Source organism: Oncorhynchus mykiss, chromosome 7 (assembly GCF_013265735.2).
Source record: "Oncorhynchus mykiss isolate Arlee chromosome 7, USDA_OmykA_1.1, whole genome shotgun sequence".
NCBI classification, from domain to species: domain Eukaryota; kingdom Metazoa; phylum Chordata; class Actinopteri; order Salmoniformes; family Salmonidae; genus Oncorhynchus; species Oncorhynchus mykiss.
Window position 1 is genome coordinate 90584863 of NC_048571.1, and position 72089 is coordinate 90656951.

At 42.7% G+C, this 72089-nt stretch overlaps 2 protein-coding genes across 3 annotated transcripts; one reads left to right on the forward strand and one right to left on the reverse strand.

The window, feature by feature from the left end:
- Positions 1-12150: 12150 nt before the first annotated feature.
- On the forward strand, positions 12151-42691 carry zgc:77375 (uncharacterized protein LOC402927 homolog). The gene is made up of 8 exons (XM_036984380.1): positions 12151-12408; positions 19626-19829; positions 21872-21984; positions 23232-23325; positions 33486-33519; positions 33654-33828; positions 37667-37855; positions 41271-42691. The coding sequence occupies exons 1-8, from the start codon at positions 12292-12294 to the stop codon at positions 41686-41688; spliced, it is 1344 nt and encodes a 447-aa protein (XP_036840275.1). The 5' UTR covers positions 12151-12291; the 3' UTR covers positions 41689-42691.
- A 4028-nt stretch (positions 42692-46719) lies between these two features.
- rab43 (RAB43, member RAS oncogene family) lies at positions 46720-54975 on the reverse strand. 2 transcript variants are annotated; one of them, XM_021610834.2, is made up of 3 exons: positions 54262-54975; positions 51039-51216; positions 46720-47880 (listed from the first exon to the last, which is right to left on the reverse strand). In XM_021610834.2, the coding sequence occupies exons 1-3, from the start codon at positions 54454-54456 to the stop codon at positions 47627-47629; spliced, it is 627 nt and encodes a 208-aa protein (XP_021466509.1). In that variant the 5' UTR covers positions 54457-54975; the 3' UTR covers positions 46720-47626. The 2 variants fall into 2 exon arrangements, with proteins under 2 accessions (XP_021466509.1, XP_021466508.1); XM_021610833.2 differs by having other exon boundaries at positions 51039-51222; positions 54262-54957.
- Positions 54976-72089: the final 17114 nt, after the last annotated feature.

Here is a 72089-nt window from a genome sequence, read left to right on the forward strand (position 1 = left end):
CAGTTTTACTAAGTTTGGCGGCGTGAGTGAAGGAGGCTTTGTTGCGGAATAGAAAGCCGACTCTAGATTTGATTTTCGATTGGAGATGTTTGATATGAGTCTGGAAGGAGAGTTTACAGTCTAGCCAGACACCTAGGTACTTATAGATGTCCACATATTCAAGGTCGGAACCATCCAGGGTGGTGATGCTAGTCAGGTGTGCGGGTGCAGGCAGCGAACGGTTGAAAAGCATGCATTTGGTTTTACTAGCGTTTAAGAGCAGTTGGAGGCCACGGAAGGAGTGTTGTATGGCATTGAAGCTCGTTTAGAGGTTAGATAGCACAGTGTCCAAGGACGGGCCGGAAGTATATAGAATGCTGTCGTCTGCGTAGAGGTGGATCAGGGAATCGCCCGCAACAAGAGCAACATCATTGATATATACAGAGAAAAGAGTCGGCCCGAGAATTGAACCCTGTGGCAACCCATAGAGAATGCCAGAGGACCGGACAGCATGCCCTCCGATTTGACACACTGAACTCTGTCTGCAAAGTAGTTGGTGAACCAGGCAAGGCAGTCGTCAGAAAAGGGTCCAGGTTTTGCAGCTCTTTCAGAACATCTGCTATCTGGATTTGGGTAAAGGAGAACCTGGAGAGGCTTGGGCGAGTAGCTGCGGGGGGGGCGGAGCTGTTGGCCGAGGTTGGAGTAGCCAGGCGGAAGGCATGGCCAGCCGTTGAGAAATGCTTGTTGAAGTTTTCGATAATCATGGATTTGTCGGTGGTGACCGTGTTACCTAGCCTCAGTGCAGTGGGCAGCTGGGAGGAGGTGCTCTTGTTCTCCATGGACTTCACAGTGTCCCAGAACTTTTTGGAGTTGGAGCTACAGGATGCAAATTTCTGCCCGAAGAAGCTGGCCTTAGCTTTCCTGACTGACTGCGTGTATTGGTTCCTGACTTCCCTGAACAGTTGCATATCGCGGGGACTATTCGATGCTATTGCAGTTCGCCACAGGATGTTTTTGTGCTGGTCGAGGGCAGTCAGGTCTGGAGTGAACCAAGGGCTATATCTGTTCTTAGTTCTGCATTTTTTGAACGGAGCATGCTTATCTAAAATGGTGAGAAAGTTACTTTTAAAGAATGACCAGGCATCCTCAACTGACGGGATGAGGTCAATGTCCTTCCAGGATACCCGGGCCAGGTCGATTAGAAAGGCCTGCTCACAGAAGTGTTTTAGGGAGCGTTTGACAGTGATGAGGGGTGGTCGTTTGACTGCGGCTCCATAGCGGATACAGGCAATGAGGCAGTGATCGCTGAGATCCTGGTTGAAGACAGCGGAGGTGTATTTGGAGGGCCAGTTGGTCAGGATGACGTCTATGAGGTTGCCCTTGTTTACAGATTTAGGGTTGTACCTGGTGGGTTCCTTGATGATTTGTGTGAGATTGAGGGCATCTAGCTTAGATTGTAGGACTGCCGGGGTGTTAAGCATATCCCAGTTTAGGTCACCTAACAGAACAAACTCTGAAGCTAGATGGGGGGCGATCAATTCACAAATGGTGTCCAGGGCACAGCTGGGAGCTGAGGGCGGTCGGTAGCAGGCGGCAACAGTGAGAGACTTATTTCTGGAGAGAGTCATTTTTAAAATTAGTAGTTCGAACTGTTTGGGTATGAACCTGGAAAGTATGACATTACTTTGCAGGCTATCTCTGCAGTAAACTGCAACTCCTCCCCCTTTGGCAGTTCTATCTTGACGGAAAATGTTATAGTTGGGTATGGAAATGGAAATTGGAAGGCCAATTTTTGGTGGCCTTCCTGAGCCAGGATTCAGACACGGCAAGGACATCAGGGTTAGCAGAGTGTGCTAAAGCAGTGAGTAAAACAAACTTAGGGAGGAGGCTTCTGATGTTGACATGCATGAAACCAAGGCTTTTTCGATCACAGAAGTCAACAAATGAGGGTGCCTGGGGACATGCATGGCCTGGGTTTACCTCCTATAAGGCACTCCCCCGCCATCCTTTCGGAAAAGCTGACCACGAGTCCATTTTGTTGCTCCCTGCCTACAGACAGAAGCTAAAACAAGAAGCTCCCGCGCTCAGGTCTGTTCAACGCTGGTCCGACCAATCTGATTCCACGCTTCAAGACTGCTTCGATCACACGGATTGGAATATGTTACGCACTGCGTCCAACAACAACATTGACGAATACGCTGATTCGGTGAGCGAGTTCTTTAGAAAGTGCATTGAAGATGTCGTTCCCATAGCAACGATTAAACATTCCCAAACCAGAAACCGTGGATTGATGGCAGCATTTGCGTGAATCTGAAAGCTCGAACCACTGCTTTTAACCAGGGCAAGGTGACCGGAAACATGACCGAATACAAACAGTGTAGCTATTCCCACTGCAAGGCAATTAAACAAGCTAAGCATCAGTATAGAGACAAAGTAGAGTCGCAATTCAACGGCTCAGACACAAGAGGTATGTGGCAGGGTCTACAGTCAATCACGGATTACAAAAAGAAAACCAGCCCCGTCACGGACCAGGATGCCTTGCTCCCAGGCAGACCAAATAACTTTTTTGCCCGCTTTGAGGACAATACAGTGCCACTGACACGGCCCGCAACCAAAACATGCGGACTCTCCTTCACTGCAGCCGACGTAAGTAAAACTTTTAAACGTGTTAACCCTCGCAAGGCTGCAGGCCCAGAAGGCATCCCCAGCCGCGCCCTCAGAGCATGGGCAGACCAGCTGGCTGGTGTGTTTACGGACATATTCAATCAATCCGTATCCCAGTCTGCTGTTCCCACATGCTTCAAGAGGGCCACCACTGTTCCTGTTCCCAAGAAAGCTAAGGTAACTGAGCTAAACGACTACCGCCCCGTAGCACTCACTTCCGTCATCATGAAGTGCTTTGAGAGACTAGTCAAGGATCATATCACCTCCACCCTACCTGACACCCTAGACCCACTCCAATTTGCTTACCGCCCAAATAGGTCCACAGACGATGCAATCTCAACCACACTGCACACTGCCCTAACCCATCTGGACAAGAGGAATACCTATGTGAGAATGCTGTTCATCGACTACAGCTCAGCATTTAACACCATAGTACCCTCCAAACTCGTCATGAAGCTCAAGACCCTGGGTCTCGACCCTGCCCTGTGCAACTGGGTATTGGACTTCCTGACGGGCCGCCCCCAGGTGGTGAGGGTAGGTAACAACATCTCCACCACGCTGATCCTCAACACTGGGGCCCCACAAGGGTGCGTTCTGAGCCCTCTCCTGTACTCCCTGTTCACCCACGACTGTGTGGCCATGCACGCCTCCAACTCAATCATCAAGTTTGCGGACGACACTACAGTGGTAGGCTTGATTACCAACAACGACGAGACGACCTACAGGGAGGAGGTGAGGGCCCTCGGAGTGTGGTGTCAGGAAAATAACCTCACACTCAACATCACCAAAACTAAGGAGATGATTGTGGACTTCAGGAAACAGCAGAGGGAGCACCCCCCTATCCACATCGATGGGACAGTAGTGGAGAGGATAGTAAGTTAAGTTCCTCGGCGTACACATCACAGACAAACTGAATTGGTCCACCCACACAGACAGCATCGTGAAGAAGGCGCAGCAGCGCCTCTTCAACCTCAGGAGGCTAAAGAAATTTGGCTTGTCACCAAAAGCACTCACAAACTTCTACAGATGCACAATCGAGAGCATCCTGTCGGGCTGTATCACCGCCTGGTATGGCAACTGCTCCGCCCACAACCGTAAGGCTCTCCAGAGGGTAGTGAGGTCTGCACAACGCATCACCGGGGGCAAACTACCTGCCCTCCAGGACACCTACACCACCCGATGTCACAGGAAGGCCATAAAGATCATCAAGGACAACAACAACCCGAGCCACTGCCTGTTCACCCCGTTATCATCCAGAAGGCGAGGTCAGTACAGGTGCATCAAAGCAGCAACCGAGAGACTGAAAAACAGCTTCTATCTCAAGACCATCAGATGGTTAAACAGCCAGCACTAACATTGAGTGGCTGCTGCCAACACACTGACTCAACTCCAGCAACTTTAATAATGGGAATTGATGGAAATGTATGTAAAATATATCACTAGCCACTTTAAACAATGCTACTTAATATAATGTTTACACACCCTACATTATTCATTTCATATGTATATGTATATTCTGTACTCTATATCATCTACTGCATCTTTATGTAATACGTGTATCACTAGCCACTTTAAACAATGCTACTTAATATAATGTTTACATACCCTACATTACTCAGCTCATATGTATATGTATATACTGGTCTCTATATCATCTACTGCATCTTTATGTAATACATATATCACTAGCCACTTTAAACTATGCCACTTTGTTTACATACCCTACATTACTATCTCATATGTATATACTGTACTCTATACCATCTACTGCATCTTGCCTATGCCGTTCTGTACCATCACTTATTCATATATCTTTATGTACATATTCTTTATCCCTTTACACTTGTGTGTATAAGGTAGTAGTTTTTCAATTGTTAGGTTAGATTACTCGTTGGTTATTACTGCATTGTCGGAACTAGAAGCACAAGCATTTCGCTACACTCGCATTAACATCTGCTAACCATGTGTATGTGACAAATACATTTGATTTGAACTACAGGAAACGTATGATCTCTGTAATTGCAAACAAAGGTTTCTGTACCAAATATTAAGTTCTGCTTTTCTGATGTATAAAATGCTAATTAATTACTTAAAAATCGTACAATGTGATTTTCTGGATTTTTGTTTTAGATTCCGTCTCTCACAGTTGAAGTGTACCTATGATAAAAATTACAGACCTCTACATGCTTTGTAAGTAGGAAAACCTGCAAAATCTGCAGTGTATCAAATACTTGTTCTCCCCACTGTATATAAAATATCCCCATTGTCGAGTAAAGGCATAAATGTAGCTGACACTAGCCTCCTAACTTCAAAAGAAAAACAGGCCTTATTCCTAAAATAAAATCCCAATTTCAGGTTCAATTTTTTTGTAAATTGTTGAATATGCAATTTAAAAGAGAGGGCGTCATCAATTAAAATTCCAAGATATTTCTATGAGGTTACAACCTCAATCTCCTTGCCCTGACAGGTAGTAATAGGTGAAAGGTTCAGAGGTCTATTTCTTGCATTAGAAAACACCATTAGATTAGTTTTGTCAGCATTGAGGATAGGCTTCAATTGACACAAGGTATGTTGAACAGTATAAAAAGCAGTTTGCATGTTCTGGAAAGCTTTTGTAAGAGACGAGGCACAACAATAAATAACAGTATCATCAGTATAAAAATGAAGTTGTGCATTTTACATTTTTGTCTAAATCATTTAAATAAATAGTGAATAAGAGAGGACCAAGTACAGAGCCTTGGGGCACACCATTCAAGACAGACAATTTAACAGACATAAGCCCATCAAATTGAGTGCACTGAGTTCTATCAGACCGATAGTTAGCAAACCATGCAACTGCATGCTCCGAAAGACCTACACTCGACAATCTCTGCCTTAGTATAGCATGATCAACTGTATCAAAAGCCTTAGAGAGATCAATAAAAAGTGAGACACAGTGCTGTTTTTGTCAATGGCTTCAGTGATATCATTTAAAACCTTCATGGCTGCTGTAATTGTGCAATGCTTCTTCCTGAAGCCCGATTTGTACATTGATAAAATAGAGTTAGTAAATAAAAACTATTTTAGCTGTTCACTTACAAGGGTTTCAAGTATTTTCACCAGGGGGGACAGCTTTGAGATTGGCCTATAATTATTTACAAGAGTTGGATCCCCACCTTTTAAAAGTGGTAGGACAAATTATGATTTCCAGATCTTTGGAATTTCATTACAATCCAGGGTTAGATTGAACAGAGATGTAAGTGGTTCAGCTATGAAATCAGCTGCCAGATTCATTTAAAACCATTAGACTTTGGTAGTGACACAAATTCGTACTGTTCACATCATGCCACAAATACATTGGTACTTGGACGAGTGGACCAAGTGAAAAAGAGCGAGTTCCTGCAGACAAAATGTCAAATGGACAGGAGAGCACATTGTCAAATGTACTCACCCAGCGACAATGTTCGTTTTCTCCAGAGTTCAGTAAAGTCAGTGCACAAAGCAATACCATGAAAACTGGCCAACGAAGGTAAGGGGAGAGAGAGACAGCGTGTATGTACTGCTACTACCACCGCTACTGATACTACTACTGCTAATAATACTACTACTGCTACTACCACCGCTACTACTACTACTACCACCGCTACTACTACTACTGCTATTATTACAATCATTCAGCAGATGTCACAAAGCACTTATACAGAAACCCAGCCTAAACCACTAAAGAGCCAGCAATGCAGATGTAGGAAAAACTCCCTAGAAAGGCAGGAACCTAGGAAGAAACCTAGAGAGGAACCAGGCTCTGAGGGGTGGCCAGTCCTCTTCTGGCTGTGCCGGGAGGAGATTATAGGAGTACATGGTCATTAAGGCCAGATTGTTCTTCAAAATGTTCAAATTTTCATAGATGATCAGCAAGGTCAAATAATAATCAAAGTGGTTGTAGAGAGTGCAACAGGTCAGCACATCAGGAGTAAATGTCAGTTGGCTTTTCATAGCCGATCATTCAGAGGTCGAGACAGCAGGCGCGGTAGAGAGGACTCACCCTGTGTGCAATAATTGTGTTCAAAATGATTTTTTAATGACTATCTCATCTCTGTACCCAGCACATATACAATTATCTGAACGGTCCCTCAGTCAAGCAATGAATTTCAAACTGAGATTTTCCAACACAGATTCAACCACAAAGACCAGGGATGTTTTCTCACAAAGAAGGGCACCTATTGGTAGATGGATAAAAATAATAAAAAAAGCAGACACTGAATATCCCTTTGAGCATGGTGAAGTAATTAATTACAAGTTGGATGGTTTATCAATATACCCAGTCACTACAAAGATACAGGCATGCTTCCTAACTCAGTTGCCGGAGAGGAAGGCTCAGAGATTTCACCATGAGGCCAATGTTGACTTTAATGGCTGTTATAGACAACTGAGGATGGATTAACAACATTGTAGTTAACCTAAATAACAAAGTGAAAAGAAGGAGACCTGTACAGAATATAACTATTCCAAAACATAGATCCGGTTTGCAACAAGGCACTAAAGTAATACTGAAGAAAAAAAACGCAAAGCAATTCATTTTTTTGTCCTGAATACAAAGTGTAATTTTTGGGGAAAATCCAACAACACATGACTGAGTACCACTCTCCATATTTTCAAACATAGTGGTGGCTTCCTCATGTTATGGGGGTATGCTTGTAATCGTTAAGGAATGGGGAGTTTTTCAGCATAACAAATAAGCTGAGCACAGGTAACCTGGTTCAGTCTGCTTTCCACCAGACACTGGGAGAGGAATTCACCTTCAGCAGTACAATAAACTAAAACACAAGACCAAATATACACTGGAGTTGAGTTTTGACTTAAATCTACTGAAAATCTATGGCAAGACCTGAAAATGGTTGTCTAGCAATGATCAACAACCAATTTGACAGAGCTTGAAGAATTTTGAAAAGAATAATGGGCAAATGTTGCACAGTCCAGGTGTGGAAATCTCTTAGAGACTTACCCAGAAAGACTCACAGTTGTAACGGTGCTTCTACAAACTATTGACTCAGGGGTGTGATACTTATGCAAATTAGATACAGTGGGGCAAAAAAGTATTTAGTCAGCCACCAATTGTTTTTTTTTATTTTTTTATTTTACCTTTATTTAACCAGGCAAGTCAGTTAAGAACAAATTCTTATTTTCAATGACGGCCTGGGAACAGTGGGTTAACTGCCTGTTCAGGGGCAGAACGACAGATTTGTACCTTGTCAGCTCGGGGGTTTGAACTCAGCAAGTTCTCCCACTTAAAAAGATGAGAGAGGCCTGTAATTTTCATCATATGTACTCTTCAACTATGACAGACAAAATGAGAAGGAAGAAAATCACATTGTAGGATTTGTTATGAATTTATTTGCAAATTATGGTGGAAAGTAAGTATTTGGTCAATAACAAAAGTTTATCTCAATACTTTGTTATATACCCTTTGTTGGCAATGACAGAGGTCAAACGTTTTCTGTAAGTCTTCACAAGGTTTTCACACACTGTTGCTGGTATTTTGGCCCATTCCTCCACGCAGATCTTCTCTAGAGCAGTGATGTTTTGAGGCTGTTGCTGAGCAGCACGGACTTTCAACTCCCTCTAAAGATTTTCAGTGGGGTTGAGATCTGGAGACTGGCTAGGCCACTCCAGGACCTTGAAATGCTTCTTACGAAGCCACTCCTTCGTTGCCCGGGCAGTGTGTTTGGGATCATTGTCATGCTGAAAGACCCAGCCACGTTTCATCTTCAATGCCCTTGCTGATGGAAGGAGGTTTTCACTCAAAATCTCACGATACATGGCCCCATTCATTATTTCCTTTACACGGATCAGTCGTCCTGGTCCCTTTGCAGAAAAGCAGCCCCAAAGCATGATGTTTCCACCCCCATGCTTCACAGTAGGTATGGTGTTCTTTGGATGCAACTCAGCATTCTTTGTCCTCCAAACACGACGAGTTGAGTTTTTAACAAAAAGTTATATTTTGGTTTCATATGACATTCTCCCAATCTTCTTCTGGATCATCCAAATGCTCTCTAGCAAACTTCAGACGGACCTGGACATGTACTGGCTTAAGCAGGGGGACACGTCTGGCACTGCAGGATTTGACTCCCTGGAGGCGTAGTGTGTTACTGATGGTAGGCTTTGTTACTTTGGTCCCAGCTCTCTGCAGGTCATTCACTAGGTCCCCCCGTGTGGTTCTGGGATTTTTGCTCACCGTTCTTGTGATCATTTTGACCCCACGGGTTGAGATCTTGCGTGGAGCCCCAGATCGAGGGAGATTATCAGTGGTCTTGTAAGTCTTCCATTTCCTAATAATTGCTCCCACAGTTGATTTCTTCAAACCAAGCTGCTTACCTATTGCAGATTCAGTCTTCCCAGCCTGGTGCAGGTCTACAATTTTGTTTCTGGTGTCCTTTGACAGCTCTTTGGTCTTGGCCATAGTGGAGTTTGGAGTGTGACTGTTTGAGGTTGTGGACAGGTGTCTTTTATACTGATAACATTTCAAACAGGTGCCATTAATACAGGTAACGAGTGGAGGACAGAGGAGCCTCTTAAAGAAGAAGTTACAGGTCTGTGAGAGCCAGAAATCTTGCTTGTTTGTAGGTGACCAAATACTTATTTTCCACCATAATTTGCAAATAAATTCATTAAAAATCCTACAATGTGATTTTCTGGATTTTTTTTCTTCTAATTTTGTCTGTCATAGTTGAAGTGTACCTATAATGAATTACAGGCCTATCTCATCTTTTTAAGTGGGAGAACTTGCACAATTGGTGGCTGACTAAATACTTTTTTGTCCCACTGTATATCTAGTATTATAAACCAGGTAGTTTGGCTCCTGATTGGCTGAAAGCCTTGGTATATCAGACAATATACTATGGGTATGATGCTAATCTCTGTTTCATGTACAGAATCACATCGTGTCATGATGTAAATAAATGTAAACTTTCTACAATAGACTCCATAGTGGTATACTGTCGTTAAATGCTCTCGTTTTCTTCTGAATAAAAATGGTCCATCAATCTGTTCTATCCTGGGTAGCATTGACTCTAGCAGTCCCATTCATGAACAGTTCATGTTTCTGCTTTAGACCCACACGCCTCCCATCATCCTCTACTGACCTGTGTGTGTGTATCTTATTAACAGTAAATTGGAGGCAGGCTGGTTCATGTGACAGTGGGACCGGGAGGTTCAGGAATCTTAGTCACACTCTCCCCATCAAGACTCAATCTAATCTAGTTTTTAGTGATGAAGAATAACCCTGTTATAATCTAGTGGTTAGTTAGGAAGAACAACCCTGTTCTAATCTAGTGGTTAGTGAGGAAGAAATAACCCTGTTCTAATGTAGTGGTTAGTGAGGAAGAAATAACCCCGTTCTAATCTAGTGGTTAGTGATGAAGAAATAACCCTGTTCTAATGTAGTGGTTAGTGAGGAAGAAATAACCCCGTTCTAATCTAGTGGTTAGTGATGAAGAAATAACCCTGTTCTAATGTAGTGGTTAGTGAGGAAGAAATAACCCCGTTCTAATCTAGTGGTTAGTGATGAAGAAATAACCCTGTTCTAATCTAGTGGTTAGTGATGAAGAAATAACCTTGTTCTAATCTAGTGATTAGCGAGGACGAATAACCCTGTTCTTATCTAGTGGTTAGTGATGAAGAAATAACCCTGTTCTAATCTAGTGGTTAGTGATGAAGAAATAACCCTGTTCTAATCTAGTGGTTAGTGATGAAGAAATAACCTTGTTCTAATCTAGTGATTAGCGAGGACGAATAACCCTGTTCTTATCTAGTGGTTAGTGATGAAGAAATAACCCTGTTCTAATCTAGTGGTTAGTGAGGAAGAAATAACCCTGTTCTAATCTGTTAGTGAGGAAGAAATAACCCTGTTCTAATCTAGTGGTTAGTGATGAAGAAATAACCCTGTTCTAATCTAGTGGTTAGTGATGAAGAAATAACCCTGTTCTAATATAGTGGTTAGTGATGAAGAAATAACCCTGTTCTAATCTAGTGGTTAGTGAGGAGGAATAACCCTGTTCTAATCTGTTAGTGAGGACGAATAACCCTGTTCTAATCTAGTGTTTAGTGATGAAGAAATAACCCTGTTCTAATCTAGTGGTTAGTGATGAAGAAATAACCCTGTTCTAATATAGTTGTTAGTGATGAAGAAATAACCCTGTTCTAATATAGTGGTCAGTGATGAAGAAATAACCCTGTTCTAATCTAGTGGTTAGTGATGAAGAAATAACCTTGTTCTAATCTAGTGGTTAGTGATGAAGAAATAACCCTGTTCTAATCTAGTGGTTAGTGATGAAGAAATAACCTTGTTCTAATCTAGTGGTTAGTGATGAAGAAATAACCCTGTTCTAATCTAGTGGTTAGTGAGGAAGAATAACCCTGTTCTAATCTAGTGGTTAGTGAGGAAGAATAACCCTGTTCTAATCTAGTGGTTAGTGATGAAGAAATAACCCTGTTCTAATCTAGTGGTTAGTGATGAAGAAATAACCTTGTTCAAATCTGTTAGTGATGAAGAAATAACCCTGTTCTAATCTAGTGGTTAGTGATGAAGAAATAACCTTGTTCTAATCTAGTGATTAGCGAGGAAGAATAACCCTGTTCTAATCTAGTGGTTAGTGATGAAGAAATAACCTTGTTCTAATCTGTTAGTGATGAAGAAATAACCCTGTTCTAATCTGTTAGTGATGAAGAAATAACCCTGTTCTAATATAGTGGTTAGAGATGAAGAAATAACCCTGTTCTAATCTAGTGGTTAGTGATGAAGAAATAACCCTGTTCTAATCTAGTGGTTAGTGATGAAGAAATAACCCCGTTCTAATCTAGTGGTTAGTGATGAAGAAATAACCCCGTTCTAGCCCTGTGTTCCAGTGTGTCTGGGGGAGTTTGCATCCTCTTGTTAGGTATATTGACAATGTCAAGACACATAAATGGCTTACATTATTGATATCAAAGTCTTCAAACGTCAGTCTGATGTCATCAGGGCTGGTTTAAGGGGAACTAAAACCGCATCCTCAGTTACCAGGCACCTTTTGGGTTTATAGATCACTTGAAATCAGTAATAAAAAGTTATATGTCTTGATTGAAATTGTATAAATTAAAATCCTTGATAAATACTGAGTTTGTGTGTCTGGAACTACTAACTATGTGGCCTAATAATAATGTAGCCTGATAGGAATAACCGCACAGGAATGCAATTGGCCTATGAAGCACATTTAGCTCCATTCAGAACCAGCGGAATTTTGGAGTCCTCTTGAAGTAAATTGACAGATGACAGGCATAACGCGCCTCGCTGACCCCAGATGAGCTGTTTAGCTCTCTCATTATTTTCAAATGTGTTTGATTGATCTAAAATACTGTAGTACAAAACGCATGAATGTTTCTTTGTACCAGTCGAATCCAGTCTAGTGGCGCAGCGTGTGAATCCTGTGCGACCTTGTAATCCCGCGTCCGCTAAAGATCACTTTGACTTTCCACTACTAAACAGAACAGCTCCCCCACGGCACTGCTCCCCCGCCTGTGTTTGTAGGACCACCTTCTCGGTTTCGTCACATCATGCCTTCATATATGAAGGGTTCGAACAAGGTTGAACTAAATTAGAGTAACAGGAGGCAGCGGAGAGAACCCGACAGCAGAATCATGAAGGCACTGAGTGTCCTACACCGGGCTGCGAACACCCTGCTCAGCCATCCCGGGGACCGGGGAACTCTACTGACAAGGTGTGGGATAAGCGGCGCCTCGACGTTAAATAACAAGGTAGTGTTGTTACGTTACAGTCTCGTCATTATGCAGTACTTGGTTGATACAATGTATCGATATAATAACGTTATAGCGGTGTAATTATGCAAGATCGTTTTGGGGTTTCGAAGTGTTTAACTACCTTCTACTAACCTGTACCCCTGCACATTGACTTTGTACGGGTACCCCCTGGATATAGCCTCGTTATTGTTATTTTATTGTGTTTTCTTTTCATTAGATTTTTTACTTTAGTTTATTTAATATATATTTTCTTAACTATATTTCTTGAACCGCATTGTTGGTTAATTAAGGGCTTGTAAGTAAGCATTTCACGGTAAATATTCGGCGCATGTGTTGTATTCGGCGCATTTGACAAATACAAATTAAATTTGATTTGATTGGTCGGGTATTTTTATTTTACCTTTATTTAACTAGGCAAATCAGTTAAGAACAAATTCTTATTTACAATGACGGCCTACCGGTGAACAGTGGGTTAACTGCCTTGTTCAGGGGCAGAACGACAGATTTGTACCTTGTCAGCTCGTGGATTCGAGTAAAGGGGGCGTTACTGTTCTTAGGTTGTGGGATGACTTTTGCTTCCATCCAAGCCTGGGGCCACACACTTTCTAGTAGGCTTAAATTGAAAATATGGCAAATAGAAGTGACATTATTGTCTGCTATTATCCTCAGTAATTTTCCATCCAAGTTGTCAGACCCCGGTGGCTTGTCATTGTTGATAGACAACAATACTTTTTTCACTTCTTCCACACTCACTTTAGGGAATTAAAAATTACAATGCTTGCCTTTCATAATTTGGTCAGATATTCTTGAGGTGTAGTGTCAGCGTTTGTTGCTAGCATGTCATGCCTAAATTTGCCAATCTTGCCAATGAAAAAATCATTAAAGACTTTGGCAATATACCTCACCACAACACTATATATCCACAGTACACCACCACACCACTATATATCCACAGTACATTACCACACCACTACATATCCACAGTACTACAACACTACATATCCACAGTACATCACCACACCACTTTATATCCACAGTACACCACCACACCACTACATATCCACAGTACACCACCACACCACTACATATCCACAGTACACCACCACACCACTACATATCCACAGTACACCACCACACCACTACATATCCACAGTACCTCACCACACCACTACATATACACAGTACATCACCACACCACTACATATCCACAGCACACCACCACACCACTATATATCCACAGTACACCACCACACCACTACATATCCACAGTACACCACTACATATCCACAGTACATCACCACACCACTACATATCCACAGTACCACACCACTACATATCCACAGTACATCAGCACACCACTATATATCCACAATACACCACCACACCACTATATATCCACAATACATTACCACACCACTACATATCCACAGTACCACACCACTACATATCCACAGTACATCACCACACCACTATATATCCACAGTACACCACCACACCACTATATATCCACAGTACACCACCACACCACTACATATCCACAGTACACCACCACACCACTACATATCCACAGTACACCACCACACCACTACGTATCCACAGTACACCACCACACCACGACATATCCACAGTACATCAACACACCACTACATATCCACAGCACACCACCACACCACTATATATCCACAGTACACCACACCACTACATATCCACAGTACACCACCACACCACTACATATCCACAGTACATCACCACACCACTACATATCCACACCACCACACCACTACATATCCACAGCACACCACCACACCACTATATATCCACAGTACATCACCACACCACTATATATGCACAGTACATCACCACACCACTACATATCCACAGTACCACACCACTACATATCTACATCACCACACCACTATATATCCACAGTACAGCACCACACCACTACATATCCACAGTACATCACCACACCACTACATATCCACAGCACAACACTACACCACTATATATCCACAGTACATTACCACACCACTATATATCCACAGTACAGCACCACACCACTACATATCCACAGTACATCACCACACCACTACATATCCACAGCACAACACTACACCACTATATATCCACAGTACATCACCACACCCCTACATATCCAAACCACTACATATCCACATCACCACACCACTACATATCCACAGTACCTCACCACACCACTACATATCCACAGCACCTCACCACACCACTATATATCCACAGTACCTCACCACACCATTACATATCCACACCACTACATATCCACAGTACCTCACCACACCACTACATATCCACAGTACCTCACCACACCACTACATATCCACATCACCACACCACACCACTACATATGAGGTACTGTGGATATATAGTGATGAGGTACTGTGGATATGTAGTGGTGTGGTGAGGTACTGTGTATATGTAGTGGTGTGGATATGTAGTGGTGTGGTGAGGTACTGTGGATATGTAGTGGTGTGGTGAGGTACTGTGTATATGTAGTGGTGTGGTGATGTAGATATGTAGTGGTGTGGTGATGTAGATATGTAGTGGTGTGGTGCTGTGGATATGTAGTGGTGAGGTGAGGTGCTGTGGATATATAGTGGTGTGGTGATGTAGATATGTAGGGGTGTGGTGAGGTACTGTGGATATGTAGTGGTCTGGTGATGTGGATATGTAGTGGTGTGGATATGTAGTGGTGTGGTGATGTAGATATGTAGGGGTGTGGTGAGGTACTGTGGATATGTAGTGGTCTGGTGATGTGGATATGTAGTGATGTGGATATGTAGTGGTGTGGTGAGGTACTGTGGATATGTAGTGGTGTGGTGATGTACTGTGGATATGTAGTGGTGAGGTACTGTGGATATGTAGTGGTCTGGTGCTGTGGATATGTAGTGGTGTGGTGAGGTACTGTGGTTATGTAGTGGTGAGGTACTGTGGATATGTAGTGGTCTGGTGCTGTGGATATGTAGTGGTGTGGTGAGGTACTGTGGATATGTAGTGGCGTGGTGAGGTACTGTGGATATGTAGTGGCGTGGTGATGTAGATATGTAGTGGTGTGGTGATGTAGATATGTAGTGGTGTGGTGATGTAGATATGTAGTGGTGTGGTGATGTAGATATGTAGTGGTGTGGTGCTGGGGATATCTAGTGATGTGGTGAGGTACTGTGGATATATAGTAGTGTGGTGATGTACTGTGTATATATAGTGGTGTGGTGATGTGGATATGTAGTGGTGTGGTCATGTGGATATGTAGTGGTGTGGTGAGGTACTATGGATATGTAGTGGTGTGGTACTGTGGATATGTAGTGGTGTGGTGATGTGGATATGTAGTGGTGTGGTGAGGTACTATGGATATGTAGTGGTGTGGTGATGTGGATATGTAGTGGTGAGGTACTATGGATATGTAGTGGTGTGGTACTGTGGATATGTAGTGGTGTGGTACTGTGGATATGTAGTGGTGTGGTGAGGTACTGTGGATATGTAGTGGTGTGGTGATGTGGATATGTTGTGGTGTGGTGATGTGGATACGTAGTGGTGTGGTACTGTGGATATGTAGTGGTGTGGTGAGGTACTGTGGATATTTAGTGGTGTGGTGTGGTACTGTGGATATGTAGTGGTGTGGTGATGTACTGTAAATATGTAGTGGTGTGGTGATGTGGATATGTTGTGGTGTGGTGATGTGGATACGTAGTGGTGAGGTACTGTGGATATGTAGTGGTGAGGTACTGTGGATATGAAGTGGTGTGGTGAGGTACTGTGGATATGTAGTGGTGTGGTACTGTGGAACTATGGATATTTAGTGGTGTGGTGGTGTGGATGTTTCGTGGTGTGGTGATATGGATATGTAGTGGTGTGGATATGTAGTGGTGTGGTGATGTGGATATGTAGTGGTGAGGTACTGTGGATATGTAGTGGTGTGGTGATATGGATATGTAGTTGTGTGGTGAGGTACTGTGGATATGTAGTCGTGAGGTTCTGTGGATATGTAGTGGTGTGGTGTTGTGGACATGTATTGGTGTGGTGAGGTACTGTGGATATGTAGTGGTGAGGTACTGTAGATATGTAGTGGTGTGGTGATGTGGATATGTAGTGGTGTGGTGATGTAGATATGTAGTGGTGTGGTGATGTACTGTGGATATGTAGTGGTGTGGTGATGTACTATGGATATGTAGTGGTGTGGTGATGTGGATATGTAGTGGTGTGGTGATGTGGATATGTAGTGGTGTGGTGATGTAGATATGTAGTGGTGTGGTGATGTACTGTGGATATGTAGTGGTGTGGTGAGGTACTATGGATATGTAGTGGTGTGGTGTTGTACTGTGGATATGTAGTGGTGTGGTGATGTGGATATGTAGTGGTATGGTGATGTGGATATGTAGTGGTGTGGTGAGGTACTGTGGATATGTAGTGGTGTGGTGAGGTACTGTGGATATGTAGTGGTGTGGTGATGTACTGTGGATATGTAGTGGTGTGGTGATGTGGATATGTAGTGGTGAGGTATTGTGGATATATAGTGGTGTGGTGATGTGGATATGTAGTGGTGTGGTGAGGTACTGTGGATATGTAGTGGTGAGGTACTGTGGATAAGTAGTGGCGTGGTGATGTAGATATGTAGTGGTGAGGTACTGGGGATATATAGTGGTGTGGTGATGTACTGTGGATATGTAGTGGTGTGGTGATGTAGTGTGGATATGTAGTGGTGTGGTGATGTGGATATGTAGTGGTGTGGTGAGGTACTGTGGATATGTAGTGGTGTGGTGAGGTACTGTGGATATATAGTGGTGTGGTGATGTGGATATGTAGTAGTGTGGATATGTAGTGGTGTGGTGATGTGGATATGTAGTAGTGTGGATATGTAGTGGTGTGGTGATGTGGATATGTAGTGGTCTGGTGAGGTACTGTGGATATGTAGTGGTGTGCTAATGTACTGTGGATATGTAGTGGTATGGTGATGTGGATATGTAGTGGTGTGGTGAGGTACTGTGGATATGTAGTGGTGTGGTGAGGTACTGTGGATATATAGTGGTGTGGTGATGTACTGTGGATATGTAGTGGTGTGGTGATGTAGTGTGGATATGTAGTGGTGTGGTGATGTGGATATGTAGTGGTGTGGTGAGGTACTGTGGATATGTAGTGGTGTGGTGAGGTACTGTGGATATATAGTGGTGTGGTGATGTACTGTGGATATGTAGTGGTGTGGTGATGTGGATATGTAGTGGTCTGGTGAGGTACTGTGGATATGTAGTGGTGTGCTAATGTACTGTGGATATGTAGTGGTATGGTGATGTGGATATGTAGTGGTGTGGTGAGGTACTGTGGATATGTAGTGGTGTGGTGAGGTACTGTGGATATATAGTGGTGTGGTGATGTACTGTGGATATGTAGTGGTGTGGTGATGTGGATATGTAGTGGTCTGGTGAGGTACTGTGGATATGTAGTGGTGTGCTAATGTACTGTGGATATGTAGTGGTATGGTGATGTGGATATGTAGTGGTGTGGTGAGGTACTGTGGATATGTAGTGGTGTGGTGAGGTACTGTGGATATATAGTGGTGTGGTGATGTACTGTGGATATGTAGTGGTGTGGTGATGTGGATATGTAGTGGTGTGGTGAGGTACTGTGGATATGTAGTGGTGTGGTGATGTGGATATGTAGTGGTGTGGTAAGGTATTGTGGATATGTAGTGGTGTGGTGATGTGGATATGTAGTGGTGTGGTGATGTGGATATGTAGTGGTGTGGTGATGTACTGTGGATATGTAGTGATGAGGTACTGTGGATATGTAGTGGTGTGGTGATGTACTGTGGATATGTAGTGGTGTGGTGATGTGGATATGTAGTGGTTTGGTGATGTACTGTGCATATGTAGTGGTGTGGTGATGTGGATATGTAGTGGTGTGGTGATGTACTGTGGATATGTAGTGGTGTGGTGATGTGGATATGTAGTGGTGTGGTGATGTACTGTGGATATGTAGTGGTGTGGTGATGTACTGTGGATATATAGTGGTGCGTTTTGGTCCTCCCATTACACACCATCACATGCTCATCTATCACTCCAGTGTTAATCTGCTAAATTGTAATTACTTTGCTACTATGGCCTATTTATTGCCATACCTCCTCATGTCATTTGCACACACTGTATATAGACTTTCTTTTTTTTCTATTGTGTTATTGACTGCACGCTTGTTTATTCCATGTGTAACTCTGTGTTGTTGTTTCTGTCGCACTGCTTTGCTTTATCTTGGCTGGGTCACAGTTGTAAATGAGAACTTGTTCTCAGCTAGCTTACCTGGTTAAATAAAGGTGAAATAATAATAAATCAATAAATATAAAGCTGGGTTGATACTGGTTTATAAAGCTGGGATGATGCTGGTTTATAAAGCTGGGACAATGCTGGTTTATAAAGCTGGGATGATGCTGGTTTATACAACTAGGACGATGCTGGTTTATAAAGCTGGGATGATGCTGGTTTATAAAGCTGGGACGATGCTGGTTTATACAACTAGGACGATGCTGGTTTATAAAGCTGGGATGATGCTGGTTTATGAAAGCTGGGATGATGCTGGTTTATAATGCTGGGATGATGCTGGTTTATAAAGCTGGGATGATGCTGGTTTATACAACTGGGACGATGCTGGTTTATAAAGCTGGGATGATGCTGGTTTATAAAGCTGGGATGATGCTGGTTTATAAAGCTGGGATGATGCTGGTTTATAAAGCTAGGATGAAGCTGGTTTATAAAGCTGGGATGATGCTGGTTTATAAAGCTGCAAAACATTGTTTAGTATTATGCTCTGAGAATGCTCTATTATTCTTTGCAGTGCAGGTTAGAGGTTAGGGTGGGTCTGTCTGTGTCTGTTTGGGTCTGTCTGGGTCCGTTTGCATCTGTCTGTGTCTGTTTGGGTCTGTCTGGGTCTGTCTGGGTCTGCTTGGGTCTGTCTGGGTCTGTTTGCATCCGTCTGGGTCTGTTTGCTTTTGGTTGTGCAGATCAGGACTAGATCTTGCCGTTTTGCTGTGATGCCATGCATGGATGGTTTGTGTGTGACAACACCTGAAATGTAAAAACTAAATAAATCCAAACTAAAAAACAACAACTGAAATGTAAAGAATGGTTGTACAGTATTTGTCACATGGTTTGTCCAATGCCTTTCTCAGAAGTGTCAATGATCCTCCTGTGCTCTAGATCCAGCCAGGGTTCGGTCTGCTGTTTGACATCGATGGGGTGCTGGTCCGGGGGAAGACTCCTATTCCAGCTGCTAAAAAGGCCTTCCAGAAGTTGGTGGACTCCAGAGGACAGTTCTTGGTTCCTGTGGTGTTCGTCACCAACGCTGGAAACTGTCTCCGTCAGAAGAAGGCTGATCAACTGTCTCAAATACTGGGAGTGCCTGTGAGTCCAAACCTAACCCTACCCTCTGACCCCTAACCCTAACCTTGGGAGTGCCTGTGAGTCCAAACCTAACCCTACCCTCTGACCCCTAACCCTAACCATGGGAGTCCAACCCAAACCTATGACCCCTAACCTTAACCTCTGAATACTAACCCTGGGAGTCCAACCCTAACCTTAACACTAACCTTTGACTACTAACCCTGGGAGTCCAACCCTAACCTTTGACCCCTAACCCTAATCTCTGACTACTAACCCTGGGAGTCCAACCCTAACCTTAACCTCTGAATACTAACCCTGGGAGTCCAACCCTAACCTTAACACTAACCTTTGACTACTAACCCTGGGAGTCCAACCCTAACCTTTGACCCCTAACCCTAATCTCTGACTTCTAACCCTGGGAGTCCAACCCTAGGAGTCCAACCTCTAACCCTGGGAGTCTAACCCTAACCCTGGAAGTCTAACCCTGGGAGTCCAACCCTGGGAGTCCAACCTCTAACCCTGGGTGTCTAACCTCTAACCTTGGGAGTCTAACCCTGGGAGTCCAACACTGGGATTCTAACCCCTAACTCTGGGAGTCTAACCCTATAAATCTAACCCCTAACCCTGGGAGTCTAACCCCTAACCCCTGGGAGTCTAACCCTAACCCCGGGAGTCTAACCCTTGGAGTCTAACCCAAACCCCTGGGAGTCTAACCCAAACCCCTGGGAGTCTAACCCCTAACCCTGGGAGTCTAACCCAAACCCCTGGGAGTCTAACCCTGGGAGTCTAACCCCTAACCCTGGGCGTCTAACCCTGGGAGTCTAACCCCTAACCCTGGGAGTCTAACCCTAACCCTGGGAGTCTAACCGTGGGAGTCTAACCCCTAACCCCTGGGAGTCTAACCCAAAGCCCTGGGAGTCTAACCCCTAACCCTGGGAGTTCAACCCTGGGAGTCTAACCCTGGGAGTCTAACCCTGGGAGTTCAACCCTGGGAGTCCAACCTCTAACCCTGGGAGTCCAACCCCTAACCCTGGGAGTCTAACCCCTAACCCTGGGAGTCTAACCTCTAACCCCTAACCCTGGGAGTCTGACCTCTAACCCTGGGAGTCTAACCCTGGGTGTCCAACCCCTAACCCTGGGAGTCTAACCCTAACCCCTGGGAGTCTAACCCCTAACCCCGGGAATCTAACCCCTTACCCTGGGAGTCTAACCCCTTACCCTGGGAGTCTAACCCTAACCCTGGGAGTCTAACCCCTAACACCGGGAATCTAACCCTAACCCTGTGAGTCTAACCCTGGGAGTCTAACCCTGGAAGTCTAACCCTGGAAGTCTAACCCCTAACCCCGGGAATCTAACCCTAACCCTGGGAGTCTAACCCCTTACCCTGGGAGTCTAACCCCTTACCCTGGGAGTCTAACCCCTAACCCCGGGAATCTAACCCTAACCCAGGGAGTTTAACCCTAACCTTGGGAGTCTAACCCTGGAAGTCTAACCCCTAACCCCGGGAATCTAACCCTAACCCTGGGAGTCTAACCCCTTACCCTGGGAGTCTAACCCCTTACCCTGGGAGTCTAACCCCTTACCCTGGGAGTCTAACCCTAACCCTTGGAGTCCAACCCCTAACCCTGGGATTCTAACCCTAACCTTGGGGGTTTAACCTCTGACACTTGGAGTTCAACCCTAACCCCTAACCCTGGGATTCTAACCCTAACCTTGGGAGTCTAACCTTAAACCTGGTGCTGGGAGTATCTGCAAGCCAGGCTCATGTTTCATGTCTCTTACAGCAAGCTAATTCACCTGGAGGTCGGAACTGAGAAGTGCAAATAACATTCATGTAAAACTGTCTGGATGTTGTCATAGTGTCTGTCACCTGACCTAAAATCATTATCATTAACATGCAATCATTATCATTAACATGCAATTATGTTATCTGATCTACAATCATTATCACTTTATACTGAAGGTGGTTTCAGGCTGTGGTTTCAGGCAGCAGCCACTCCAGTAGACTGCAACAGTCACTCTGTTTGATTACTTTGTATCTGTGTTGTGTCTTTCTCTTGTAGATCTCCCAGGACCAGGTGATGCTGTCTCACAGTCCTCTCAGGATGTTCACGAAGTACCATGAGAAATGTGTTCTGGTGTCAGGACAAGGACCTGTACTGGATATCGCTAACAAGTATCTGTCTAATCACTTCTAACTCTGCTGTTTCACTGTGCCATCATCACCAGATGTATATAGTTACTCAGCCAGTGTGAGTAGCTTCGACATTTAAAACATCAATCAAAGCCTTTAGTCTTTCTTAGAGGGGTAGTTCTATGTTGATCAGTGAGATCACATGGCTGTACAGCTGGTTGTGTTTTGTAACCCTGGTTCATCTGCTCCCCATACATTCAAGGTCTCTGTGATTACTGGGTGACAGCCTGGCAGGTCCAGGGACAGTAATGAGAGCTTATACAATAATAGTGCTCTGATAACTGGGGGGGGGGGGGGGGGGCATTTTAGGTGAAGCCAACAAAATGTTGTGCACCGATGATGATGATAAGAGCAGATGATGTTGTAGTTCAGTTAAAGGTTTGGCCTACTGCTTCAACCTAAACACAGCATTGTCAGCCCATGATCAGACCATTTCTAGCACAGAGAATACCTAACGGTCTTTGATATAGTATAAACTGTGGAAATTCCACTGAGTATACAAAACATTAAGAGTATTCCATGACATAGACTGACCAGGCGAATCCAAGTGAAAGCTATGATCCCTTATTGATGTCAATTGTTAAATCCACTTCAATCAGTGTTAATGAAGGGGAGGAGATAGGAAAAATAAGGACTTTCAAGCCTTGAGACATGGATTGTGTATGTGTGCCATTCAGAGGGTGAATGGGCAAGATAAAACATTTAAGTGCCTTTGAACGGTTTGTGTCAAGAACTGCAAGGTTGCTGAGTTTTTTACATCCATGTGTATCAAGAATGGTCCAGCACCCAAAGGACATCCAGCTGATTTGATACAACTGTGGGAAGCATTGGAGTCAACATGGGTCAGCATCCCTGTGGACTGCTTTCAATACCTTGTAGAGTCCATGCCCCTACGAATTGAGGCTGTTCTGAGGGCAAAAGAGGGTGGGGTACCAGTAAATATTATGAAAGTGTTCCTAATGTTGGGCCCCCGAGTGGCACAGTGGTCTAAGGCACTGCACCTTAGTGCAAGATGCGTCACTACAATCCCTGGTTCGAATCCAGGCTGTATCACATCTGGCCCTGATTGGGAGTCCCATGAAGCGGCGCACAATTGGCCCAGCGTCGTCCGGGGTAGGCTGTCAATGTAAATAAGGATTTGTTTCTTAACTGACTTGCCTACTTAAATAAATGTTTGGTATGTTTTAGTGTTATAGATGTTACCATGTTGATCCTTAACGTTCCTCCAGTCTGGGCTTCCAGAATGTGGTGAGCATCGACATGTTGAGAGAATACTTCCCCCTGCTGGATATGGTGGACCACAACAGACGACCCAAACTACCAGTAGGAACACGCACGCACGCCTGCATGCACAGTGGTGCTTTTGGACAGGAAAAACCATTCATACAACCACATTGGATCATGGTGGCGATATTGTTTGAGCTAGAGTCCTGGAAGATGTTGTGTTTAAAAACATGGGTACATGCACTACAGTTCAATAGTTTGGGTCACTTAGAAATGTCTTTGTTTTCCATGAAAATATACATGAAATTAGTTGCAAAATGAATAGGAAATATAGTCAAGACGTTGACAAGGTTATAAATAATGATTTTTAATTGAAATAATAGTGTCCTTCAAACTTTGCTTTCGTCAAAGAATCCTCCATTTGCAGCAATTACAGCCTTGCAGACCTTTGGCATTCTAGTTGTCAATTTGTTGATGTAATCTGAAGAGATTTCATCCCATGCTTCCTGAAGCACAAGTTGGATTGGCTTGATGGGCACTTCTTACGTACCACACGGTCAAGCTGCTCCCACAACAGCTCAATAGGGTTGAGATCCGGTGACTGTGCTGGCCACTCCATTATAGACAGAATACCAGCTGACTGCTTCTTCCCTAAATACTTCTTGCATAGTTTGGAGCTGTGCTTTGGGTCATTGTCCTGTTGTAGAAGGAAATTGGCTCCAATTAAGCGCTGTCCACAGGGTATGGCATGGAGTTGCAAAATGGAGTGATAGCCTTCCTTCTTCAAGATCACTTTTACCCTTTACTCATCTCCCACTTTATCACCACCAAAGCACCCCCAGACCATCACATTGCCTCCACCTCCACCAGACCATCACATTGCCTCCACCTCCACCAGACCATCACATTGCCTCCACCTCCACCAGACCATCACATTGCCTCCACCTCCACCAGACCATCACATTGCTTCCACCTCCACCAGACCATCACATTGCTTCCACCTCCACCAGACCATCACATTGCCTCCACCAGACCATCACATTGCCTCCACCAGACCATCACATTGCCTCCCTCCACCTCCACCAGACCATCACATTGCCTCCTTCCACCTCCACCAGACCATCACATTGCCTCCACCAGACCATCACATTGCCTCCACCAGACCATCACATTGCCTCCCTCCACCTCCACCAGACCATCACATTGCCTCCTTCCACCTCCACCAGACCATCACATTGCCTCATTCCACCTCCACCAGACCATCACATTGCCTCCACCAGACCATCACATTGTCTCCACCTCCACCAGACCATCACACTGCCTCCACCATGCTTGACAGATGGCATCAAGCACTCCTCCAGCATTTTTATTTTATCTGCGTCTCTCGACGCAGTTCTACTTTGTGATCCGAACACCTCAAATGTAGATTTGTTTGTCCATAATACTTTTTTCCAATCTTCCTCTGTTCAGTGTCTGTGTTCTTTTTCCCATCTTAATCTTTTATTTTTATTGGCCAATCTGGCTTTTTCTTTGCAACTCTGCCTGTACTTGTCCTCTTGCTCAGTTGTGCACCGGTGCCTCCCTCTTTCTATTCTGGTTTGCGCTGTTCTGTGAAGGGAGAGATCTTCAGTTTCTCTCATGGAATAGCCTTCATTTCTCAGAACAAGAATAGACTGACGAGTTTCAGAAGAAAGTACTGGCCATTTTGAGCCTATAATCGAACCCACAGATACTGATGCTCCAGATACTCAGCTAGTCTAAAGAAGGCCAGTTTTATTGCTTCTTTAATCAGGACAACAGTTTTCAGCTGTGCTAACATAATTGCAAAATGGTTTTCTAATGATCAATTAGCCTTTTAAAATGATAAACTTGGATTAGCTAACACAACGTACCATTGGAACACAGGAGTGATGGTTGCTGATAATGGGCCTCTGTACGTCTATGTAGATATTCCATTAAAAATAAGCCGTTTCCAGCTACAATAGTCATTTACAACATTAACAATGTCTACACTGTATTTCTGATCAATTTGATGTTATTTTAATGGACAAAAAATATGATTTTCTTTCAAAAACAAGGACATTTCTAAGTGACCCCAAACTTTTGAACTGTAGCGTACATTTTTTCAACAACAGGTTATGGTCAATAATATCAAAGGCTGCACTGAAATCTAACAGTACAGCTCCCACAATCTTCTTATTATCAATTTCTTTCAACCAATCAGTCATTTGTGTCAGTGCAGTACATATTGTGTGCCTTTCTCTACAAGCGTGCTGAAAGTCTGTTGTTAATTTGTTTATAGAGAAATAGCATTGTATTTGATCAAACACCATTTTTTTCAACAGTTTGCTAAGAGCTGGCAGCAAGCTGATAGGTCTGCTGTTAGAACCAATAAAGGCCACTTTACCACTCTTGGGTTGCAGAATTACTTTTTCTTCCCTCCAGGCCTGAGGACAAAGACTTTCCTCTAGGCTCAGATTAAAGATATGACAGATAGGAGTGGCTATAGAGTCAGCTACCATCCTCAGTAGCTTTCCATCTAAGTTGTTAATGCCAGGATGTTTGTCATTATTGATCGATAACAATCATTTTTCCACCTCTCCCACAGTAACTTTACGAAATTCAAACGCTTTCATTTTGTTTCACGCATGAGTACAATGGCTCACTTCGTTGTTGGGATTTCCTGCCTAAGTTTGCCCACTTTGCCAATTAAGTAATCAATGGTTTCGCGATGAATACTCCATCTGATTTGATGAAAAATTGAGTTGTATGTGTCTTTCTGCTCATAATTTAATTTAAAAGTACTAAAGTAGAGATCTTGGCATCAAAATACAGTTTCTTCTTTTTTTTTTTGTAACATAATTTCTCAAATTGCAATAAGTCAGCCAGTCAAATGTGCAGCCAGACTTATTAGCCACTCCTTTTGCTCCATCTCTTTCAACAATTCCTCATCTAACCATGGATTTTTAACAGGTTTCTTAGCAGGTGCATGTTTATCAATAATTGGAAGAAGCAACTGGATGCTCCTTATTAAATCACATCAGACCAACAAATATTTTGAACATCATTCACGTAAGAGTCACAGCAAAGTATTTTGTATGATCTCTCATACACAATTTTAGTCCCATCTTTTGGAACTTTGGCTTTCCTGCTTTATTGTGATCACTGCATTCAATGGGTACGGATACAGCACACACATCCTTGGGTCGCTCATATTTTCAGTTCGCTGCAGCTAGCAACTGGAATGAGCTGCAACAAAGTGGACAGTTTTATCTCAATCTCTTCATTCAAAGACTCAATCATGGACACTCTTACTGATAGTTGTGCGTGTTATATTATTGTCTCTAGCTTCTTGCCCTTTGTGCTGTTGTCTGTGCCCAATAATCTTGTACCCTGTTTTATGTTGCTACCATGTTGTGCTGCTGCCATGTGGTGTTGCTACCATCAACATTCAGGTCCCCAAGAAAGTAGACTTCTCTGTTTACATCACATACACTATCAAACATTTCACACATATTATTTAGATACTGACTGTTAGCACCTGGTGGCCTGTAGCAGCACCCCAAAAGAAAAGGCGTTAGATGTGCCAGGTGAACCCTTCTACCACAACACTTCAATAACACTTGACATAAGATGTTCTCGAAGCATTACAGGGATATGGCTCTGAATATATATAGCAACACCTCCCCCATAAGCATTTCTGTCTCTTCTATACATGTTATATCCTTGTATTGCTACTGCTGTATCATACAATTAAATATCTAAGTGAGTCAGAAATGGCTAATATATTAATGTTATCTGATGATAGCAATTAATTGATTTCATTAATCTTATTTCTAAGGCTACATATGTTAATATGGGCTATTTTCAGCCCTTTCCTGTTTAGCGTATCAGATATAAACATAATATGGAAAAGAGGAAACAAAGCAAGAGGAAAAAAAGATGCAGTCCATGAATCAGTTGGTGTGTATAAGTGTGTGTGTGCTGCGGGGATGAAGCTACGAACCCATAGGTTCTCTTAACCCTAACATGCTTTTGGGAGGGAGGGTGGAAAATAAGCATTTCATTGTAATACCTGTTGTATTCGGTACTAAACTAAAACACTAAGCTATTTTCTTGTTGTTGTAAGAACTGCTTGTAGAACTATTTTTGTTTGTTTAAAAGATCCTTAAGCTGTGATAGAGAGACAATCAATCAAATGTATTTACAGTGCCTTGCGAAAGTATTCGGCCCCCTTGAACTTTGCTACCTTTTGCCACATTTCAGGCTTCAAACATAAATATATAAAACTGTATTTTTTTGTGAAGAATCAACAACAAGTGGGACACAATCATGAAGTGGAACGACATTTATTGGATATTTCAAACTTTTTGAACAAATCAAAAACTGAAAAATTGGGCGTGCAAAATTATTCAGCCCCCTTAAGTTAATACTTTGTAGCGCCACCTTTTGCTGCGATTACAGCTGTAAGTCGCTTGGGGTATGTCTCTATCAGTTTTGCACATCGAGAGACTGACATTTTTTCCCATTCCTCCTTGCAAAACAGCTCGAGCTCAGTGAGGTTGGATGGAGAACATTTGTGAACAGCAGTTTTCAGTTCTTTCCACAGATTCTCGATTGGATTCAGGTCTGGACTTTGACTTGGCCATTCTAACACCTGGATATGTTTATTTTTGAACCATTCCATTGTAGATTTTGCTTTATGTTTTGGATCATTGTCTTGTTGGAAGACAAATCTCCGTCCCAGTCTCAGGTCTTTTGCAGACTCCATCAGGTTTTCTTCCAGAATGGTCCTGTATTTGGCTCCATCCATCTTCCCATCAATTTTAACCATCTTCCCTGTCCCTGCTGAAGAAAAGCAGGCCCAAACCATGATGCTGCCACCACCATGTTTGACAGTGGGGATGGTGTGTGTTCAGGGTGATGAGCTGTGTTGCTTTTACGCCAAACATAACGTTTTGCATTGTTGCCAAAAAGTTCCATTTTGGTTTCATCTGACCAGAGCACCTTCTTCCACATGTTTGGTGTGTCTCCCAGGTGGCTTGTGGCAAACTTTAAACTACACTTTTTATGGATATCTTTAAGAAATGGCTTTCTTCTTGCCACTCTTCCATAAAGGCCAGATTTGTGCAATATACGACTGATTGTTGTCCTATGGACAGAGTCTCCCACCTCAGCTGTAGATCTCTGCAGTTCATCCAGAGTGATCATGGGCCTCTTGGCTGCATCTCTGATCAGTCTTCTCCTTGTATGAGCTGAAAGTTTAGAGGGACGGCCAGGTCTTGGTAGATTTGCAGTGGTCTGATACTCCTTCCATTTCAATATTATCGCTTGCACAGTGCTCCTTGGGATGTTTAAAGCTTGGGAAATCTTTTTGTATCCAAATCCGGCTTTAAACTTCTTCACAACAGTATCTCGGACCTGCCTGGTGTGTTCCTTGTTCTTCATGATGCTCTCTGCGCTTTTAACGGACCTCTGAGACTATCACAGTGCAGGTGCATTTATACGGAGACTTGATTGACACACAGGTGGATTGTATTTATCATCATTAGTCATTTAGGTCAACATTGGATCATTCAGAGATCCTCACTGAACTTCTGGAGAGAGTTTGCTGCACTGAAAGTAAAGGGGCTGAATAATTTTGCACGCCCAATTTTTCAGTTTTTGATTTGTTAAAAAAGTTTGAAATATCCAATAAATGTCGTTCCACTTCATGATTGTGTCCCACTTGTTGTTGATTCTTCACAAAAAAATACAGTTTTATATATTTATGTTTGAAGCCTGAAATGTGGCAAAAGGTCGCAAAGTTCAAGGGGGCCGAATACTTTCGCAAGGCACTGTATAAAGCCCTTTTTACATCAGCAGATGTCACAAAGTGCTATACAGAAACCCAGCCTAAAACCCCAAACAGCAAGCAATGAAGATGTAGAAGCACGGTGACTAGGAAAAACTCCCTAGAAAGGCAGGAACCCAGGAAGAAACCTAGAGAGAAACCAGGCTCTGAGGGGTGGCCAGTCTGAGGGCTGTGCCGGGTGGAGATTATAAGAGTACATGGCCATTTAAGGCCATATTGTTATTTATGATGTTCAAACAGTACCTCAACAGTACTCCCGCCTGCTTTGGTCTTTGTTATGCCAACAACGTAGGTTACGCTGTCACTTCCAGACAGGGCAGGTTGCATGGATCTAGAAAGCCACAAGTCGGGACAATCTGCAGTCCCAGCCACAATGGCTAACCGCGTCACGGGCTGCGTTCAAGCGCTCAAGAAAACCCAGCTAGCTTAATAGGCAGCTAGCTAGCAGCTAGGCCAAATCATATCAAATTGTATTTGTCACATGCGCAGAATACAACAGATGTAGGTAGACCTTACAATGAAATGCTTACTTACAAGCCCTTAACCAACAATGCAGTTTTAAGAAAATACCTAAAAAAAAAAGTAAGAGATAAGAATAACAAATAATTAACGAGCAGCAGTAAATAACAATAGCTATATACAGGGGGTACCGGTACAGAGTCAATGTGCGGGGGCACTGGGGCCCCCAAACAGCTCCTCAGATCCGGCCTTGGGATCTGTCCTGTACTGAACAGATAGTAACAGTCCCAGCAACTTATGCCAACCACGTCACAGGATCCAAAATCAAAAGGTAGCTAGCTAGAAACCAAACTTTTTCAATAGACTTTCAAAACTTTCCAAAACAACAAACCGAGCTCTCCCTCGTTCCATGTTCAACAAGAAGTGAAGAAGACATTTAAAGTAGTCAACATCATTACAAATGGTCCAAAATAGATCAAAGGACTATTGCATGATCGGTTGATGTTGAGTTGTGATATTTGGCAAGTGTGGTAAGGAGTACAGAAGTAGCTCATCCTAGGGTGATGTGTCCAATTTGTCCAAATGGTGACATTATGATGCGAGTGTGTGTGCGTGTGTGTTTGACTATGTGCATTTACAGTATGTATGTGAAAGTTTTCATAGTGAAACACTATCAAACCTCCTGATGCACCCTTTCAGGTAGTACTAACACTTTTGCCATCATACAACAACTTCTCAACTCACTTCAACATTTACCAACAATGAACAACAGTACCTAGCTTGAACCCTGGCAACACTGCTCGCTGCTTTAATTATTGTGGGGTTTGCAAAGCAAAAGCCCCCACTTAAATCTTCAACATAATTCTCACTTTTTATTGTTATTAATGGGACGTACGAAGCAAACGTCACATTCTAAAACTTTGTTGTACTTCTTTTTCTTCTTCTTCTGCACGCTACTCCTCTTCCACTGCTACAAACACCATTCACACTTTAAAAGGTCTTTCTTTTTGGCCATCTTCATTCACTTTAATGAGGTTAATAATTGTGACGTCATCACTTCCAACTTCCATCCACTGTAAATGCAACAATGCAACTTTTGACATAAATCAGCTACTTTGACAAAAACGTACACAAAGAGTTAAAGGTTGTGACATCTTCCTCTACTTCTCTGCTATTCAAATCTGGAATAATAACAGAATGATCTGGTACCAATCAAACGTTACAGCTGTTTAAGTGACCTCAACATTTTCTGTAACTTTTTCTGAGTGTAGTTATTTGTGTTGAAATATGTGATCTAACACAATCCAAAGTAATAAGGTTGATAGTGTAGTCTATCAAAGTAATCATACCGATTATTTTACAACATTTCAGTTTGACTATATTTAACTCTTGGCTTCAGTAAACTTCTTCAACTACCACAAAAATACATGTAAAGAGTTGAAGCAAGTTCCATCAAATGTTTCATAATGGAAAATTACCATCTAGTTATTGTTAGGTGGGACTTCCAAGCAAAAGTTCATACTTTAAATCTTCGTCTTATTTTTCTGCATGCTACTCCTCTTACACCGTTTAAGCTAGAAACACCATTCAAACTATAAAATAGTGTGTTTGCATACAACTTAATGTTTTTATTTTATTTATACTTTTTAAACTATACATTTTTTGGTCTTTCTTTTTGTCCATCTTCATTCATTTTAATGGAACTTTTTTCAACATTCTAAAGCTCCCCGTTGTGACATCAACGTTTCCAACATTCACTGTAACTTTCAATGTAACTTTTGAAACATCAGATACTTTGACCACTTTGCAATCAACTTAGGCAAAAGGTTAAAGCATATGAAATCTTCCTCTACTTCTCTGCTTTTCAAACCTGAAATAATAACAGAATTATCTGGTACCGATCAAATGCTACAGCTGTTTAAGTAACTGCATCAACAACATTTTCTCTAACTTTTTATAAACAACTTAACATTTGACCACTTACCCAACAAGTTAGACAAAAAGTTAGAGAGTGTGGCATCTTCGTCTACTGCTATGCTATTCAAATGTTTGCAGAACAAAAATATCCGCTACGAATCTAACTATACAGCAGTTTTAGTAAATATATTAACACTTTTTTTCCAACTTGTTCCAAACAACACTCCCCCCAAAAGTCAGCCAGAAACTTAGAGCGTATGGAATCTTCCTCTACTTCTCTGCTTTCCAAATCTGGCTTTGAACAAAAATATCTTCTACCAATAAAAAGTTACAGTTGTTTGTAGGAGTTTAGAGTGATGAAAAAAGAAGCTAGCTAACGTCAGCTCTCTCATAACATGTCATTGAGCAGCTCAAACGAAGTCATTGCTATGGATACCGATGCATTTAAATGGAAAAATGTGCATTAAATAATTCACAAACAATAATTATTGAACTGTTCAAGCTAGGGACACCAAACAAACGTTCACATGTTCAGGCTATGCTAACTTCAAATTCTCAAAAACTTTGATAAACTATAACTATATAAAAATTGCCTAAAATAACCCACTACGAGTAACACTTGAATCATTCAAGCTAGAAACACCAAACCAATTGTCACATGTTCAGGCTATCCTAACATAAAATTCTTTAAAACTTGTATCAACTACAACTATATAAATTAGCATAAAATAACCCACCAACAGTAACTCTTGAACCATTCAAGCAAGAGACACCAGACCAACTTTCACTTGCTCAGGCTATCATATCCTATCAATTAATCAAGCTAACAAGCTTCACAGGCTAGCAAGCACACCACATTTTCTACAGGAAATGTACTTTTCTAGTTATTGGTGAAGAAAAAAAAATCCCATGAGATGAAAATGTCAGGAATGTTCAGATTAGCAACATAATAAAGGTCCAATGGCCACACCCTCTCATGCAATACCATGCAAGACTCAATTTATCTAAATTGAGTCGCTATAATGGGCACATGTTTATCTCTCTTGATCTGTTTGACTCAGAGTGATGCAATTTGTCACACATGCTCAGGGAGGTGAGTCAAGCTAACCTGTAGAAAAGTGTTGAGTTTGGCCGCAGGGTGGCGCTGTTGTGCAGGAAGAAACATTCATGCAAGCTCATTGGTTCATAGTGGCCATGTCGTTTAAAGACGTGCATCCATAAATGCTTGCAGGTATATTTAGGGGTTCAAGCAGCAAAGCTGGTGAAATCCTGTTGTATTTGTTCCACTTCATTATTGTTATTATATTCCTCTTTCTACCATGTTGGTGAAGAAAAAAAAACATTTCCATGAGATGAAAAGGCCCTGGACTGTGCAACTTAACAACATGGTAAAGGCCCTAGGGCCACATCCTCTCACGCAATACCATGGCAATTGGCCACATAGTGGCTCTATAACAAGAGATTGAAAAGTCTAAGTCATGTAATTTAGTTCATAGGTCCCTCCCCTCACAAGGAACAAATTTGCCTCAAGAACCCATAAAGTCCACCTATGCTATGACTGTGTTCTCCCTACGTATGTCATGTTGTGTTACTGTATATTATTGTATATACTGGTAGTTCAGAATATTATATATATTTAGCAGACACTTTTATCCAGTAGCCCAAAATATATTCCTACCACCTGAAGCTGAGGATACCCTACCCATGGTGTATCACCATGTTACCTCTGCTAGAGCAGGATCACATGCACAGCGATGTGAAAGGTCAGGGAGGAGATGGTGATTGAGAGTGACTGTGCCCACATTAGGGTGTATGTACTCTGGTGTCCTAGGGACACTTTAGGGTGTTTGTACTCTGGTTACCTAGGGACACTTTAGGGTGTATGTACTCTGGTGTCCTAGGGACACTTTAGGGTGTATGTACTCTGGTGTCCTAGGGACACTTTAGGGTGTATGTACTCTGGTGTCCTAGGGACACTTTAGGGTGTATGTACTCTGGAGCCCTGAATGTTATTCTTCTCTTGTTGCAGTCTTCACCTATTGTGAATCTCCCTATAGTTCAAGGTAAGAAGCATATTGTTCATATCGTAGTACATTTTCTCCAAATAATGATTCTACATGTAGAATAACCTTTCAGATTTTAAGAAAGTATAAACTCACGATTTAATGATGTTGTTTCTCTTTTTTTCTGGTCGCAGCGGTCATCCTGTTCGGCGAGCCAATCCGATGGGAGACCAACCTGCAGCTGATCATTGATGTGTTGCTGACCAATGGGAGCCTGGGTAACGCCCATGAGATGCGTCACTCCTCCCACCTGCCGCTGCTGGCCTGTAACATGGACCTGATGTGGATGGCCGAGGCCCAGTCTCCACGGTAACAAGTCACTGAGAAAGATTACACTAAGTGATATGGAACATTGGTTGACAAATCAAATCAAATGTATTTATATAGCCCTTTGTACATCAGCTGATATCTCAAAGTGCTGTACAAAACCCCAAACAGCAAGCAATGCAGGTGTAGAAGCACGGTGGCTAGGAAAAACTCCATAAAAAGGCCAAAACCTAGTAAGAAACCTAGAGAGGAACCAGGCTATGTGGGGTGGCCAGTCCTCTTCTGGATGTGCCGGGTGGAGATTATAACAGAACATGGCCAAGATGTTCAAATGTTCATAAATGACCAGCATGGTCCAATAATAATAAGGCAGAACAGTTGAAACTGGAGCAGCAGCACGGCCAGGTGGACTGGGGACAGCAAGGAGTCATCTCAGGTAGTCCTGAGGCATGGTCCTAGGGCTCAGGTCCTCCGAGAGAGAGAAAGAAAGAGAGAAAGAGAGAATTAGAGAGAGCACACTTAAATTCACACAGGACACCGAATAGGACAGGAGAAGTACTCCAGATATAACAAACTGACCCTAGCCCCCGACACATAAACTACTGCAGCATAAATACTGGAGGCTGAGACAGGTGGGGTCAGGAGACACTGTGGACCCATCCGAGGACACCCCCGGACAGGGCCAAACAGGAAGGATATAACATATAACCCCACCCACTTTGCCAAAGCACAGCCCCCACACCACTAGAGGGATATCTTCAACCACCAACTTACCATCCTGAGACAAGGCTGAGTATAGCCCACAAAGATCTCCGCCACGGCACAACCCAAAGGGGGGGGGGGGGTGGGGGGTGGGGGGGTGGGGGGGGGGGGGTGGGGGGGGGGGGGGGGGTGGGGTGCCAACCAAGACAGGATGACCACATCAGTGAATCAACCCACTCAGGTGACGCACCCCTCCCAGGGACGGTATGAGAGAGCCCCAGTAAGCCAGTGACTCAGCCTCTGTAATAGGGTTAGAGGCAGAGAATCCCAGTGGAAAGAGGGGAACCGGCCAGGCAGAGACAGCTCCAGAGCCTTTCCGTAGCACCTTCCCACTCGTGGGCCAGACTACACTCAATCATATGACCCACTGAAGAGATGAGTCTTCAGTAAAGACTTAAAGGTTGAGACCGATTTTGCGTCTCTGACGTTAATAAATACATACAGCATTTAACAAAGTGAAGCTGTTTTTTTTTGGAACAGAAGTCTCATAAGTTATAAAAATGGAGCTCTATAGGAGAAAGCCCTGCCTCCAGCTGTTTGCTTAGAAATTCTAGGGACAATTAGGAGGCCTGCGTCTTGTGACCGTAGCGTACGTGTAGGTATGTACGGCAGGACCAGATCAGAGAGATAGGTAGGCGAAAGCCCATGTAATGCTTTGTAGGTTAGCAGTAAAACCTTGAAATCAGCCCTTGCTTTGACAGGAAGCCAGTGTAGGGAGGCTAGAACTGGAGTAATATGATCCATTTTTTTGGTTCTAGTCAGGATTCTAGCAGCCGTATTTAGCACTAACTGAAGTTTATTTAGTGCTTTATCCGGGTAGCCGGAAAGTAGAGCATTGCAGTAGTCTAACCTAGAAGTGACAAAAGCATGGATTAATTTTTCTGCATCATTTTTGGACAGAAAGTTTCTGATTTTTGCAATGTTACGTAGATGGAAAAAAGCAGTCCTTGAAATGGTCTTGACATGTTCTTCAAAAGAGAGATCAGGGTCCAGAGTAACGCCGTGGTCCTTCACAGTTTTATTTGAGACGACTGTACAACCATTAAGATTAATTGTCAGATTCAACAGAAGATCTCTTTGTTTCTTGGGACCTAGAACAAGCATCTCTGTTTTAAAGTAGAAAGTTTGCAGACATCCACTTCCTTATGTCTGAAACACATGCTTCTAGCGAGGGCAATTTTGGGGCTTCACCATGTTTCATTGAAATGTACAGCTGTGTGTCATCCGCATAGCAGTGAAAGTTAACATTATGTTTTCGAATGACATCCCCAAGAGGTAAAATATATAGTGAAAACAATAGTGGTCCTAAAACGGAACATTGAGGAACACCAAAATTTACAGTTGATTTGTCAGAGGACAAACCATTCACAGAGACAAACAGATATCGTTCCGACAGATAAGATCTAATCCAGGCCAGAACTTGTCCGTGTAGACCAATTTGGGTTTCCAATCTCTCCAAAAGAATGTGGTGATTGATGGTATCAAAAGCAGCACTAAGGTCTAGGAGCACGAGGACAGATGCAGAGCCTCGGTCTGATGCCATTAAAAGGTCATTTACCAACTTCACAAGTGCAGTCTCAGTGCTATGATGGGGTCTAAAACCAGACTGAAGCATTTCGTATACATTGTTTGTCTTCAGAAAGGCAGTGAGTTGCTGCGCAACAGCCTTTTCTAAACATTTTGAGAGGAATGGAAGATTCGATATAGGCCGATAGTTTTTTATATTTTCTGGGTCAAGGTTTGGCTTTTTCAAGAGAGGCTTTATTACTGCCACTTTTAGTGAGTTTGGTACACATCCGGTGGATAGAGAGACGTTTATTATGTTCAACATAGGAGGGCCAAGCACAGGCAGCAGCTCTTTCAGTAGTTTAGTTGGAATAGGGTCCAGTATGCAGCTCGAAGGGTTAGAGGCCATGATTATGTTCATCATTGTGTCAAGAGATATAGTACTAAAACACTTGAGTGTCTCTCTTGATCCTAGGTACTGGCAGAGTTGTGCAGACTCAGGACAACTGAGCTTTGAAGGAATACGCAGATTTAATGAGGAGTCCGTAATTTGCTTTCTAATAATCATGATATTTTCCTCAAAGAAGTTCATGAATTTATCACTGCTAAAGTGAAAGCCATCCTCTCTTGGGGAATGCTGCTTTTTAGTTAGCTTTGCGACAGTATCAAAAAGGAATTTCGGATTGTTCTTATTTTCCTCAATTAAGTTAGAAAAATAGGATGATCGAGCAGCAGTAAGGGCTCTTCGGTACTGTCTTTCCAAGCTAGTCGGAAGACTTCCAGTTTGGTGTGGCGCCATTTCCGTTCCAATTTTCTGGAAGCTTGCTTCAGAGCTTGGGTATTTTCTGTGTACCAGGGAGCTAGTTTCTTATGAGAAATGTTTTTAGTTTTTAGGGGTGCAACTGCATCTAGGGTATTGCGCAAGGTTCAATTGAGTTCCTCAGTTAGGTGGTTAACTGATTTTTGTCCTCTGTCGTCCTTGGGTAGACAGAGGGAATCTGGAAGGACATCAAGGAATCTTTGTGTTGTCTGTGAATTTTTAGCACGACTTTTGATGTTCCTTGGTTGGGGTCTGAGCAGATTATTTGTTGCAATTACAAACATAATAAAATGGTGGTCCGATAGTCCAGGATTATGAGGAAAAACATTAAGATCCACAACATTTATTCCATGGGACAAAACTAGGTCCAAAGTATGACTGTGACAGTGAGTGGGTCCAGAGACATGTTGGACAAAACCCACTGAGTCGATGATGGCTCCGAAAGCCTTTTGGAGTGGGTCTGTGGACTTTTCCATGTGAATATTAAAGTCACCAAAGATTAGAATATTATCTGCTATGACTACAAGGTCCGATAGGAATTCAGGGAACTCAATGAGGAACGCTGTATATGGCCCAGGAGGCCTGTAAACAGTAGCTATAAAAAGTGATTGAGTAGGCTGCATAGATTTCATGACTAGAAGCTCAAAAGACGAAAACGTCATTTTTTTGTTGTTGTAAATTTAAATTTGCTATTGTAAATGTTAGCAACACCTCCACCTTTGCGGGATGCACGAAGGTTGACAAAGGATTTAGTCACACTGTCAGTCATTGTGTGTGTGTGTGCTTGCGTAGGTTTGGCCATGGGATGTTCCTTGTGTGTCTGGAGAACATCTACAGGAAGATAACGGGTCAGGAGCTGAAGTACGAAGCTCTGATGGGGAAACCTTCTGAACTAACATATCACTTCGCTGAGTACCTCATCAGGGAGCAGGCTGCAGAGAGAGGCTGGAGGACACCTATAAGAACACTCTACGCTATCGGGTAATAATCTCATCAGAACACTATACACCATAAGGTTATAACCTACACCCATCAGAGCAGTATACACTATCAGGTTAGAACCTACAACCTTCAGAACACTATACACTATCGGATAATAACCCTAACAGAAGCAAAACACTATCGGGTAATAACCCCATCAGAAGACAAAGCCCTATTGGGTAATAAACCCCATCAGAACACTCGATGCTATCAGGTTAGAACCTACACCCATCAGAACACCATACACAATCAGGCTCGAACCTACATCCATCACAACACAATTGGGTAATAAACATATCAGCACACTATATGATATTGGCTTGGAACCTACACCTATCAAAACACTATGCACTATCACTATTAGAGCCTACACCCATTAGAACACTATACACTATCGGGTAATAGCCCCATCAGAACACAATAAACTATTGGGTAATAGCCCCATCAGAACACACTACACTATCGGGTAATAACCCCATCAGAAGACAAAACCCTATTGGGTAATAAACCCCATCAGAACACAATACACTATTGGGTAATAGCCCCATCAGAAGACTCAACGCTATCAGGTTAGAACCTACACCCATCAGAACACTATACACTATCAGGTTAGAACCTACACCCATCAGAACACTATACACTATCGAGTAATAACCCCATCAGAACCCTCAACGCTATCAGGTTAGAACCTACACCCATCAGAACACAATACACTATTGGGTAATAGCCCCATCAGAACACTAAACACTATCAGGTAATAACCCCATCAAGAACACAATACACTATCAGCTTGGAACCTACACCCATCAGAACACTATACACTATCGAGTAATAACCCCATCAGAACACTCAATGCTATCAGGTTAGAACCTACACCCATCCTAACACTATACGCTATCGGGTAACAGCCCCATCAGAACACAATACACTATCGGGGAACAGCCCCATCAGAACACAATACACTATCAGGTAACAGCCCCATCAGAACACAATACACTATTGGGCAATAACTCCATCAGAACACTCTACGCTATCAGGTTAGAATCTTTACCCATCAGAACACAATCAGGTTCAAACCTACACCCATCAGAACACTATACGCTATCAGTTAATAGCCACATTAGAACATCCTACACTGTCGGGTTAGAACCTACACCCATCAGAACAATAACCACTTTCAGGTAATAGCCCCTTTAGAACACTCTATGCTATCGGGTTAGAACCTACACCTATCAAAACACTATACGTTATCAGGTAAGTACCCTAAACCCATCAGAACACTCTGCACTATCGGGTAACAACCCCATCAGAACACGATACACAATCAGGTTAGAATTTACATTCATCAGAACACTATAGGGATAGAACCTACACCCATCAGAACACTATACACTATCTGGTAAGTACCCTAAACCCATCAGAACACTATTGTCGTGTCTTTACTATCATTAACTGAAGACTTTTAGTTTTTCTCAAAAAATCAAATTTCTGTAATTATTATTACGCGATTAAACTGATTAATCATGTAACTGTAATTAACTAGGAAGTCGGGGCACCAAGGAAAATTTTCCGAATATAACTTTTCAGATATTTTCATATCTGATCAATAGTCTTCTGATTAATTAATTATTTACCTCACGTTAGTCTCATTCCAAACGGCGTGAATTGTTGGTTATCTGCACGAACCCAGTCTTCACTGTGAGTCATCCATACATCAATTGTCTTAAATAATTTATTTACTAACTAAGTAATTCACAGAAATGCATAAACAAACATTAGATGTTTACAAGGAAATGATAATGGAGATTCCCTAGTGGGATAAACCGGCATCGCGGCATGGTGTACAAAAGGGAAGTGGGGGTCGACTGAGATAAGACAACACACAGTTGATAATTATAACAATTGAAATGCTAATCCTTTGCACATGAACGCTCACTCATTCGTAAACAATTGCACTCAATAAATATATTTACACTCAGTGTGTCGTCGGGATCTCTGTTGAAAAGTTTGTTTCTGTTGGAGAGTTTGTCCGCCCTCTCTGTCGTGGTTAGAATGGGTAGTTCAGAGTGACATTCATTCATGTCGTTATGGATAGATGTTTCGGCGGTTGCAGGTCTTCACGTTCGATGATACCGAATTCCTAGCTGCAGACTAGTAATTAATATCAAAGACTTGTTCTTATTCTGTCGGTATCGATAGTCTAAGAGTTTAACCACGTGGGATGGTTAAAAGATTCAGCAGTCTGGTCTCAAACCGTGGCCCTCTGGTTATCGAGGTAAGCTGGTCTGCAACCTTTGTCCTCTCGTAATTGAGAGAAACATGGTCTGTTGAGAAATTCAAGGTGGGGATTTTATTCGGAATTGCAGAAAAGGGCCTGTCCCAGGATGCCCGACCATAACTGTGCTCATGGGCAGTCCTCTGATTTAGTTAAACTCCAAAGGGAATTGGAGTTTCCTTCATTAAACAGTCCAAAATTACATGACACAATTTCACAAACAGTATCATCCTCACTCATTCATCTTATACAACAATTAGATGTAAGCCTCATATCTGAGGCTATTATATAAACAGCGTTATGGTAATGTGGCCGTATTGGCTCCCATGAGTTTCACAAAATCGTACCAAACGGACCAGTTCGTAGCTGGATTCTTCACCAATCTTTTATACCTTCTCCAGAACATAAATGTTGTTCGGTTCTCCAGTTCTGTGAGGTGGAAGAAATTCCTTTGTTCTCTATGAAAATTCACTCTCTCTCTATACTGTGGCCATGAGGAGATAATCTCCTCCAGGAATTTACAACCTCTCTCTGACCACAGCAGCCTGGGTGTAGGACACAGGGAGAAGGGGATGGGGCTTGCTGTACCCAAAGAGGGCAACGTCATGACACTATACACTATCGGGTTAAAACCTACACCCATCAGAACACTATACGCTATCAGGTAACAACCTCATCAGAACACAATACACAATCAGGTTAGGACCTACACCCATCAGAACACTATACACAATCAGGTTAGGACTACACCCATCAGAACACTCTACCCTATCAGGATAGAACCTACACCCATCAGAACACTATACTTCTACACTGTCGGGTAAGGAACCACAGGAGGCAGCAAAACACTACAGCACAAACCGATCTGAGACAGAATTGTGAGAAACCCTACGCTTCACTCTAATTATTGTTCCTTACACATATGTAGTAATGCTGTAAAATATACTGTATTACATGTTACATCTATGCAGTAATTATGTAATGATACTGTATTAACATGTTACACCTATGTAGTAATGCTGTAATGATACTATTGACATGTTACACCTATGTAGTATTGGTGTAATGATACTATTGACATGTTATTAGATACCCTGTTCCCTTCTAACTAGTGTCTAACCTTTATTCCATCTAACAAAGAGACAACCTGATGACAGATATCTATGGAGCCAACCTGTATAACCGCTATCTGGAGGAAAGGGTCCGGACCAGGCAGACTGCTGCCCAAGTAGTGCAGGCCACGGTGGAGGGTACAGGGGGCGGAGGGTCCCCTAAAGCCCTTCTCCAGGACCAGGACATGGAGACGGCCTTGGAGAGCGAGCTGGCCTCCCCCTCCGCCACCTCCTGTAAATCCCTGCTGGTATGTACCGGTATCTATAACCCCCACAGCGAGGTGCCGGCTGATGCCAGCCACAGCATCACCGAGACTGTGTTCCATGGTCACCGGGACTTCCGCTTCGACCCGGCCCTGATGGAACCAGGACACATCGTAGAGGACGTACACAACGCTGTGGAACTCATCTGTCAACAGGAGAACTTTGTCTCTACTAGGCATTGACCTGTAGAATAGCATTAGAGTTGTATAACTTTGTAAGTCCAAAATGACCCTATTCCCTGTGTAGTTCAAAAGATAGGGAATATGGTGCCATTTCATATTTGTATATCACAGAAACAGTTGTCTGAGACCGTAGAAACAGTAGAGTCTGAGACCGTAGAAACAGTAGAGTCTGAGACCGTAGAAACAGTAGAGTCTGAGACCGTAGAAACAGTAGAATCTGAGACCGTAGAAACAGTAGAGTCTGAGACCGTAGAAACAGTAGAGTCTGAGACCGTAGAAACAGTAGTCTGAGACCGTAGAAACAGTAGAGTCTGAGACCGTAGAAACAGTAGAGTCTGAGACTGTAGAAACAGTAGAGTCTGAGACTGTAGAAACAGTAGAGTCTGAGACTGTAGAAACAGTAGAGTCTGAGACTGTAGAAACAGTAGAGTCTGAGACTGTAGAAACAGTAGAGTCTGAGACTATAGAAACAGTAGAGTCTGAGACTGTAGAAACAGTAGAGTCTGAGACTGTAGAAACAGTAGAGTCTGAGACTGTAAAAACAGAAGAGTCTGAGACTGTAGAAACAGTAGAGCCTGAGACTGTAGAAACAGTAGAGTCTGAGACTGTAGAAACAGTAGAAACAGTAGAGTCTGAGACTGCAGAAACAGTAGTCTGAGACTGTAGAAACAGTAGAGTCTGAGACTGTAGAAACAGTAGAAACAGTAGAGTCTGAGACTGTAGAAACAGTAGAAACAGTAGCCTGAGACTGTAGAAACAGTCGAGTCTGAGACTGTAGAAACAGAATAAACAGTAGTCTGAGACTGTAGAAACAGTAGTCTGAGACTGTAGAAACAGTAGAAACAGTAGAGTCTGAGACTGTAGAAAGAGTAGAAACATAGTTCTTGAAATTTTCCAGATTGACTGACCTTCATGTCTTAAAGTAATGATGGACTGTTGTTTCTCTTTGCTTATTTGAGCTGTTCTTGCCATAATGTGGACTTGGGTCTTTTACCAAATAGGGCTATCTTCTTCATACCACCCCTACGTTGTCACAACACAACTGATTGGCTCAAACGCATTAAGAAGGAAAGATATTCCACAAATTAACAAGGCACACATGTTAATTGAAATGTATTCCAGGTGACTACCTCATGAAGCTGGTTGAGAGAATGTCAAGAGTGTGCAAAACTGTCATCAAGTCCAAGGGTGGCTACTTTGAAGAATCTCAAATATAAAATATATTTTGATTTGTTTAACACTTTTTTGGTTACTACATGATTCCATATGTGTTATTTCATAGTTTTTATGTCTTCACTATTATTCTACAATGTAGAAAATAGTAAAAAATTAAGAAAAACCCTGGAGTGAGTAGTTGTGTCCAAACCTTCGACTGGTACTATATTTGATCAGGTTACTTTTCAAAACGATAGAAAAGCAGGTAGACTTTGCGTTGAGGGCAGGTAGATACCAGATATGTGATAGCATGATCAGTTGAAGGCATTCAGTTGTACAACTGACTAGGTATCCCCCTTTCCCTTAATTGTAAATAACTGCATCGACTGTACTGAAAACAAAAGCAACAATGCACTATTAGAGAGTACTAAGTCTTTGTCCTGTATATCTGAATGGGTCTGACCGATCGTGAACAGTACAGCGGGGCTGCCTGTACTAGCTGTTGTACCATGACCAGATAGGTCCTGTCCCTGGTCAGATAATGGTTTCATATGCACTTATGTCAGGTCATGCCATCAGAAAGGAAAGCATAAGAGTAGAATAGTGCATTAGTCTTCTAGAACAGTCCTGTACTGTATGCAGTAAAACATCCAATCATTGGGTATGGTTTTCTTTTATAGTGCTTTAACTTGTAAATAAGCTGAAAGATATTTTATACTTACACTAAGTACATATGTTCACATATTTGTGCATGTCATAGGATCTGCAATGTATGCATTTATATTACTTTATGTCATTGTATGAATTGCCATTAAGTAATATTTTCCATGTATAAAATGTTAAGTTAAATTAAATGTCAAGGTATTTAAACGGATTACAGATATTGTAACTTTATTGAAGACAGATACTGTGATTATGGCACATCAGCCACGTTTATACCTGGTTCTAATTTGCGTCCTTTGTCCTTATCTTGTCCACATTCTGATTGTGCCCACATTTTTAGACGAATAAGACGCATTGTGAACAGATTTTGATCAGATGTTGTGTGTAAACAGGCAAGATCAGGACAAGATCCAGATGAAGGACACGTTAGCAGCAGGTATAAACGGGGCTAGAAGGTGACCACTGTATAGTAACTGCATGTATAGGCTATGATATTTATTTTATTAACAAGTTAAGATGAACAATATTTATCTAATTTGCTATTGTTGATAAAAGACAAATAACCTGAACTGGTTTCCCTCGGTCCCACAAAAGTCCACCAATAGTTCTGCAACCCTCAAACCAAAGAAAAAGTTTACCTAAGAAAATGACATGAACAGATCAGGTTCAGAATACAAAGATGAAAAACAAACATTCACTGACAACACCTCACTCTTATAAAGATGTGGAATAACTGAATAGTTACACATTATGATTCCATTGTCTATTCTCACTTCTGTCATATCTCTCCCCACAACTCAATAACAGAGAAAGGCACTCTGTTCATCTAGAACAGGGGTTCTCAAAAACTATTCGAGCAGGTCCTGTCACACAAATGTCCTAGGTGGCAAAGGTCTGGATTGATAGTCATATATCGACGTAGCAAACCCCCCACCTCACAACCCATGCAACCCCAAACTGTTAAAAAAAACTATTGTTGGCAGAGAGAATTAGCAGTTCTTAAAGTTAATTTTCTGCAATTCTACACATTGTCACGGAGCAAAGGGAAAAGGTTGCCTTTTTAAAGCTAATTTATTCAATTCTACACATTATGCCACAAAGCAAAGGGAAAAGGTTGCCTTTTTAAAGCTAATTTATTCAATTCTACACATTATGCCACGAAGCAAAGGGAAAATGTTTCCATTTTAAAGCTCATTTAACATTTTCCACGTCTTATTTGTGTTCATATGATACCAGTAGTCGACCCCCGACCAAATTCCTAATTGGTATTTTTTTGGAACCACAGTCAAAAGACAAAGGTAAATTGCAGTTGGTCCAGAACAAAGCAGCACGTATCGCACTTAGATGTAAACAGAGGGAAAGTGTCAGTAACATGTATGTCAGTCTCTCCTGGCTAAAAGTTTAGGAGAAATTGACTGCATCACTATTGGTCTTTGTGCGAGGTGTTGATGGTACCAAACTGTCTGTTCAAGCAGTTCACACACAGTCCGGACACCCATTGGTACAACACAAGACATGCAACCAGAGGTCTCTTCACAGTCCCCAGGTCCAGAACAGGCTGGGAAACACAGTATTAAATAGAGCCATGACTACCATTTCAACCAAGTTATTAAAATGTGACATATTTCCTGAAACTGATGATTTTGTATTATAAAACTGGATGTATACTTTAACTAGCACATTTCAAAAAGCTATTTGACATGTGTGATCGAAAACCATCGATCTCCTTCAGAATGTACAGTTCCATAATAAGTACATAGTAAATGGTACTATACAGAAAGTTGATTCACAACCCTTGCATTCCACCTACAAGCCTGAGACAGATATAAAACAGCCTAATACTCCCTTCCCGCAGTACAACACATACAGTGCAGCCGGAAAGTATTCAGACCCCTTGACTTTTCCCACATTTTGTTACGTTACAGCCTTATCCTAGGATTCCCCCCCCCCTCATCAATCTACATACAATGCCCCAAAATTGCAAAGCAAAAACAGGTTTTTAGAAAATGTTGCTAATTTGTATATATTACATTAATATAAAAAAGCTGAAATATAACATTTACATAAGTATTCAGATCATTTATTCAATTGTTGAAACACCTTTGGCAGCGATTACAGCCTGGAGTCTTCTTGGGTATGACACTACAATCTTGGCACACCTGTATTTGGGGAAATTCTGCCATTCTTCTCTGCAGATCCTCTCAAGCTCTGTCAAGTTGGATGGGGAGCGTCGCTGCACAGATATTGTCATGTCTCCAGAGATGTTCGATCGGATTCAAGTCCGGGCCCTGGCTGGGCAACTCAAGGACATTCAGTGACTTGTCCCAAAGCCACTCCTGAGTTGTCTTGGCTGTGTGCTTAGGGTCGTTGTCCTGTTGGATGGTGAACCTTCACCCCAGCCTGAGGTCTTAAACACTCTGGAGCAGATTTTCATTAAGGATCTCCCTGTACTTTGCTTAGTTCATCTTTCCCTTGATTCTGACTAGTCTCCCAGTCCCTGCTGCTGAAAAACATCCCCACAGCATGCTGCTGCCACCTCCATGCTTCACTGTAGGGATGGTGCCAGGTTTACTCCAGACGTGACGCTTGGCATTCAGGCCAAAGAGTTCAATCTTGGTTTCATCAGACCAGAAAATCTTGTTTCTCATGGTCTGAGAGTCATTTAGGTTATTTTTGGCAAACTACTTGTGGGCTGTCATGCCATTTACTGAGGAGTGGCATGTTTGGCCACTACCATAAAGGCCTGATGGGTGGAGTACTGCAGAGACCTCCCATCTCCACAGAGGTCCTCTGGAGCTGTCAGAGAGACCATCGGGTTCTTGGTCACCTCCCTGACCAAGGCCCTTTACCCGATTGCTCAGTTTAGGTGGGCGGCCAGCTCTAAGAAGAGTCTTGGTGGTTCCAAACTTCTTCAATTTGAGAATGATGGAGGCCACTGTGTTCTTGGGGATCTTCAATGCTGAAGAAATGTTTTGGTACCCTTCCCAAGATCTGTGCTTGACACAATCCTGTCTCGGAGCTCTACGGAAAATTCCTTTGACCTCACAGATTGATTTTTGCTCTGACCTGCACTGTCAACTGTGGGACCTTATATAGACAGGTGTGTGCCTTTCCAATCAAGTTGTAGAAACAGCTCAAGGATGGTCAATGGAAACAGGATGCACCGAAGCTGAATTTTGAGTCTCATAGCAAAGGGTCTGAGTACTTATGTAAATAAGGTATGTTTTTATTTGTAATAAATTTGCAAAAATATCTAAAACACTGTTTTTGCTTTGTCATTATGGGGTATTGTGTGTAGATTGATGAGACATCTTTTTATTTAATCCATTTTAGAATAAAGCTGTAATCTAACAAAATGTGGACAAAGTCTAGGGGTCTGAATACTTTCCAAATGCACTGTATGCTCCTGTAGTCTTCACAGGAGGAGACTGATTGTGTCAGTCATGATTCAACAAGCATTCAGAATCAAGATTACACTCTGATGTGCAACACTAGGCACCTTTCCTTGACATACCGCACAACTTCAAACATGGCAGGTCAATTTCTAACAATAATCACTGTGCAAAAATATCAAAGTCTATGGTACGTGTATGTACTCTGTCCTCCCCATAAAAACATCATCATCAATCCTATCATGACTTGCTGGGCAGGTTTGTATATCTTCTACACTGTAATACTGTCTACAGAACAAGGTTCAATAACATCTGTGATGTCAGGCCGCCACACCATACGAAGTGATAGATTTAACATTTCCTGTCAGGCCTGTCTGTCTCCGTTAAAGGGCAGGGAGGGACAGCACAGCTACATGCTCTGGGAAGTAAAAGTCAGGGTTTGACTCCAATAGTGGTTCAGATCAACTCTCTGGATCAGAGATTCTATTTACGTCCAATAACATATTTCTGTGCAGGTCATGCCCCCCTCCCCCACATGCCCCCCACCCCCCATAAAAACAGGTATTGCTACATCAAAAAGTTTCTCAACTGGTCCCTGAAACAGAATAAAACAAATATATGTTTTTCACAACACATGTCAACAAACCACCTGTTGGTCACTATCCACAGTCCCAGCTGGTGCAAAACCTTTGAATTATCAACATGTACAGTCCCCTCTCCACCTCCTATCAGCAGCCACAGCCCCAACCTTCTCCGCCCATGTCTTTGCTGTTGAGTTTGAAGCTTTCCGTCACATTCTCATTGAACATGGGTCCCCCGTGGCGCAGGATGAGCTCGGCAGCCATCTTGTTAAAGGCCTCATCCACGTTGGAGGCGTCTTTAGCCGATGTCTCAATGGCCGTCAAGAACTCCAGCTGGTGGGCCATGGTCTGGGCATCTTCTAACGACACCTCACGCTGATCCACCAGGTCAGACTTATTCCCTGAGGATAGAGAGGAGGACCAAGCAGAGGGAGGACAGATTTATTTGATTTTTTCTTTATTTAACTAGGCAAGTCAGTTAAGAACAAATTATTATTTTCAATGACGGCCTAGGAACAGTGGGTTAACTGCCTGTTCAGGGGCAGAACGACAGATTTGTACCTTGTCAGCTCGGGGGTTTGAACTTGCAACCTTCCGGTTACTAGTCCAAAGCTCTAACCACTAGGCTACGAGGATGAGAGGTGAGGGTGGAAGAGGGGAGAGAACAGGTGGGATGGGGTGAGGGTAGAAGAGGACAGGTGGGATGAGGTGAGGGTGGAAGAGGGGAGAGAACAGGTGGGATGAGGTGAGGGTGGAAGAGGGGAGAGGACAGGTGAGGTGAGGGGGGAAGAAGGAAGGAGGAGAGGGGAGAAGAGGTGAGGGGGAAGAGGACAGGTGGGACAGTAGGGGAGAGGACAGGTAAAGAGGGGAGGTGGAAGAGAGGTTAGAAGGAGAGATGAGGAAGAGGAGCAGGGGTGAGGAAGAGAGGGGTGAGGTAAAGAGGTGAGTAAGAGGTAAGAAATAGAGGTGAGGAAGAGAGGAGAGGACAGGACAGGTGAGGAGAAGAAGAGGAGGAGAGATGGGAGAGGACAGGTGGGAGAAGAGAGGACAGGTATGGATAGGGGAGAAGTGAGGAGAGGTAAAGGGGACAGGAGAGGGAAGAAATGAAGGGGACAGGTGAGGGAAGAGGAGAGGTGAGGGGGACAGGTAAGGGGAGAGGAGGAGAGGTGAGGAGGAAAGGTGAGGAAAACAGGTGAGGGAAGATGAGGAGAGGTGAAGAGGTGAGGAGGAGGTGAGGAAAAGGAGGAGGAGAGGTAAAGATGAGAGGACAGGAGGAGAGAGAGGTGAGAGTCGAGGTGGGGACACAATGGGGTATTTGGTATTTCTTCTATTTTATTAGGATCCCCATTAGCTGTTGCAGAGTCAATCAGTCCATAGGGGCCAGTCAGCCAGCCAGTCAGTCCATATGGGCCACTATGTCAGTTAGTCCAAAAGGGCCAGTCAGTCAGACAGCCAGTCAGCCCATGGAGGTCAGTCAGTCAATAGAGGCCAGTCAGTCAGCCCAGAGAGGCCAATCACTCAGTCAACTTGTCAGACCATAGGGGCCAGTCAGTCAGTCCATACATAGGGACCAGTCAGTCAATAGAGGCCAGTCAGTCAGCACATAGAGGCCATTCACTCAGTCAACGTGTCAGTCCATAGGGGCCACTATGTCAGTTAGTCCATAGGGGCCAGTCAGTCAGCCAGTCAGTCAGTCCATACATAGGGACCAGTCAGCCAGTACATACATAGGGGCCAGTCAGTCAGCCAGTCAGCCAGTACATACATAGGGGCCAGTCAGCCAGTCCATAGGGACCAGTCCATAGGGACCAGTCAGCCAGTCAGTTCATACATAGGGACCAGTCAGCGAGTCCATCGGGACCAGTCAGCGAGTCCATCGGGACCAGTCAGCCAGTCCATCGGGACCAGTCAGCCAGTCCATCGGGACCAGTCAGCCAGTCCATCGGGACCAGTCAGTCTATACATAGGGACCAGTCAGCCAGTCAGTCCATAGGGGCCAGTCAGTCAGTCCATAGGGGCCAGTCAGTCAGTCCATAGGGACCAGTCAGCCAGTACATACATAGGGGCCAGTCAGTCAGCCAGTACATACATAGGGACCAGTCAGCCAGTCCATAGGGACCAGTCCATAGGGACCAGTCAGCCAGTCAGTCCATACATAGGGACCAGTCAGCCAGTCCATAGGGACCAGTCAGCCAGTCAGTCTATACATAGGGACCAGTCAGCCAGTCAGTCAGTCCATAGGGGCCAGTCAGTCAGTCAATCCATACATAGGGGCCAGTCAGCCAGTCCATAGGGACCAGTCAGCCAGTACATACATAGGGGCCAGTCAGTCAGCCAGTCAGCCAGTACATACATAGGGACCAGTCAGCCAGTCCATAGGGACCAGTACATAGGGACCAGTCAGGCAGTCAGTCCATACATAGGGACCAGTCAGCCAGTCAGTCCATACATAGGGACCAGTCAGCCAGTCAGTCAGTCCATAGGGACCAGTCAGCCAGTCCATAGGGACCAGTCAGCCAGTCCATAGGGACCAGTACATAGGGACCAGTCAGGCAGTCAGTCCATACATAGGGACCAGTCAGCCAGTCAGTCCATACATAGGGACCAGTCAGCCAGTCAGTCAGTCCATAGGGACCAGTCAGCCAGTCCATAGGGACCAGTCAGCCAGTCCATAGGGACCAGTCAGCCAGTCAGTATATACATAGGGACCAGTCAGCCAGTCAGTCCATAGGGGCCAGTCAGTCAGTCCATAGGGGCCAGTCAGTCAGTCAGTCAGTCAGTCCATAGGGGCCAGTCAGCCAGCCAGTCAGTCAGTCCATAGGGGCCAGTCAGTCAGTCAGTCCATAGGGGCCAGTCAGTCAGTCAGTCCATAGGGTATTTGGGACTTTATTAGGATCTCCATTCGCAGTTGCAAAATCAGCAGATACTCTTCCTGGGGTCCACACAAAACATAATACAGAACATTAATAGACAAGAACAGCTCAAGGACAGAACTACACATGTAAAAAAGGCACACGTAGCCTACATATCAATACATACACACAAACTATCTAGGTCAAATAGAGGAGAGGCGTTGTGCCTTGAGATGTTGCTTTATCTGTTTTTAAAACAGAGTGATTTAAAATAGGATGATTTATGAAGACCAGGGATAAACATTATCAAGCATGTTACTGATGTAAGGTAAGTAATAAACTAACTAGCAACCCTTTATTAGGATAGTCCATCTGTTGATGCTCTACAGACCATCAGTAACATTTCAACTATCTACTAACTCTAACCCTTATTCTAACCCTAACTTTAACACTTATTCTAACCCTAACTTGAACCCTAACCCTAACCCTTATTCTAACCCTAACCCTTACCCTAACTTTAACACTTATTCTAACCCTAACCCTAACTTGAACCCTTACCCTAACCCTAACCCTTATTCTAACCCTTACCCTAACTTGAACACTTATTGTAACCCCTAACTGTTACCTAACTGGAAATCAATCATTCAGCTATCCATCTATAGATGGACTATCCAGATAAAGTCTGACCCTAGTAACTAACAACTAACCGATGAGCAGGGGTACAATGTTTGACCCTCCGTATTTCTTGACGTCCTCCATCCACTTGGGCACAGCCATGAAGGTTCCTCTCTTAGTGATGTCATAGGCAATGACGGCTCCGTTGGTGCTGCGGTAATAACTCTGGGTGATCGTCCTGAAACGTTCCTGGCCCGCCGTGTCCCAGATCTGCAGCTGGACAACAACATATTCAACCCAGGGTTATCTCACAGAGTTAGCCCTAACCCAGGGTAATCTCACAGAGTTAGCCCTAACGCAGGGTAATCTCACAGAGTTAGCCCTAACCCAGGGTAATCTCACAGAGTTAGCCCTAACCCAGGGTAATCTCACAGAGTTAGCCCTAACCCAGGGTAATCTCACAGAGTTAGCCCTAACCCAGGGTAATCTCACAGAGTTAGCCCTAACCCAGGGTAATCTCACAGAGTTAGCCCTAACCCAGGGTTATCTCACAGAGTTAGCCCTAACCCAGGGTAATCTCACAGAGTTAGCCCTAACCCAGGGTAATCTCACAGAGTTAGCCCTAACCCAGGGTAATCTCACAGAGTTAGCCCTAACCCAGGGTAATCTCACAGAGTTAGCCCTAACCCAGGGTAATCTCACAGAGTTAGCCCTAACCCAGGGTAATCTCACAGAGTTAGCCCTAACCCAGGGTAATCTCACAGAGTTAGCCCTAACCCAGGGTAATCTCACAGAGTTAGCCCTAACCCAGGGTAATCTCACAGAGTTAGCCCTAACCAAGGGTAATCTCACAGAGTTAGCCCTAACCCAGGGCAATCCCAGAGCTAGTTAACTACACATATTATCATTGGCAGTAGGCTTCCCCAGTGATTTTCCCCACGCACTGCAAGCCAGGGGAAAACAAATACATATTACAACCTATGTGTTGTGATAATTGCGTTGTTTGCTCTATAACCTGTTAGTTCATATGCCTTGACACTGTGATATATTGGCCTAAGGATGAGACAAGACACAGTGGCAGAATAAATTCAACCACACCTTTGTTTCATCACCAAACCAGAGAGCAACATCTGTCTAGTGAAGTCCACAAAGCATATTGCATGTAACAAACAGTTACATGACCTACAGCAAGGTCAATCAAGTTAATGTTTCAGACATTTGAGACCACTAAACAGCTACTAATTTAGAAACCAGGAGAGTCAGGCTACCGCAAGTCACAAAGAACCCAGGAGAGTCAGGCTACCGCAAGTCACAAAGAACCCAGGAGAGTCAGGCTACCGCAAGTCACAAAGAACCCAGGAGAGTCAGGCTACCGCAAGTCACAAAGAACCCAGCAGCTGCTTCCACTATTCCAGCACCATTTCAACATCATCCAATCACCTATGCTTAGTCTAAAACAGTGACAACTAAAAGATACCAAAAACAATATAGTCCAATCAAAGTAAGCTAAATATGATGAGGCTCTCCATGGTTCTAATTTGTGTGTGTGTTCGTACAAGCAGAAAAAACATGTTGACTCACCCTACTTATTGAGAAACGCCGATGCCATCCTCTCATGTTGACTGTCATACAGTACAAGCTTTTAGTTTTCGTCTTAGCCTACCTGGCTAAAATGCAGTGGTGGAAAAAGTACCCAATTGTCATACTTGAGTAAAAGTATAGATACCTTAATAGAAAGTTACTCAAGTAAAAGTGAAAGTCACCCAGTAAAATACTACTTGAGTAAAAGTCTAAAAGTATGGGCATTAATATGGAGTTGGTCTCCCTTTGCTGCTATAACAGCCTCCACTCTTCTGGGAAGGCTTTCCACTAGATGTTGGAACATTGCTGCGGGGACTTGCTTCAATTCAGCCACAAGAGCATTAGTGAGGTCGGGCACTGATGTTGGGTGATTAGGCCTGGCTCACAGTCGGCGTTCCAATTCATCCCAAAGCTGATCAATGGGGTTGAGGTCAGGTCTCCGTGTAGGTTAGTCAAGTTCTTCCACATCGATGTCGACAAACCATTTCTGTATGGACCTTGCTTTGTGCATGGGGCCTTCCCCAAACGGTTAGCACAAAGCTGGAAGCACAGAATAGCCTAGAATGTCATTGTGTGCTGTAGCGTTAAGCTTTCCCTTCATTGGAACTAAGGGGCCTGAACCATGAAAAACAACCGCAGACATGGGATAAACAAACGCCAAGTCAATAACACAATAGAAAAATATACAGTGTGTGCAAATGAAGCCAGGTTAGGGAGGTAAGGCAATAAATAGGCCATAGTGGCGAAATAATTACAATTTAGCATTAACACTGGAATAGATGTGCAGAAGATGATGTGCAAGTAAAGATACAGTTGTGCAATTGCTCCTGAGTCCAATGGCAGCGAGCTTTACACCACTCCAGCCGACGCTTGGCTGCTCAGCCATGGAAACCCATTTCATGAAGCTCCCGAAAAACAGTTATTGTGTTGACGTTGCTTCCAGAGGCAGTTTAGACCTCAGTAGTGAGACCTCGGTAGTGAGTGTTGCAACCGAGGACAGACGATTTTTTACACGCTTCAGCGGTCCCGTTCTGAGTTTGTGTGGCCTACCACTTCGCTGGCTGAGCCGTTGTTGCTCCTAGATGTTTCCACTTCACAATAACAGCACTTACAGCAGAGAAGAAATGTGACAAACTGACTTGTTGGAAAGGTGGCATCCTATGGCGGTGCCACATTGAAAGTCACTGAGCTCTTCAGTACGAGCCATTCTACTGCCAATGTTTGTCTATGTTGATTGCATGGCTGTGTGCTCGATTTTATACACCTGTTGTGGCTGAAAAAGCAGAATCCACTCATTTGAAGGGGTGTCCACATACTGCTGTATATACAGTGAGTAGTGGCAGCATAGAGACCCTGAGGGATGACTGCAGAGCTGGACCCTATTGCAAATGCTCGCTGGCTTCCCTTGGATTCAATGCTATGGGTGTCAATAATGTCATACAGCATCACTACACACAGAGCTGTTTCGCTTTCTCGGGTGGTTTCTCTGGTGAGAGTGTCCATTCAGCCTCTTGCGAATTGAAGGAAAATGATGAAACACAGAGTAACGAAATAAAATATTTGATGTATTTATTTTAGTGGGGGATCAATTTTTTTGGGGGGGGGACGCCTGGCTTCCCTTGGCAACCATGAATACGCGCCACTGTCTATTGTTGACTTTGGTTAACAGTCACATAGGCTAGGCTATGGGAATTGATCAATTCACATCAGGTTACTTTAGCTATAGCTACTAACCTTCACTCTCTTCCCTTGAATATCCATTGTCTTCATGGTAAAGTCCACTCCGATGGTATTTCCTTGTCTTTCCATGAAATTACCAGACTTGAACCGTTGAACCACACAAGTTTTGCCAACACCTACATCTCCCACTAAAACTATTTTAAAAACAAAGTCATAGCTGTCATCCGTCTCCAGTAACGTTAATGACATTGTCGATGCGACTGGTGGCTGTTTCTTAGATAACTACAAAGTTATCGTCGATGTTACATGAGTGTTTTATAACAACGCTAGAATAGTATCTGTCTACAATGCAAAACTGACGTGGAGAAAAGTCGGCACCCACGGAATTGCCAACGCGGAAGGCAAAAGTACAGTTTTAGGTATCCTTCAACCGCGCCTGAATGTTTCAACACGGACTAGATAAACGCTATTCTCATAGGAGTCCATAGCATACAAAGTGGAGGACCGTCACTAGGGTCCTAATAACAGCTGTTATTTCAGATTTATTTGCAACGCATTCAAACAATTTACAATTGTAAAATGCAATCCATGCAAATGGTACAAGATTAGGGTCAGATAATATTATAAAACAATCTAGAATAAGGCTAATCTGGGTGTTTTAAAAGCATTTAAAATATATAAGTAATTTGACATGTTTGGAGTTTAATTTAACAATAATTTGAATTATGAAATCCCTAATATACACAATCATTATCGTGGCATGTATTTTATGTTATTGGACATGTGATGTTGTTAACATTAGGCCTATAGATGACAATTTAATTAGGAGAACTTTTCAATTCTAACATTGTGAGGCTTCTCCCACCGCTGACTTTGCAATGACAACTGGGGTGTATTCATTCCGCCAATTTTGTTTCAAAACATTTCTTAAACAGAAGCAAACATGGACGAAATGGGGAGGGACTAACCTGAATTTGCCAAACACTTCTGGGGTGTATTCATTAGTCAGATTCCGTTGCAAAATGTTTATTAGTCTGTTGCGAAACCGTTTATTGTTGACGTTTACTATCTAGGAACCAAATTGAAGGAAACAGGATCTAACAAGGAATTACCTACATAAATTTGTCCAATAGAAAGTCTTGTTTTCGTTTGAAGTAACAGTTTCCATTGCAACACATTTTGTAACAGACTAAACATTTTGCAACGGAAACCTGACTAATGAATACACCCTTGGGGTTTAAGAACCAAACAGAAGTAAAAAGAGGAAAAGGAATGAAACATGGCGGGATTAACCTGAATTTGTCCAATAGAAAACTCTTGTTTGCGTTTTCCTTTGAAGTAAATGGTTTCTGTTGTAAAAAACACTTTGCAACAGAATCGGGGTAATAATTACACCCCTGCGCCACAGATAGAACAACGAGCCTGATGTTTCACCAGATGTATAAATCTAAAGCATCCGGTTGGCGTTTCCACTCACTGCTAAATATGGTGAAGAGAGGAAGCCCAGTGGCGGGCCCATTGGAAACGACAGTCTGATACACTGGTGGCAGAATCTGCGTAGCTTGTTCTACAGGCTAAACCCAATGAGGTAGGCTGACGGCGACGCCGGAGAGTCGGAAATTGCGGGGAGTAGTGCGAATGAAATGGAGGAAATGGAGAACAAGTTGGTGAAGCAACAGCTGTGATGGAATGTGAACAATATGGGTGTCAGTTTTGATGGAGAAAAGGTTGAAGAGTAGCATCTGTGATGGAATGTGACACGAGCCTACCAGACAAGCTAAATAACTTCTATGCTCGATTCGAGGCAAGCAACACTGAAGCGTGCATGAGAGCATTAGCTCTCCCAGACGACTGTGTGATCACGCACTCCGTAGCCAATCTGAGTAAGACCTGGGCCTGCTGTCAGACTGATGGATCTTACATGGATGTACCTGTAGTAAGTGGGCCTGCTGTCAGACTGATGGAGCTGACATGGATGTACCTGTAGTAGGTGGGCCTACTGTGAGGACTGGTGCTTCTGATGGCCCTGGCATGGTTTGGAGACCTGTTCAGAAATCTGGTGCTCATGAATGTAGACTGTCAAAGGACACTTTGATAATGAATAAAGTTGACTTCATAGCCTTTATTGGTAAGGTTATCAATACGACTCGGGTTGTGGAAAGCAGAAATGCCAGGTCGAAGGTTATTGTGGAGAAGGCAAAAGAGATATTGGGGGTAACAGATGTTACTGTTGAAATGGTTGTTGACATGCTGAATAATCATAAGGGTGGAGTTATTTACAATGAAGGCCTACCAAAGGGCAAAGGCCTCCAGCAGGGACGGGGGCTGGGATAATAAAAAAATATATATAAATATAGGACAAAACAAACATCATGACAAGAGACAACACAACACTACATAAAGAGAGACTTAAGACAACAACATAGCAAGGTAGCAACACATGGCAACACAACATGGTACAAACATAATTGGGCACAGACAACAGCATACAGTACCTTTTTTGCTCATGTTTTGGTTCCCCGTGTCGATAACCTGAAATGTAGGAGAATGTGAGATATATGGTAGCCTAATCTTTGGCACTTTGTAATCATTTACAATATTGATAGTCAAGGGGTGTTGCGCATGTTTCGGCCGGCAGGGGTAGCCGCTCGCTCCAGTGGTTGCCCTCACGCGTCTCCCTCTACAGTGGCTCGTGCTAACCTGACTAGTCAGTTTGAACAGGAGTGCCAAGCCATCTAAAAACAAAACATTTTAAACGTTGTCATTACGGTGAGCGAGTTAGAAAGCATAGGATATGACACCAAGTTAGGCGGAGTGTAATGATATGATTGTTGTTATTTCTTAATAATGTTTTCATAATTCAATTCATTTATAAAAGTATGTTAGCATAAAAGCTAACGTCGGCTAAAATTAGCTCCAGTCAAGCTAGCCTGTCGTAGTCGTGGCGACAGAACCAACGAACGTTCTCACAGTGTAAACAAAGGGAAGCGTTGTAGCTTGCTGTTTTTAAGGATATGTTGAGAATTACATGATGAACATGTATCTATTAGATACGATAGTAAATAGTAAAAAAAGAATAGTGTAAAAAGATTATGTTGGCTATTTACAATTGTACAAGAGTAGTCAAGTCAGTTGAATGAGAGAGAACCAACTGAGAACAGTATTGAAGAGAGAAGCACCAGATGAACTATTTTAAATCGTCAAGGTTTCAGACTTCCTTCATTCTTCTCACCATACCCTATCCAGGTCCCAAGGTTTAAGAGGGTACACTACACTACTAGGCTGTGTGTTGTGGTTTTTGACTATGCGATAAAGGGGTTTAAGAGGGTACTAGACCTACGCTTTGCCATTGCAGAGCTAGTAGTCAATGTTGCATTATATGAGTAACGTAAACTCACCCCACTCCTTACAAATGTGCGAAACCGCAACATTCAAACGAGGCTACAAAGAAAACTAATGGTGACTTCAAAATCGGGGGCGTGAACTAGGTTTCTATTCAAGCGTTGATCGACATGGTAATGGCTCTATAGTATTGGAAAAAAAACAAACCCTCCACAGCACGCACAAAGCAACTATTTATGTCTTACAATCTCTCTCCACCAGGTGTAGCACTACTCTCATCCTTTAAAAACAAGAAATGGACAGTAAGGGGGATACCTCGTCATTTTTTGCGTCATCATTGCATGCGATCATCATTCTCAAAGCCGCTGTTTATTTCTAAGATCACTTTACCACCGCCCTAAATAACCGATTCAAATTCGACACAAACTTTCAAATAGGTATGTAATGACACATTATATAAACTCTTTATAGTGTTTTATTTACATTTTAGAGGCGATAAGGTGATAAGTTGGACAGATCGAGTGATAAAAAGCTATTTTCCCACACAACATCTCTCCGTCTCACTATCACGCATTAGTTTCGCTTCCCCACCTGCCATTTTTTTAAAGACCCGACGGGGCTCATTGCCTGCTTGAATTATGCAGAAACGGGCAGTGTTTAGGTCATGTAATTGATTCTGTTGGAAAGGGGAGAAATTGTGCTTTACAATGGTATTGACATTACAGTTGTTCTGGAAGTATTACGTTTTGGGGGCGCTAAAATAAGGGCAATTGTACGGACCAAGGCGATGTACGAGTTTACGTTACCATAAATTACTACGGTTTTGGTCACTTTATCTGAAAAACGGTGGGACACAGACCATCATAATACATTGTAAACAAATACCATGCTTTCATGTTTCACTACATGCTGGTAGTACAAAACAATGGTATATTTTAAAAAACTAACATTTTTGGTCAGTACCATGGCAGGAAAATAACATGGTACAGTGGGGCAAAAAAGTATTTAGTCAGCCACCAATTGTACAAGTTCTCCCACTTAAAAAGATGAGAGAGGCCTGTAATTTTCATCATAGGTACACTTCAACTATGACAGACAAAATGACAAAAAAAATCCTTAAAATCACATTGTAGGATTTTTTATGAATTTATTTGCAAAAAGGGTGGAAAATAAGTATTTGGTCAATAACAAAAGTTTATCTCAATACTTTGTTATACAGTGGGGCAAACATGTATTTAGTCAGCCACCAATTGTGCAAGTTCTCCCACTTAAAAAGACGAGAGGCCTGTAATTTTCATCATAGGTACAATTAAACTATGACAGACAAAATGAGAAATTTTTTTTCTCCAGAAAATCAGATTGTAGGATTTTTAATGAATTTATTGCAAATTATGGTGGAAAATAAGTATTTGGTCAATAACAAAAGTTTATCTCAATACTTTGTTATATACCCTTTGTTGGCAATGACAGAGGTCAAACATTTTCTGTAAGTCTTCACAAGGTTTTCACACACTGTTGCTGGTATTTTGGCCCATTCCTCCATGCAGATCTCCTCTAGAGCAGTGATGTTTTGGGGCTGTTGCTGGGCAACACGGACTTTCAACTCCCTCCAAAGATTTTCTATGGGGTTGAGATCTGGAGACTGGCTAGGCCACTCCAGGACCTTGAAATGCTTCTTATGAAGCCACTCCTTCGTTGCCCGGGCGGTGTGTTTGGGATCATTGTCATGCTGAAAGACCCAGCCACGTTTCATCTTCAATGCCCTTGCTGATGGAAGGAGGTTTTCACTCAAAATCTCACGATACATGGCCCCATTCATTCTTTCCTTTACACGGATCAGTCGTTCTGGTCCCTTTGCAGAAAAACAGCCCCAAAGCATGATGTTTCCACCCCCATGCTTCACAGTAGGCATGGTGTTCTTTGGATGCAACTCTGCATTCTTTGTCCTCCAAACACGACGAGTTGAGTTTTTACCAACAAGTTATATTTTGGTTTCATCTGACCATATGACATTCTCCCAATCTTCTTCTGGATCATCCAAATGCTCTCTAGCAAACTTCAGACGGGCCTGGACATGTACCGGCTTAAGCAGGGGGTCACGTCTGGCACTGCAGGATTTGAGTCCCTGGCGGCGTAGTGTGTTACTGATGGTAGGCTTTGTTACTTTGGTCCCAGCTCTCTGCAGGTCATTCACTTGGTCCCCCCCATGTGGTTCTGTGATTTTTGCTCACCGTTCTTGTGATCATTTTTGACCCCACGGGTTGAGATCTTGCGTGGAGCCCCAGATCGAGGGAGATTATCAGTGGTCTTGTATGTCTTCCATTTCCTAATAATTGGTCCCACAGTTGATTTCTTCAAACCAAGCTGCTTACCTATTGCAGATTCAGTCTTCCCAGCCTACAATTTGGTTTCTGGTGTCCTTTGACAGCTCTTTGGTCTTGGCCATAGTGGAGTTTGGAATGTGACTGTTTGAGGTTGTGGACAGGTGTCTTTTATACTGATAACAAGTTCAAACAGGTACCATTAAATCAAATCAAATCAAATTTTATTTGTCACATACACATGGTTAGCAGATGTTAATGCGAGTGTAGCGAAATGCTTGTGCTTCTAGTTCCGACAATGCAGTAATAACAAGTAATCTAACTAACAATTCCAAAACTACTGTCTTGTACACAGTGTAAGGGGAAAAAGAATATGTACATAAGGATATATGAATGAGTGATGGTACAGAGCAGCATAGGCAAGATACAGTAGATGGTATCGGGTACAGTATGTACAAATGAGATGAGTATGTAAACAAAGTGGCATAGTATAGTATAAAGTGGCTAGTGATACATGTATTACATAAGGATACCGTCGATGATATAGAGTACAGTATATACGTATGCATATGAGATGAATAATGTAGGGTAAGTAACATTTATATAAGGTAGCATTGTTTAAAGTGGCTAGTGATATATTTACATCATTTCCCATCAATTCCCATTATTAAAGTGGCTGGAGTTGAGTCAGTGTCAGTGTGTTGGCAGCAGCCACTCAGTGTTAGTGGTGGCTGTTTAACAGTCTGATGGCCTTGAGATAGAAGCTGTTTTTCAGTCATTAATTCATTAATACAGGTAACGAGTGGAGGACAGAGGAGCCTCTTAAAAAATAAGTTACAGGTCTGTGAGAGCCAGAAATCTTGCTTGTTTGTACGTGACCAAATACTTATTTTCCACCATAATTTGCAGATAAATTGGTGGCTGACTAAATACTTTTTTGCCCCACTGTATAACCATGGTCGTTTTTTCATTGTACCACCATTGTACATTTTTGTAAGGGATAACTCGAAGTGGATTAGTGATGATTTATTGTTTTTCTTTAGTCCAGAGGGAGCGGGCGCTCCTGATCATGTGATTGTGACAAGAAATTACTTGCTTTTCTCTCCAGAGCAGGAAGCCATTGAAAGGTGTGATGATGGGGTGCCATTAAGTGTTGAGGAGGATCAGTTGAAACTGAAGATTCCCGGTGTCTGTGATGCCCACCGTTTGGTGCGACGGAGACCCGGTGGAGAGCGTGGGGAAACGGAGAAGACATTGTCTACCCTGCTGAGTTTTGATGTAGAGTCTTTGCCAGATAAGGTCAAGGTAGGAAGTGTAAGTTATCTCTTGAGAGTGTTTGTTCATAAAATACTACAGTGTTGTAAGTGTCAAGGTTATGGGCATGTTGCAGCAGTGTGTAGGAGGGAGAGTACTAGATGTGAGAAGTGTGCAAGAGGGCATGAGACAAAGGAATGTGTAGTATCGGTGGAGAAAGTTGTGTGTCTTAGCTGTGGGGGTGCCCATGAGACTGGAATGTTGGGTGAGAGAGAGGCAAGTTGAGGTTGGTAGGGTTAGTGTAGTACAGAAAGTGTTCAATGCCGAAGCAGTGAAGAGAGTGGTAGAGGAAGATGGGTACAGGGTGAGGGATCCTGAGAGGATTCCTGTGAGTATGCAGAGATCAAAGAGACAGTGATGGGAAGAATATGTGCTTCAGTAAGCTGGGCTTTTTAGCATTCATAGCCATGGTTGTCAATTGTACTTTAGAAATGGATCAGAAGTCCCTGAAAATAGAGGCAATGTGGTGGCAATGACACAAAAGTACTTAGGGTTATGAGAATTTACTGCAGAACAGCTGCAGGGGGTGTTGAGTGGGAGTCTTCTGTCCTCTCAGACCGTTGGTCTGGAGTCAAATTAAATAGGGTTAAATAGTGTAATGGGGCATTTTTTTTTTTAGAGGGATAATAGTTGATAGGGCAATTTTCTTTTTTCCCCAATGTATTACCGTATCAACAAATTGAATGTAGGTAGGTCGTGACTGGCCTCACACACCACCTCTACGCACCGACAGAGATGACCGCCTCGCTTCGCGTTCCTAGGAAACTTGTTATTTCTTACATTGGTACCCCAGGTAATCTTAGGTTTCATAACATACAGTCGGGAGGAACTACTGCATATAAGAGCAACGTCAACTCACCATCATTACGACCAGGAATATGACTTTCGCGAAGCGGATCCTGTGTTCTGCCTTCCACCCAGGACAACGGATCGAATCCCAGCCGGCAACCCAAAACAACGACGTCGTAAAAGAGGCAAACGAAGCGGTCTTCTGGTCAGGCTCCGGAGACGGGCACATTGCGCACCACTCCTTAGCATACTACTCGCCAATGTCCAGTCTCTTGACAACAAGGTTGATGAAATCCGAGCAAGGGTAGCTTTCCAGAGAGACATCAGAGACTGTAACGTTCTTTGCTTCACGGAAACATGGCTCACTCGAGAGACACTAACGGAGTCGGTGCAGCCAGCTGGTTGCTTTACGCGTCGCGCCGACAGAAACAAACATCTTTCTGGTAAGAAGAGGGGCAGGGGGGTATGCCTTATGATTAACGAGACGTGGTGTGATCATAACAACATACAGGAACTCAAGTCCTTCTGTTCACCTGACTTAGAATTCCTCACAATCAAATGTCGACCGCATTATCTACCAAGGGAATTCTCTTCGATTATAATCACAGCCGTATATATTCCCCCCTAAGCAGACACATCGATGGCCCTGAACACACTTTATTTGACTATGCAAACTGGAAGCCACATATCCTGAGCCTGCATTCATTGTAGCTGGGGATTTTAACAAGGCTAATCTGAAAACAAGACTCCCTAAATTTTAGCAGCATATCGATTGCGCAACCAGGGCTGGTACAACCCTGGATCATTGTTATTCTAACTTCCGCAACGCATATAAGGCCCTTCCCCGCCCTCCTTTCGGAAAAGCTGACCACGACTCCATTTTGTTGCTCTCTGCCTACAGACAGAAACTAAAACAAGAAGCTCCCACGCTCAGGTCTGTTCAACGCTGGTCCAACCAATCTGATTCCACGCTTCAAGACTGCTTCGATCACATGGATTGGGATATGTTACGCATTGCTTCCAACAACAACATTGACGAATACGCTGATTCGGTGAGCGAGTTCATTAGAAAGTGCATTGACGATGTCGTACCCATAGCAACGATTAAAACATTCCCAAACCAGAAACCGTGGATTGATGGCAGCATTCGAGTAAAACTGAAAGCGCGAACCACTGCTTTTAACCAGTGCAAGGTGACCGCAAACATGACCGAATACAAACAGTGTAGCTATTCCCTCCGCAAGGCAATCAAACAAGCTAAGCGTCAATATAGAGACAAAGTAGAGTCGCAATTCAAAGGCTCAGACACAAGAGGTATGTGGCAGGGTTTACAGTCAATCACGGATTACAAAAAGAAAACCAGCCCGTCGCGGACCAGGAACTCTTGCTCCCAGACAGACTAAATAACTTTTTTACCCGCTTTGAGGACAATACAGTGCCACTGACACGGCCTGCAACCAAAACCTGCGGACTCTCCTTCACTGCAGCTGACGTGAGTAAAACATTTAAACGTGTTAACCCTCGCAAGGCTACAGGCCCAGACGGCATCCCCAGCCGCATACTCAGAGCATGCGCAGATCAGCTGGCTGGTGTGTTTACAGACATATTCAATCAATCCTTATCCCAGTCTGCTGTTCCCACATGCTTCAAGAGGGCCACCATTGTTCCTGTTCCCAAGATATCTAAGGTAACTGAGCTAAACGACTACCGCCTCGTAGCACTCACTTCCGTCATCATGAAGTGCTTTGAGAGACTAGTCAAGGACCATATCACCTCCACCCTACCTGAAACCCTAGACCCACTCCAATTTGCTTACTGCCCAAATAGGTCCACAGACGACGTAATCGCAACCACACTGCACACTGCCCTAACCCATCTGGACAAGAGGAATACCTATGTGAGAATGCTGTTCATCGACTACAGCTCAGCATTTAACACCATAGTACCCTCCAAACTCGTCATCAAGCTCGAGACCCTGGGTCTCGACCCCGCCCTGTGCAACTAGGTACAGGACGTCCTGACGGGCCGCCCCCAGGTGGTGAGGGTAGGTAACAACATCTCCACCCCTTTGATCCTCAACACTGGGGCCCCACAAGGGTGTGTTCTGAGCCCTCTCCTGTACTCCCTGTTCACCCACGACTGCGTGGCCATGCACGCCTCCATCTGAATCATGGTGGAGATGGAGTTTGCGGACGACACTACATTGGTAGGCTTGATTACCAACAACGACGAGACGGCCTACAGGGAGGAGGTGAGGGCCCTCGGAGTGTGGTGTCAGGAAAATAACCTCACACTCAACGTCAACAAAACAAAAGAGATGATTGTGGACTTCAGGAAACAGCAGAGGGAGCACCCCCCTATCCACATCGATGGGACAGTAGTGGAGAGGGTAGTAAGTTTTAAGTTCCTCGTGTACACATCAAGAATCAAACTGAATTGGTCCACCCACACAGACAGCATCGTGAAGAAGGCGCAGCAGCGCCTCTTCAACCTCAGGAGGCAGAAGAAATTCGGCTTGTCACCAAAAGCACTCACAAACTTCTACAGATGCACAATCGAGAGCATCCTGTCGGGCTGTATCACCGCCTGGTACGGCAACTTCTCCACCCACAACTGTAAGGCTCTCCAGAGGGTAGTGAGGTCTGCACAACGCATCACCGGGGAAAAACAGGAAGGCCATAAAGATCATCAGGACAACAACCACCCGAGCCACTGCCTGTTCACCCCGCTATCATCCAGAAGGCGAGGTCAGTACAGGTGCATCAAAGCAGGGACCGAGACACTGAAAAACAGCTTCTATCTCAAGGCCATCAGACTGTTAAACAGCCACCACTAACATTGAGTGGCTGCTGCCAACACACTGACTCAACTCCAGCCACTTCAATAATGGGAATTGATGGGAATTGATGTAAAATATATATATATATATATATATATATATATATATATATATATATATATATATATATATATATATATATCACTAGCCACTTTAAACTATGCTACTTAATATAATGTTTACATACCCTACATTACTTATCTCATATGTATATGTATATACTGTACTCTATATCATCTACTGCATCTTTATGTAATACACTTTAAACTATGCCACTTTGTTTACATACCCTACATTACTCATCTCATATGTATGTACTGTACTCGATAGCATCTACTGCATCTTGCCTATACCGTTCTGTACCATCACTCATTCATATATCTTTATGTACATATTCTTTATCCCTTTACACTTGTGTGTATAAGGTAGTAGTTTTGAAATTGTTAGGTTAGATTACTCGTTGGTTACTACTGCATTGTTGGAACTAGAAGCACAAGCATTTCACTACACTCGCATTAACATCTGCTAACCATGTGTATGTGACCAATACACTTGATTTGATTTGATTTAAAGTAGGTGGCGGTGTATGCACCTAAAAGTTGGATGCAATCAATTCCTAAAGAAGAAGAAGAAGCCCAGGTGCCAGCAGTGGGAGAAGATGGAGCGAGATTCTGCACATTTTCTTATTAATGAAACATTTGATTTCCATACAGTTTTCTGTTCCCAAAACTAGAATCTGTTACGAACAGTGGACTGCGTTTTGTAGACTTTACCTTTTCCCAAAGTTTCTAAAAAGTGAGATGTTTAGAAGGTGTGCATGGGCGAATTGAGTTATTGCACACACACATTTCACAGAGTAGGTGTTCCCTAACAGAAATATGCAAATACATGATAGAACGCGTCAATACGATCTCGCTAGCTCGTGCTTGGCTCTCCCCATTTCCTTGCTTATTCTGCCCAATCTACATTGGGTTAGTTATAAAAAATCTTTGCCTGTACTCCTGCCTTGTCTTCTCTGGGTTTGCTCCTCCAACCCAAAGGGTTGCCAAAGGCAGTTTAACAAAGTACTGCGTAAAGGGTCTGAATACTTATGTACATGTGATATTTCTGTTTCTGTAAAACCGGTTTTTGCTTTTTCATTACGGGGTATTGTATGTATTTCTGCTGTTCCCTGTTAATGTTTATTTAAATATCACCACTTTTCTAATTCTACATTGTCATTCTTAATGTTGTATATTAAACAAAACAATTGAATAGCATAAATATATCCTTCTGTTTTCTTTAAAAAATGAGTTTTCAATTATTTCCATTTGTTTAACATTGTGTGGTTTGCATAATAATACAGACAGCAGTACTGTGAAGTTTTATTGGAAGTGTTATTGACAGGTATTTTATGACATTAACAACAAAACAAATGCATCATATAGCAAGTGAAACAAAGTACTACAATGTCCTTACTGTCAGTACTGTAGATAACATCAGAAACAGATGTCTTCAACTAGCAGGTTCTGTATATTTCACCGTATCTAAGACTCAATCAGATCAAATATTAACCGACATGCCACCAGAGGTCTCTTCCCAGTCCCCATGTCCAGAACAGACTATGGGAGGCACACAGTACTACATAGAGCCATGACCACATGGAACTCTATTCCACAGTACTACATAGAGCCATGACTACATGGAAACTCTATTCCACTTCAAGTAACTGATGCAAGCAGTAAAATTAGATTTAAAAAACAGATACAAATGCACCTTATGGAACACCGGGGACTGTGAAAAAACACAAACATAGGCACAGACACATGCATACACACACGTACACATGGATTTTGTGTTGTAGATATGTGGTAGTAGAGTAGGGACCTGAGGGCACACAAGGTGTTGTGAAATCTGTTTTGAATATATTGTAATGTTTTTACAATTGTATAACTGTCTTAATTTTCCTGGACCCCAGGAAGAGTAGCTGCAAATATAAACCGGGCCAAGCTTCCTGTCGTCCAGGACCTCTATACTAGGCGGTGTCAGAGGAAGGCCCTAAATATGGTCAAAGACTCCAGCCTCCCAATCCTAGGCTGTTCTCTCTGCTATCGCATGGCAAGCGGTACAGGAGCGCCAAGTCTAGGTCCAAAAGGCTCCTTAACAACTTCTACCCCCAAGCCATTAGACTGCCGAGCAGAGACTCAAGTTGCTACCCGGACTATTTGCATTCACTCCCTTTTTTAAGCTGCTGCTACTGGCTGTTTATTATCTATGCATAGACAATTTAGCCCTTCCTACATGTACATATTACCTCAACTACCTCGACTAACCTGTACCCCCGCACATTGACTCTGTACCTATACCTCCTGTATATAGCCTCGTTATGGTTATTTTATTGTGTTACTTTTTTAAATACTTTATTTAATTTTTTTATGTATTTTTGTAGCAAATATTTTCTTACTTCAAAAAAAAACTGCATTGTTGGTTACGGGCTTGTACGTAAGCATTTCATGGTAAGGTCTGCACCTGTTGTATTCGGCGCATGTAACAAATAAAATTTGATTTGATTTGATAGCCGACACCCGCATAGCTGATGTTTTGGTGGTGTTGGAGGTGGAGTTGCATTGGAGCTGTCAAATCGGTGAGCAGCTGCTCTTGTGTTCAATGTGGGGATTTGATTAATCTGGCTCGGGCGCCTGGGTACTGTAGCTGTGTTTTGCACCGGATGAAAGTTGATTGCATTCATTCTGGGAACCAGGCTGCCTCCCGGGCGTGAGCCAGGTGCCCCATTCAAAGCCCATGGCAAAGACGGCTCAAAACAAAACTGAAGTAAATCATTTAATTAATTAATGGAGGAGTAAGTGATTGCTTTTGATAAAAACGCTTTATCTGCCTTCCCAATAAAAAACAGTTTGAAAATTCAATTCTACAATTCTATTTTATGTTAAATAGATGTATGTTTCTGGACAATGCACCACGCTGCCTTGTTGACTGAGTGGCGCAGATTACTGTTCCATTTGAGAAGGGCTCTCCTCCCTCATTTCTTTTGCCCGTTGACGTCACGGGCCATAGACCGGTGCCCCACGGCTCAGCATTATCAAATCCTCCCATTGTCACGAAGCCACACCCGTCCCACTTGCGTTAGAAGTTTAGAAGGAGAAAGTGTAGGCTATATAGAAATAATGAAGCTCAAATTGAAAATCATGAAACTAAATAATGAGGATTTCTAACATCCTAATGGAGGTGTAGATTACATCTCACATTATAGTGTTGGAACTTGTAAACAAGACTGCATGAGATATATCTCAATTGACTCTGCAGCAAATGGCAATGTCTGCTTTAGGTATAATGCCGGGAGCCGTTTTGGATTTGACAGCTCTAATGCAGTTCCATCTTCAACACCGTCAAAACATCAGCTAAAGTGAATCTGATTGAAATGGGCCTGAAGGTTCTAATGAGAATGCTGTAGTTAAAGAAAGAAAATCAACAGTTCTATAACTTCTCTTAACAGAGGCATAGAAAGGAACATGACAGATATACGGTACACTATATATACAAAAGTATGTAGACATCCCTTCAAATTAGTGGATTTGGCTATTTCAGCCACACCCGTTGCTGACAGGTGTATAAAATCGAGCACACAGCCATGTAATCTCCATAGACAAACATTAGCAGTAGAAGGGCCTTACTGAAGAGCTCAGTGACTTTCAACGTGGCACCGTCATAGGGTTCCACCTTTCCAACAAGTCAGTTAGTCAAATTTCTGTCCTGCTTGAGCTGCCCTGGTCAACTGTAAGGGCTGTTATTTAAAAAAAAAATATTATTTTTTAATAATTACTTATTACAAAAAACACAGGGAAGGGGAAACATTAAAGTATTAGAACATGAAGGACAACCAATACAGCATCAAGACACTATCAAACATGTATCAGTCTTTCTGCAACAGAGCCATCCTAATGTGTGAGGGTGCATGTGCATGATAGTGATATAAAATAAATATCATATGTAATTTCCTTTTTCATGATCACAATCTGTGAAACCCAAACCCTCCAAGATCCCCCCACAGTTCCCCAATAGCTGTCCCTCAACCATTTGAGACCCCTCCCACAGTCCACCCCAGAAGAAAAAAATATATACAATTGATTCCATTCCCCACCCCCAAGAACCCCCCAATGCACCAACAACCAAGAGAATGAACTAAAGAGAAAAAAGGAAAAGACAGAAGAAAACAGCGAACAACAATGCAAAATAAAACAAAATAACTCATTTAAAACAAAGGACATCAAGGACAACTGAAATCATAACAGCAATGCCTACTGTATATGTTTGTGTGCATGTCTGGCACTATTACATGTATGTGTGTGTTCTTATATGTGTTTATTTGAATGAGAGTGTGTGTATATGCATGTGTACAAACACCTGCACTGCATCAGCCTCAGGCAAACCGGCATTAGTTGTAAAAACTCTGCCCCTCAGTGTCATTCAAATTTACTTTTATTATGTTTATTTAGACTTTTTTTCCCCTTTATCTTTTGACCATCATTCTCTCTCTCACACAGCAACTCCACTCCCACTTGTCTCCAATTCCACATACCAACCCTCAGCTTCCCTCAGCCCATCCCATTTATCTCTGTTGATCACCCACTTCGTGTTTCTACGCAACACATATCTCTCAACAATGCTATAATGTTTAACGTACAATTTCAGTCTATATAATCGAATAGAATCTACAGATTGCGTGTTGAAGATAAATACTTTAACTAAGAGTATTAGTATATTAGTAATTAACTGACCCGGTCTCTCCAGATCTCCTAACAGTACTATTTCTAGGGTCAATTTTAGATCAGCCATTCCTGAACCAGAGACCAGAAACAGGGCTACCTGGGAGCAATAACAAAAAAAATGGTCTATTGATTCTGTATCCTCACAACAAAATATGCAGAGCTTCAATGATTTTATGCCCCAAATATTCAACATTTTGTTGGTGGCAAGAATTCTATGTAATAATTTTAGCTGAAAAGCACAAAGTCTTAAATCTTGCGTTTTATATATCAACTCATACTCATGGTACAACTGTGCCAAACAGATTGCAAATAGTTGGGAAGAGATTTTTGATGTACCGATTTCATGGTACAGGGTTTATGGCCCGTGACGTCAACGGGCAACGGACGTCAACGGGCAACGGACGTCAACGGGCATAAAATCGGTACATCAAAAATCTCTTCCCAACTATTTGCAATCTGTTTGGCACAGTTGTCAACATCCTGGTCCTCAAATGGAACTGGTATACTTTCCTATTTATGCTATTTTTATTCCTCCGCCAGTTTGATCCTTTATATTGGGCAGACAGATCAGTTGGCTACCTCCTCCCGCTGCCACCTGCCTCCTCCAGTTTTGATCCTTTATATTGGGCAGACAGACCAGTTCCCTACCTCCTCCCGCTGCCACCCGCCTCCTCCATTTTTGGGGCAATGCTGTACTCAATTGGTTGTACTCTTGGATTGAGCAGACCTTCCCGTACAATTCTGATAACTCCATGAAGGACATAACTCTTCCATTCCAATTTACAATATCATTTAAGAACAAAATACCCTTTTCAAACATCTTTCCCATAAATACAGGTATTTTATAAACCAGCCCAGTTGAGTTCAGCCATAATATTTGTTGTAATATTTGTTCTATCTTTTCAGGGGAATGAAATTGTAATTGTAGCCAGCTCTGCTATGCTTGTTTGAAAAAGACAGATACTTTTAAAAAAGTATCATTTTCAATTAATCGAAAATGAGACATGGCAATCTGCACAAAGGCAAAAAGGCCATTTTTAAACAATGAATGAGCTTTTCTTATTAATCTACTTGAGAATTTAGGGTTCAAATAAAACTTTTGAATGAGTGAAGCTTTTAGAGAGAGGTTTAGTGCTTTTATATTTAATTATCTCAACCCACCCAATTCATATTCATTATATAGATAGGCACGTTATATTTTGTCTAGTTTAGCGTCCCAGATAAAGTGAAATATTTTTTGCTCATATGATTTGAAAAACGAATCATCAGGAGTAGGCAGCGCCATAAGTAAGTGAGTAAACTGAGATATAACTAAGGAGTTAATCAGGGCAATTTTTCCATAAATAGACAGGTATTTACCTCTCCATGGTTGCAGGATCTTGTCTATTTTTACAAAGTTTCTATTGAAATTCATTGTGGAAAGCTTATTTATATAAGCTTTATATAAGTCTACTTCACCATCAGCCCATTTTATAGGTAAGCTGCAAGGTAATGTAAAAGTTGTATTTTTTAAGGATCCAATACGTAATATTGCACACTTATCATAATTAGGTTTTAGTCCATAGAGTGCAGAAAAGTTATCTAGATCTTTAATGAGACATTGCAGGGATCTAACTTAAGGACTTAACATAAAACTTGAGTCATCAGCACACCTTTGTTTTTAAGCCTTGGATTTCTAATCCTCTAATGTTGTTATTGGATCTGATTTTAATAGCTAGCATTTCGATGGCCATTAACGAATAGATATGGTGACAGCGGACACCCTTGTTTAACTCCTCTTGACAATTCAAAACTCTCTGAGAAGTAGCCATTATTTACTATTTTACACCTGGGGTTGCTATACATTATTTTTACCCATTTTACAAGAGAATTACAGAACTTGAAAAAATCTAGGCATTTATAAATAAAATCCAGTCTTACTTTATCAAATGCCTTTTCAAAATCTGCTATAAATACCATTCCTGGCTTCTTATATGTTTCATGATGTTCTATGATTTCTAGTAGTTGTCGTATATTATCTGCAATGTATCGTCCATGTAAAAAACCTGTCTGATCAGGATGAACAATACCTGGTAAAACCCTTTTAATTCTGAGTGCTCTGCATTTTGCTAGTATTTTTGCAACACAACATTGAAGTGTAAGGGGCCTCCGGTTTTTTAGATAGACTGGGTCTTTATATTTGCCATCTGGGTCTTGTTTTAATAATAGAGAAATCAGACCTTCCTGCCAAGTACGTGACAGACTACCATTTCTATAGGAGTAGTTAAAACAATCTAACAATGGAGCTTTTAGTATATCAAAAAAGGCTTGCTATACCTCTACCGGTATGCCATCAAGCCCTGGGTTTTTTCCAGACTGAAAGGATTTAATAGCCTCAAAAAGGTTCTTCCTCTGTAATTTGGCCTTGACCACTGATCTTTCTGTACATTTGTTAATTTTCCATTTTTTATATTATTTGGAAAGAATTCCTTACCATGATCTTCATTCAGTGGGAGAGGATGAGACGGAAAA

Excerpts from the sequence above, each read along its gene's own strand:
- rab43 (XM_021610833.2), bottom strand. The coding sequence starts at position 54,456 with ATGTCATTAACGTTACTGGAGACGGATGACAGCTATGACTTTGTTTTT. Across the intron at positions 51,223-54,261 it reads TTCAAGGGAAGAGAGTGAAG|CTGCAGATCTGGGACACGGC; the intron begins GTTAGTAGCTAT and ends GTTGTTGTCCAG. Across the intron at positions 47,881-51,038 it reads CATTGTACCCCTGCTCATCG|GGAATAAGTCTGACCTGGTG; the intron begins GTTAGTTGTTAG and ends CTCTATCCTCAG.
- zgc:77375 (XM_036984380.1), top strand. The coding sequence starts at position 12,292 with ATGAAGGCACTGAGTGTCCTACACCGGGCTGCGAACACCCTGCTCAGC. Across the intron at positions 23,326-33,485 it reads ACAGACGACCCAAACTACCA|TCTTCACCTATTGTGAATCT; the intron begins GTAGGAACACGC and ends CTCTTGTTGCAG. Across the intron at positions 33,520-33,653 it reads GAATCTCCCTATAGTTCAAG|CGGTCATCCTGTTCGGCGAG; the intron begins GTAAGAAGCATA and ends TTCTGGTCGCAG.